Source organism: Castor canadensis, chromosome 13 (genome assembly GCF_047511655.1).
Source record: "Castor canadensis chromosome 13, mCasCan1.hap1v2, whole genome shotgun sequence".
Taxonomy (NCBI): Eukaryota; Metazoa; Chordata; class Mammalia; order Rodentia; family Castoridae; genus Castor; species Castor canadensis.
In genome coordinates this window covers 7898370-7967174 of record NC_133398.1, presented here as the reverse complement: position 1 = coordinate 7967174, position 68805 = coordinate 7898370, and the positions used below count along the sequence as shown (strand labels likewise).

At 49.5% G+C, this 68805-nt stretch overlaps 3 protein-coding genes, 1 long non-coding RNA gene and 1 other non-coding gene across 15 annotated transcripts in view; 2 read left to right on the top strand and 3 right to left on the bottom strand.

Annotated features, from left to right (window-relative positions):
• LOC141415810 (uncharacterized) overlaps window positions 1–5202 on the bottom strand; it is an 11098-nt gene extending 5896 nt beyond the window's left edge. The window contains exons 1-2 of the long non-coding RNA XR_012440769.1: window positions 4950–5202; window positions 3389–3444 (exon numbers count right to left, since the gene is read on the bottom strand). This is a non-coding gene — a long non-coding RNA (uncharacterized lncRNA). The remainder of the gene's footprint in view (window positions 1–3388; window positions 3445–4949) is intronic.
• A 7281-nt stretch (window positions 5203–12483) lies between these two features.
• Window positions 12484–12615, top strand: LOC141415998 (small nucleolar RNA SNORA51). Its single transcript, XR_012440936.1, has one exon. It is a non-coding gene; the product is annotated as a small nucleolar RNA SNORA51 (small nucleolar RNA).
• Window positions 12616–17344: 4729 nt separating this feature from the next.
• Naif1 (nuclear apoptosis inducing factor 1) lies at window positions 17345–22168 on the bottom strand. Its single transcript, XM_020164252.2, has 2 exons — window positions 21440–22168; window positions 17345–19542 (listed from the first exon to the last, which is right to left on the bottom strand). The coding sequence occupies exons 1-2, from the start codon at window positions 21948–21950 to the stop codon at window positions 19064–19066; spliced, it is 990 nt and encodes a 329-aa protein (XP_020019841.1). The 5' UTR covers window positions 21951–22168; the 3' UTR covers window positions 17345–19063.
• An 858-nt stretch (window positions 22169–23026) lies between these two features.
• Slc25a25 (solute carrier family 25 member 25) lies at window positions 23027–55097 on the top strand. Of its 10 annotated transcripts, none has more exons than XM_020164283.2 (11): window positions 23028–23380; window positions 47541–47667; window positions 47743–47830; window positions 48561–48596; window positions 48854–48965; window positions 50083–50241; window positions 51432–51584; window positions 51878–51985; window positions 52076–52243; window positions 52798–52948; window positions 53035–55097. In XM_020164283.2, exons 1-11 carry the CDS (start codon window positions 23123–23125, stop codon window positions 53217–53219), a joined length of 1545 nt encoding a protein of 514 aa, XP_020019872.1. In that variant the 5' UTR covers window positions 23028–23122; the 3' UTR covers window positions 53220–55097. The 10 variants fall into 10 exon arrangements, with proteins under 10 accessions (XP_073909221.1, XP_020019872.1, XP_020019873.1 ...); XM_020164287.2 differs by lacking the exon at window positions 23028–23380 and adding an exon at window positions 36495–37722; XM_020164285.2 differs by lacking the exon at window positions 23028–23380 and adding an exon at window positions 44350–45116.
• Window positions 55098–62056: 6959 nt separating this feature from the next.
• Window positions 62057–68078, bottom strand: Ptges2 (prostaglandin E synthase 2). Of its 2 annotated transcripts, XM_074053124.1 has the most exons (9): window positions 67899–68076; window positions 67193–67760; window positions 66020–66217; window positions 65080–65138; window positions 64582–64731; window positions 64231–64431; window positions 63732–63849; window positions 63309–63388; window positions 62661–62798 (listed from the first exon to the last, which is right to left on the bottom strand). In XM_074053124.1, the coding sequence occupies exons 2-8, from the start codon at window positions 67478–67480 to the stop codon at window positions 63356–63358; spliced, it is 1047 nt and encodes a 348-aa protein (XP_073909225.1). In that variant the 5' UTR covers window positions 67481–67760; window positions 67899–68076; the 3' UTR covers window positions 62661–62798; window positions 63309–63355. The 2 variants fall into 2 exon arrangements, with proteins under 2 accessions (XP_020019843.1, XP_073909225.1); XM_020164254.2 differs by lacking the exon at window positions 63309–63388 and having other exon boundaries at window positions 62057–62798; window positions 67899–68078.
• Window positions 68079–68805: the final 727 nt, after the last annotated feature.

Here is a 68805-nt window from a genome sequence, read left to right as displayed (position 1 = left end):
TGACTGACGTGGTCACGTTCAGCCTGGGGGTGGCTGGGGGCTCTGTGGCAGGGACAGAGGAGAGAGGAAGGAAAGAGGAGGTGGCGCCTCTCATGAGAGATCAGCTTCTGATGTCTGTACTCACAAATTCGTATCTTTGAGACAGAACCAAAAACAGGATGTAGGTTTCCTTTTAAGGGGCTGGTGTCCCAAATTGATGCCACCAGACACACATGAGCGTCCTGGGAGAGGCAATGGGGCTAACTGGTTAGTGCACAGGCTCTGAAGTCGCACAGGCACCTGGCTGTGTGACTGTGAATGTATGACTTGACCTCTCTGGGTCTCTGAATAGAACCTTTGAAGGCTGGTGAGATGGCACTCTGCAAATGGTGACAAGTGCTCTTTGCATTGTTGGAAGTGGGCACAATTCGTTCCAAAAGGGGAGACAGAGCCCACGGAGTGGCTTGTTCCCATCATAAGGTCCAGTATGTATGTCACTACCCTCATCCCAGCCATCCCAAACTAAGCCACCATTAAGTACGAGCAGTGAGCCTGTTGTGCAAACACAGCTTCTAGACCGGCCCTGTCCTTGCCACATGTCCCTTTACACGGTAGCCTCTTACTGGTGGCCCCACCCTGCTTCCGTGGAAGGGTCTGGGGATGCCCCGGCCTGATGCCAGACTGGCTTGGCTGCTGGGCCAGGTTTCACAGCTGCATCATGTGACAGAGTTTAGCTGAGCCTTTACCGGGCCCCAGCTGCTTCCCATGACAGCAGAGGCAAGGGCCCTGCCCTGTGCCCCAGGGCCACCCCTCCTATAAGTGTCACCTGCATTCAGGAGCCACAACCAAAGCTCTCGGTGGCGTCCTGAGCACCAGAATGACAGTAGGAAGGGGGAGTCCAGGCCCAAGGATAGGAAACTGGCAGGCCTCTCCATGGTGTCACCCAAACCACTGCTGCTTCTCTCTTACAAGAGGTCTTTCAAAACTTGTCAAAACACAAGACTCAAGCTTAGCAGTCAGACACTCCTCTGGGTTTTGATTCCTTTCTATCACTTGCTGGCTGGGTGACATTCAGAAAGTTACTTAACCTCTCTGAATCCATTTTGTCCCATCAAGTTTGACATATAATCAGGAATGTTTAGTAAACTAAATGGGGACATTTATGGTGCTTATTCCAGAGTAGGGCTCAATACACATTAACTGGCCCCATTCGTTCGTTTTTCCTTTAAAAATAATTTCTGTTTCATCAAATCAATACCACTTCAATGCACCTAAGACATCTCAGGCGCCATCAAGCAAACACACTGCAGTGGTAGCTGTCAGGTGCTCTGTGGGTGGCAGACGGACATCTGATGTGACGTCGACGTTAATGGTGAGGAAGTGGAGCTCTGGGAACGATGAAATGTGGTGTGTGCAGAGAGAGCAAAATAAACCTGTACTAAAGGCAGATAACATGCTGCGGTTTCCTGTCTGCCTCCGGACTCCCCACCCTGCCTCCCAGCCCCAGCCACTTTCCGTACTTTGAGCTGTTCTTCCTAAAGCTGACACGTCTCGTTTTTTTAAGTCATAAGCTGGGACTGCCCTCTCTTGTCTGCCTCTCTACCCTGTGCTGTCTTCGAACTCTCCCCTCTCCATCCCCATCTCCTCTCCTCCCTGTCCTCTGTGGAAGTAATGAAGCAATTTGGGGTTGAAGCACAAATCCCATTTCAGATCTGTACACTTCTTTTATCTTTTCTTTTCTTTCAGCAAACAGTTGATTGTGTTGTCCAGGCTGGTCCCTAACTTGTGATCCTTTTGCTTCAGCCTCCCGAGTGCTGGGATTACAGGCACCACCACTCCCGATAGTTCATCCCTTTCAGGTGTTGAGCAGTGTTCCGTATTGTGGTGTGAATGGACCACGATGTTCGTGACCTTTCCGGGGAGGAGATTTGGGTTGTTTTTGCCTACTATGAATAAAGCTGCTATGTGGCAGGGTGTAGTGGTGAGTTTGAACCCAGTCTAGGCTACAAAGCAAGACCCTGCCTCAAAAAAAAGAGAAAAGCCTTTATGAATATTCCTGAGCAAGGCCTGAATGACACATTCACTTTCGTTCCTTTGGGGTAAATCCCTAGGAGGAGTTTGCTGGCTCTGTGACAAATGAAGGTTTTACTTTACAGGAAGTGCAAATTTGTTTGGCAGGAATTTTCCATTTTACATCCCTGTGCCAACACAGAGTTCCGGGTGCTCCACGCCCTTGCCAACACTTGGAGCTATCACCTCTGAAATTGTAGCTATTCTAGTATAGTGGTATGTCCTTATGCTTTAATGTGTCTTTCCCTTATGACTAATGACATTAGGTGTCTTTTTATTTTCATGCTTCTTGGCTGTTCATATAGCTTCTTTGTGAAGTAACTGGTAAAATATTTTGCCTCTTTTTAACTTGAGCTGTTTATTTTACTGAGTTGGAGAAGTCATATATTCTAGATAGAAGGGCTTTGTCAGAGATGGATATCACAAATATTTTTCTTCTGGTCTGTAATTTGCCTATTCTAGTCTTTAACAGTGGCTTATTTTTTTGTTTTGTTTTGTTTTTGTTTTTCTGGTGGTACTCATGTTCAAACTCAGGGCCTCATCCTTGCTAGACAGGCACTCTTACCACTTGAGCCACTCTGCCAGCCCTTTTTTTTTCTTTTGATGATGGGTTTTTTCAAAATAGGGTCTTAGGAACTATTTGCCCCAGGCTGGCTTTGAACCATGACCCTCCTGATCTCTGCCTGGCTTCAAAGGCTTCTTCTAAAAACAAAAAACAGCTGGGTACTGGTGGCAGAGATCAGGAGGCAGAGATCAGGAAGATCAAGGTATAAAATTAGCCCAGGCAAATAGGTCCTAAGAATCTATCTTGAAAAAACCATCACAAAAAATGGCTGGTGGAATAGCTCAAGGTGTGAGCTCTAAGTTCAAACCCCAGTACTGAAAACAAAAACAAAAACAAAAACAAAAACCAACTCTGTACTGAGCCAGGGTCAAATGGCTCACACCTGTAATCCTAGTTAGTTGAGAGGCTGAGATCAAGAGGATCAAGATTTGAGACTAGCACAGGCAAATAGTTGATAAGATCTCCATCTCCAAAATAATCAGAGCAAAATTGACTAGAGGTGTGGCTCAAGCAGTTAGAGCACAGAGCCCTGAGCTCAAAACCCATCCCATAAAAACAAACAAACTGGTTAGAAGGATTAGGGAGCTCTAGTTTTCATTCCAACCACTCACAGTTGTTCAACCTTGGGAACATCATTTAATCTTTTGGAGCCTCAGTTTCCCTAATCTCAAAGGTGGAAAGCAAGGGCAGACAAGGAGCCAGCTGGTAGAATAGGCCACCTTCTTTCCCTGGGCAGGAGGAAGAGGCTGGACACCACTGAGACCTCTCACCTACCTGGAAAACTCAGCACTGGTCCAGGGCTGCGCCTGATTGTGGTTTTCTAGCGCCACCTGCAGGATATATTGAGAATGACATACCGCGAGGCTTCTGCCACCTGTTTCTAGAAACCTGGGAACTGACTGGGAAAGTGTCCATGTGCACAGTGCCTCTTGTATACTCAGTATACCCAGCCGATCTGTGTCCTTCAGGGGTCTCTCCCTAGATCCATACCACAACCCTTCAAGGCAAGAACTTAAGTGCAGTATTGAATCAAATCTAACACGTTTTCATTGGAAAGATGCATCATTCATTTTTAGGCCAGTAAAAAAGAAATGAAAAAAACACTGCTAATTAAAGTCTGATGAGTAATATAGACAGAGTAAATTTTATCAAGATACACTATATGCATATAAATACCACAATGAAACCCCTTTGTACAATTAATTTCTGCTAATAAGAATTGGGGACCATTATCTACAATGACAAGGCTGCACCCTGGAGCAGGAGTAATCATGTCTTGGGAACCAGATCGCTCCCCTCAGAGATGACAGCCATAAAACCTCTCCAGAACCCTGAAGAACAAGGACTGAGACAGTGGTCAACCACACCACACCTGTGACTGGGCCTGGTTCACTATGCATCTAATTCATTGCCTATTTAAAGCTAAAACATGTCTGTACCTAGAAAACGGTTGAAGGTGGGTTGAGGACTTACTTTGCCTCTTCCCAAAGCATACCCAAGCCAGCCATGTAACAAATCTCCTTTCTCTACATTCACCATGACTCTTTATTTGGCATATAGGAGCCAGTGGCCAGACCTGGCACGTGGAAGCTGAGAAGTTTGGGCCTGGAGTCCAAAACTCTGGTTTCAAGGCTTCTCTTCCATTGTCATCACAAGGACCCCACCTGCGTGACTTCATCTAATCCTAATTACCTCCAAACACTATCAAGGTAGGATTTTGGGGGTTAAGTTTCCAACATATGAACTTTTGGTGAATATATTCAAACCACAGCAGCTACTCTGAGGAAGCAGCACATGGGCTGTGAGGAGGAGGAACTAGCTGGGGAGAGAAATGGAGATCAGAGCATATGTAAAGGGTGGGGCTAGAGGGAATAATTTAGGGGCTCCCCTGCACTGATACATGGCCATTGTGCCTGCAGTGGGATGAGTGAGGGGACAAGGGCAGGAGCTGGAGAGGTGGTAAGTGGTGATCCTACAGAGATTTTTCCTGAAGAACAATTGGGTGGAGGGAGAACTGAAGAGCTTCAAATTGAGAAAGTGAGGTACAACAATAACAGGCCAGGACTGCCAAGTCACAGAAAGCAATGGTGCTAGGAATGGGACTCAGATCTAATTGATTCCACTGGCAGTGCTTTCAATCCCTGCTAGGGGTGGGAGGCAGAGGGGACTGACTCTGATCCCCTCCTGTGCTGTCCCACTGAGGAAATGGGGGTCTAGGAAGGAGAAGGGGCAAAGCAGTGCAGGGTCTAATCTAGAACCCAGGTCTCCAGGCTTCCAGCTCTCCTCTCCCACCTGGGCTCACGCAGCTGTGACCAGGCTTTGGCCAAAGTCCTACCTTTCTGAGCCCTAGGGAAATCATTCGTGCTTGGAGCTCAAAGGGCTGTCTCTTCTCAGGTTGGAGGAAGCTGTGACAGCTTGGACCCAGTTCCCAGTTTGTACAGGTGGTGGCTGGTTACAGCCTGAAACCCTGGGGCCTTCCCATGCCACGCGACTTCAGAGTGGCCTGGCCTCCTGATGCGCTGTGGTAGGTGAGGCCTGCTCTGTAATGTCCTCAGCCCACCCTGCTGGGGACAGGTCGAATTCCAGCTCTGCCGACCTCAGCCAAGCCAGGCCTTCCTCCCGTGCCCGTGCTTGACTGCAAAAGGACTCTGGGCATAAGGACAACCAGCCAAGCGTGCTGCAGCCCCCTCCTCTCAGTGCAACCCCAGGACCAAAGATCCGGGGACAGACAGCTCACTGCTCTCATGTGCTTACTTTTTCAGAAAAAAAAAAAAAAAAAAAACAACCCTAGAACTGAACCCGCTGAGTCAAAAGAAACCACATTTAAAGATGTTTTTATGCACCATCAGCTATAGTCCTCCTGGGATTTTCTAGCAATTTCTACCCCTTCTATAGGTATAAGAAATGCCCCTCCCTGTCACCAGCTATGCTGAATGGCCCTCTATTTTACCTGCCCCACAGGCCAGGCTCTCTCAATATTTTAATGAGTGCAGTTGGTTAAGAGGTCCTCAGACTCAATGCATACTAATATGTTAGGAAAGTGGAAAGGTACCCACAGATTGGGAGAAAATATTTGCAAAAAATATGTCTGTCAGAAGACTTGTATCTAAATATAAAAAGAACTTCCTTCCTTCCTTCCTTCCTTCCTTCCTTCCTTCCTTCCTTCCTTCCTTCCTTCCCTCCCTCTCTCTCTCTCTCTCTCTCTCTCAGCTGTCCTCAAACTCACAATCTACTGCATGCCAGGATTACAGGTGTGCACCACCAAGACTGGTTTAAAAAGAATTCTTAACACTTAATAAGAAGACAATTTAAGTAGAATAGACACTTATCAAAGGAGATACCTGAGTGACAAAATGGTCCACACATTTAGTCTTTGTGAAATGCAAATTAAAAGCACAAAGAGTTAGCACTGTAGTCCTACTAGAAATGGTCAAAATTTTTGCTGAGAGAGAAAGGGCCAGTCCTTCTCAGGTTCCAAGAAGCTGAGACAGTCTGAGCCTGGTTCCCAGCTTATACAGGTGGAGGCTGGTTAGAGCCTGAATCCGGGGCCTCCCACACCCCACAGGCTCAGAGTGGACCTGGCCTCCTGATGGGATAGATGAGGCCTGTACTGCACTGTCCTCCACCCACGCTGCCTGCTCATCCCTGTCCAAATGTTGGCAGCCATGTGGAGCTCCTGGGACTCTCGAACACTATTGGCAAGGATATAAACGGGTCTGACTCCTCTGGGAACACTGGCAGTTACTTTTATTTTTATTATTTTTTTTTGATGGTACTGGGGCTCGAACTCAAGGCCTCACAATTGCTAAGGCAGGTGCTCTACCACTTGAGCCATTCCACCAGCCCTTTTTTTATTTTTTTGTGATGGGTTTTTTTTTTTTTTGAGATAGGGTCTTGAGAACTGTTTGCCCAGGCTGGCCTCGAACCACAATCCTCTTGATTTCTGCCTTCTGAGTAGCTAGGATTACAGGTGTGAGCCATGGGCACCTGTTGCAGTTATTTTAAGTTGAGGGTATGCCAGCCCATATGGTCCAGCCACTCCACTGGTAGGTATTTATTCAAGAGTAATGACAGCCTGTGTCCCTACTAAGACAAGGGTTTAGAGCAGCTTCATTTGTGACAGCTTAATGTTGGAAACAACCAGCCCTCAATACCTGATTGAATAAACTGGGCTATATCCTGTTCATCTCTAAGAGTACAAACTATGATACTCACAATAATAGGAATGCATCTCAAAATGATTAGGCTGGTTGGTGGTGTGGTGGTGTGGCTCAAGTGGTAGAGTAACCTGCCTAGCAAGACTGAAGCCCTGAGTTCAGACCCCAGTACCACCAAAAAAAGAAAAAGAATACGTGCTGTGTGATTTCATGTATGTAAAATTCTGGAAAATGCAAACTACTGTATAAAGCAGACGAGTGGTAGCTTAGGGAGGGTTGGGGAAGGAGGCATGACTACAAAACAACACCAAGAACTTGAACTTAGGTTTGTAGAGATTTTCATGACAATTCTCCTTGTCTTAATTGTGATAATGACTTCACAGCTATACATCCCCATTAAATTGCTAAATATGTGGAGTTTATTATTTATCAATTATACTTTCATAAAATAGTTTTAAAAAATTCAGATAATTAGGTTCCACCAGACCTATTCAATGACCCCAGCTCCTATGTGTGGGGCAGGGAATCTGCATGTTAAAGTTTCCCAGACATTTCAATGTACCCCAAAGTTTCAATGTACCTCAAAGTTTGAGAAGCACTGGTGTAGCAAACCCCTTATGCCCCCCCAGACCTATATCACCAAGATGCCTCCTCATGGAAGGAGATGTTTGGACAGGGATTCATCTGGGAGGACCTGTTACCTATGGGGGAGGAAGTCATAAAATACCACACTGGTCATTTTCTAGGTAAGAACATGGACACTTTGAGAAATAAACTACATCTTAGACCATGGTTGGTTCCAACTAACAGAAGTCATCCAAGTTAGTTACCACAAAAAAGCATAAGAGGTCAGGAAAATACAGAGGTCTTGCAGGCATTGGGACAGGGGACTTGAGGGTCAGAGGCCAGGCCTGGGACCTTCATGGAACCAGGTCACCTGGGATTGTGTTAGCCCTGTCTCTCCCCAGTTGTACAGCATGTGCCTGGCACTGGAAAACCCCAGGTTCATCCCCAGCACAGCAAAACAAAACAAAAACCCTAGGGCAAATTCTCATTGGTCCATGTGGGTCATGTGCTCATCCCTTAGCCAATCACTGTGGACAGAAGATGTGTTGTCACACCAGGCTTGTTTTGCCCACTGCCCAGTGTGAAAATCCCTGGAGCAAATTTTGCAAAAGATAAGGAATTTTTATTCACCAGTTAGCTGCTCCTTGGAGCAGCCTTTCCTGCTTGTTGGTGTATCAGGTACAAGAAGATCCAAACAGCCACAGACACTGAGCAGGCCTCTGGATCCAATTCCAAATTTCAGGGAAAGAACCACTGACCTAATTTGGACCAGGTCTCCTCCACCAATCAGCTGTGACCAGAGGAGCAGAATCATGCAGTTCAAACATGGAGGGGAGGGTAGGAAGGAGGAGGAAGAGCATGAGCAAGTGTCAGAGTGGCATATCACCAGGACCTCAGGGAACTTAGTTAAACTTCAACCCCCACCACTACCACATCCCCATCAGTTCCTGGTTCTGAAATGTGCACCAGCAACCTAGTTGGCCCTAAAGCAAGTGCTCCCGGGGTTAGAATTTTTTTTTTTTCCCACTGTACTGGGTATTGAATTCAGGGTTTTGATCTTGCTAGTCAAGCAACCCTACCACTTGAGCTATGCACCCAGCCCTATTTATAACTTTCAGCTAGTCTAGGCAAACAACTCAATGGTATTTTATCCTGAAATCTGAATCACAAACCCTTAGGGTGAGAAAAAGCATTAAGATTCTTTCTTTTGCTGACCAACACCTGCTTTGATTTTGTTTTGTTTTTGTTTTTGTTTTTTTGTGACACTGTCTCCCTATGTTGCCCAGGCTGGCCTTGAACTCCTGGGCTCTAACAATTCTGCCTTAGCCTCCCAAGTACCTGGGACTACAGGCTCAGCTTTGCAGACACTTGCTTTAAATGACAATTGGCAGGTGCTGTAGCTGGTAAAACCAGGATGGCAGCCAGACAGATGGCTCCTGCCTGTAATCCTAGCTACTTAGGAGGCAGAGATCAGGAGGATTGTGGTTCAAAGCCAGCCAGCCAGGGCAAATGGTTTGCAAGACTATATCTCAAAATACCCATCACAAAAAAGGGCTGGTGAAGTGGCTCAAGTGGTAGAGCACCTGCCTAGCAAGCGTGATGTCCTGAGTTCAAACCCCAGTACCACACACACACACACACACACACACACAAAAGGACGGCAGATCCACCTTCAGGAACTTCCCAATCCATGTTCCCAACTCTAGCTGACATCTTTCTCCACCCTCTGCTTAGCCTTCTAGGTTGGTTTCATTATTAGTCTTTCTCTTTAGAGTGATCCCCTCCCAGTACCTCAGGTTTTCATCCTTATAGCTTGAAACAGTCAATTGAAAGATCAAACAAAACTCTAGGGCAGAGGCTAGAGTGTGGCTCAAGTGGTAGAATGCCTGCTTAGCAAGCACAAGGGCCTGAGTTCAAACTCCAGTTCCTCAAAAAAAAAAAAAAACAAACAACTCTAGGGCAGGGTTGGTGATGCAGCTCAGTGGTAGAGCAAATGTCTAGCAGTGTAAGGACCTGGATTCATCCCCAGCACAAACAAAACAAAACAAAAACCCTAGGACAAGCTGGGTGCCAGTTGTAGTAGTAGTAATCCTAGCTACTCAGGAGGCAGAGATCAAGAGGATGGTGGTTCGAAGCCAGCCCAGGGAAATGGTCCACAAAACCCTATCTTGAAAAAAACCCATCACAAAAAAAAAAAAAAGAAAGAAAAGAAAAAGAAAAAAGGGCTGGTGGAATGGCTTAAGGTGTAGGCCCTGAGTTCAAGCCCCAGAACCACCAAAAAATAAATAAATAAAATAAAAACCTAGGGCAGACTCCCATTGGTCCAGGTAGGTCATGTGCTCATCCCTTAGCCAATCACTGTGGACAGAGGATGTGTTATCAAAACCAGGCTTGTTTTGCCCACTGCCCAGTGTGCCAATCCCTGGAGCAAGAGTTTTGCAAAAGATAAAGAGTTTTATTCACCAGATGTCCAAATGTGAAGAGGAGGTGCTCCCTGGACTCAGATCCACCTCCCCAAGAATAGGGTTTAGAGTATTTACAGGACAAAGAAACAGAGTGAGCTAAGGCCTGGGTAAAGGTGATTGAAGGTGAGAAGTGAATTGGTGGTCTGCCTGTGTGCAGTCAAACTTCGTGGCTCTTCCTAGCATGCGTGTTCAGAAAATGGCAGCCTTAGTGTGATTTGACGGTACGGTTGAGTCCTCCGATATCAAAGTCACCCATCAGACAATTATGCAAGCCCAACAGCTGGTTTGAGATGGACAAAAGTGGCTTCCAAGTTCCTGAAAAACCACTTCAGCAATTGTTACTAGTGACAGAGGTGTTACTGAAAGCAAGGCTAATGGGTGTGTATTGCTTAGGTACATGGCTTCTATAATTGGCCATCAAAGCAAGTAGCTAAAACCAAGCAAAGCCAGATGTCTCTCCTGAAGCACAACAGTGCTAACCTTTCCCAAACTGCATGGACTGTAAGTGGGGAAAGATGATCCCCAAAACTAAACCAGAGTGCTGTGGCCCACAGGAGCCCTGGGTGCGAGTAGGCACCAAAAACAACCAGAAGAAATTGGAGAGGCTTTTTGGCTCAACCATTACCAGGTTTTGCCCCAAAATAGGGTTCTTTTTTCACTCTTGGAATTGTGGAAACAAAAAGATTGAGCACCAATTGAGCAGTGAAGCAAACTTACTCTTCACCAAGAACAAAAGAAGTGGAAGACAAACTTCTTAGCCTTGGGGGTCCAGAAAATAAAAATATAGAGTAAAATAAACCCTAATGAAGGAGAGAAATAGTCATGTGTTTTCTGGAAATGGGGAATGGGAATTTTCCAGGAATTCCGGCACTGCCTATTTTCACTCTTTTTTTTTGGTGGCACTGGGGTTTGAACTCAGGGCCTTGCACTTGTTAGGCAGGTGCTCTTCCACTTGAGCCACTCCACCAGCCCTTATAGTTGCTCCTTTTATGTTTTTTTCCAAGTGACCACATAGTCTACTGGAGGGTGTGACATTTAGTTTGCAGATGGAATTACAATGAAGTTAAGAGGATGTCTGGATGTCACTCTGGCAGCCATCTTGGATCCACATAGATTTGGCTGGCCTACCTGAAGATGAACTTCTGGCCTACAGGCATCCTGTCCTCAAAAAAACAAGCTTAGGGAAGGGTAGAAATTCAGCTAAGTTACCTAGAAAGTACACAGGACAACACAACCTCCTTCCCAAACAGGACCCTATTGGAGGCCTGTTGTGGCCTGAGTCTAGGTGGGTTTCCTGGACCAGTATCCCTTCGAACTTGATTCTTGACAGGTGGGTGGCATGTGAGTATCATTGCCAGCATGTTCATATTGACTCAGGGAACAAAGGAGAGCCCAGCCTCGGCCTGTGGTGAGTCAGAAGGGCCTGGGCAAAGGAGGGGCATCCTCACCTGGGCCAACCAAGCTTGGATGGCCACTCCCAAGGAGGGCAAGTGAGGTGCAACAGGAAAAGAGGTCTGGCACCCAGCCTCCTGCCTACCAACCTCTGCCTGCAGCTGCCTACTTCTGGCTCCTCCCGGGGGACTATACACTGGTCCCCAAAGGGTTAAGTGTGGATCTTGCAAACAGACTTCTAAGGGTTGAATCCAGCCCTGGGTGTTTGTTTGGCTTACAGGAGGTTTAGAAATACTTCATAGTCAATATGTTTGATCTGGGAGAGTTCACATTCAAACCTGAGATTCTGGCTTCTTTTGTAAAAAGGGACAGGCAGGACAGGCCACATTCCTGACCTTGAGAGGGCTGCAGAATTAGTTTCCACCTCACCTTCACCTGGGATCCTGCATGGACAAGCATGGGACTCCTTATCTGAGTCAAAGCGTGATTGAGTTGCCTTGGGCTGAGGTAAATGAGACTGACCCTGGCCAAGCAGAATTCTTGGAGAACTAGGCTATGATGGGTGCCCAGGTGGGCCCCTTCCTGCCCACATGTCCATTTCCTTTCAAGGGGAGGCCCTGAGCGGGGCTGTCTCCTTCACTATTGCATTAACCTCAGGAAATCCTCCTTCAATCCTCAGGCAGGGGCACAGGAAAGGAACTGGAAGCCCAACCGATGATGGGGCTTGCCCAAGGTCATGGCAGTCAGGTGGGGCTGGGCCACTCAGGGTGGGGCTCCTGAGGCACCTGTCACAGGTCCAAGGGTCCAGGCTGCAGCTCCGGAAGGTTGGCTGATTCATGCTTACACTGTCATGGGAGTTTGACTCACAAATGCAGTCAAGCACACATGGGGTGGACTTCTGGCTCTGCCGATTACAAGTGTGTGCCACCAGGTGGGTGAGTCCTGGCTTTCAGCTCTTCAGCTCTCCAATGAGGGAAAAGCAAACCATCTTTGGGGAATGCTGCCAGTGCTCAATTCTGCCAACACTGCAATAAAATGAGCATCAAAATAGTTCAGGGAGGGGCTCAGTGGTTAAGCATTTGCCTAGCATACATAAGACCCTGGGTTCCATCCCCAGTACCAAAAAAAAAAAAAAAAAGTCCAGGGAGCCAGGCACTGGTGGTTGATCCTGAAATTTTGGTTAGAGGACAGCCTGGGGAAAAAGTTCAAGAAACTCCATCTCTAAAATAACCAGTGCAAACTGGTTACCAGTGGCTCACACTTGTAATCCTAGCTACTCAGGCTGGTGGGCCTCCTGGTGCTTACCACAGGCTGTGTTCTTCCACTGACTGTATAGAAACAGGAGGCAAAGTAAACCTACCTCATATACATCTAAGCCCAAGCCCTGTGCCTGCTCTGTATTGTGAATGGGGAGACATGGGTTGGAAGAAAAAAAAAAGGGGGGGGGGCTGGTGGAGTGGTTCAAGGTGTAGGTCTTGAGTTCAAACCCCAGTACTGAAAATAAATAAACTAGCCAGAGCAAAATGGACTGGAGGCATGGCTGAAGCAGTAGAGCCCCTGTTTTACAAACATGAAGCCCTGAGTTCAAACCCCTGTCCCACCAAAATAAATAAAAAATAAATAAATGAAAGTCCATGGACCACATGTGCTATGCATGTGAACGGTAACTGTGAGTAAGACAGACTACACAGTAGGAGGTGATTTTGGCCCTCAGGCCATATTTGGCCAGGACTGGAGGTTAGGTAGCAGTTAGCCATGAGTGATGGGGACATACAAAGAAAACCTAAAATGTTGGATTCTCCAAGGTCTCTGACAGAAAAACACTTAACAATCCCTGTTAGGATCAAAGTAGGTCCAAGGTCATGGGTTGTCACCTTAGGGTAGGCAACACAATTGAGTTAGCATCAGTTTCTGAAACCACAGATCTTTACTTAACAAAATAGACCCAGGCCTGTAAACCATACCCTAGGGGCAGGTGGACCTAGAAATATTTTGTACTTTGTAAATCTGTAGACCTACCCTAGCCTCATGATCTTTTTTTTTCCACCTCTGGGGTTTGAACTCAGGTCCTTACACTTGTTAGGCAGATGCTCTGCCAGCCCTTGTGGCACTTAAGCCACTCTGCCAGTGATTTTGGTGTTGGATGTTTTTTGAGATAGGGTCTTGCAAACTATTTGCCTGGGCTGGCTTTGAACCTCTATCCTCCTGATCTCTGCCTCCTGAGTAGCTAGGATTATAGGCGTGAGCCACCAGCACTTGGCTAGCCTCATGATCTTCTGACTTCAGCCCTGTGGGCTGATCCTAGGGAGGGACTTAATACTCCAAGCCCCTTCCACTTCAATAAAAACTGGTGCCAGGGTAAAAGTAATTGACATTCTTGTTCTCTCTCTCTCTCTCTCTCTCTCTCTCTGATTTCAGTCCATTGAAAGTGTGTTCCTTTCCTAATAAACTTTAATATCACTTTCACTACATTTTCATATCTTGCCTGAATTCTTTTCTTTTAGAGGCAAGGACTGAGGTAGAGGGCTGCACTGACTTTCTGGTAACATTTTTGGTTTATTTTCAAGTAACATGGATACATTTCTGCTTATCACATCTAGCAGGCAGACAACAGATGTTGCTAACTATTTTAAAACACACAGGACAGCCCTGCAACAAAGTTACCAGGCCCTGAACACTAATTGTGCTGCTATTGTGAAACCCTCCTATAGCAGGACACAGTAATTTAAATATACAATCACATGTATGTACATGCAAGTAGAGTGGAATAAACATGAGAGATAGGAAATGCAGGGTGTGACCCAAGAAGGCTCCCTGGAGGAAGTGACACCCAGATGGACGTGAAGGATAAGTAGGAGTTAGGAAATGAGAAGGGAGAAAGGTGTTTTGAGCAAGAGAAGAGTAAAGGGAAAGAGCCCGGTGTCGTTATAGAAGTAAATTTTCAGTGTGTCTGGAAGGCAGAGCACAAGGTAGAAAGGCAGCTTTAGAACCTACAAGGCCATTGCAGGTCATGCCACAGGGCCCAGACTCTATCTTGGGAGTTCAGGGAAACCCTTGAAAGGATGGAATAGGGAGCACCCTTCTGAAAACTCTCCCCAGAAGGGTCTGGACGCAGGGAGGCCAGGGAAGAGGCTGCTAGAGATGACAGGTGGGAGAACGTGAGACTGAAGAGGCAAGTTCAGAGGCAGAGGGAAGCTGCATGGTGCCTGGACGCCTATCACATGACCGCTCAAACAGTACAGAAGCAAGACCACCCAAAACCTGCTGGGACCAGCATGACGACCTGAGACGACCACTAACTGTCCTTTGCTTCAGTGTAATGACATCTCCATACCATTTGCCTTGCACAGTTGACTGTTCCCCTCATACATCTGACACCATGACGCATCTGAAAACCCCATATAAGGACAAGAAACAGGAACCCTATTCATGGAAAATCTCAACTCATTCCTGGAATTCCTGCTCCTGCCCCTTAACTCATGAGTAATCCTCTTCTTCATTAAAGTTTGCCATAAGACACTATCCAAAATCTTGGGGCTTGCCACTCTCTTAAGAATCCTGCAGTCACCCCTTGAAATAAAACTTTCTCCTACTTCCCTCTTTTGTGTCTGCTTCTTTCTCCAGTGGTGACAAGAACCTGGAAACACTGGGCAGAGGCTTCATTCTGGCCTGTCTCTAAAACCTCCCCAGCATTCACCACCTGCAATGTTACCAATACTGGATGTCACAGAGGTGACACTGTGGGAGCGATCAAGGGTGTTACCCAGGTAACACCAACTTGGGTAGCTGGGAAGGAAGAGATCACTCCCGGAGTTGGTCTACAGTTGGGAACAAGATGGGTAAGGTCACTGGAGCCATAGATCTCCTAGTGAGGGAATCAGACTGAAAAGAAGCAACTCCTCATGGGATAAGCGTTAGGGAGAAGTTATATAGGGACCCACAGGAGGGACAGCAGGGAGAGCTGGCCTGGGGGGTGGGGGGATTGGGAAGGACAACCAAGCTGAGCTCTGAAGGCTGCCCCAGGGGTTGGTCAAGGGATGAGGTGGGGCAGAGAAAGTTTGTGTTGGCAAAGAGCCAGCACATTCCGGCACAGCCTCTAGGCTTCTGTCACTGGACTGGTGACATTGAGAACCACATCCCCCTCTGCAAACATTCATACCAAGTTCATTTCATCAGCTCCAAACAAAAGAGTTGGGTTTGGTCCAGCAGCTACTCCTGACCATCCTCCAAAGGCCTCACCCAATGGTCAAAGAGTCATCTCAGGGAGATTTCCATGCAAGACATGAGAGTGAGCCATCTTGGAGGTGGATCACCCAGCTCTAGTGAGCCACCCTAACTGATTCTGAGAAAGAGACAAGCCCTTCCATCTGAATTGCAAAATCATGAACAAATAAATGATCATGGGTTTAAGCCACTGAGTTTTGGGGTGGTTTGTTACACAACAAAACATTGAGACAAGCAGCTACTTTTATTGAACACCTACTCTGTGTGAGACAGAGGACAAGCAGCAACTTGCTAACTTCTCATGTCCACCTTGTTAGGGACTGGTATTTTTTTGATGGTGGGATGGGACTGAGGGATGGGTAGAGTGACAAAGCAGTCACTCTACCGCTTGAGCCACACCTCAGCCCATTTTGCTCTGGTTATTTTGGAGATGAGGGTCTCATGAACTTTTTGCTGAGTCTGGCCTCCAACTGTGATCCTCTTGATCTCAGCCTCCCAAGTAGCTAGGATTATAGCTGTGAGCCACTGGCACTCAGCTCTGGCCTCAAACTCCTCCTGCCTCAGTCTCCCAAGTGCTGGGGTTACAGATGTGCACCACCACACATTTTCTCTTCTTATACTCTCACAGTAAGTGGTCACAGTCTTTTTTTTTTTTTTTTTTCTGGTGGGACTAGGGTTTGAACTCAGGGTTTTGTGCTTGCAAAGCACCACTTGAGGCACAACTCCAACTCCGTGGTCACAGTCTTGACTGTGACTTTCACTTTGGCTTATTGTCCTAATGGGCTGCTGGGACTCATAGTGGCTCAGGAGGCTCCAGCTCAGCTCAGTGCTGGATAACTGGACAACTTGCCTCTTTCAAAGCCCCTGCAGCTAGAGCAACTAGGTGCTGTGCAACTCCTGCACTGGCCTTGATTCCTTTATGGCAGACTGCCTTAAGTCCTTCTGACTCTCTGTTTCCTGGGCTCCTACCACCCTCTAGTTCTGAGCCACATCTTTTGTCATCTGGCTCAGACCACAAAAGCTTCCATTATAATGAGACAAGTCTCAATAGTTACACTCACTCCTTTTAAATTCTATTTTTCAGTGGTGCTGGGGTTTGAACTCAGGGCCTCAAGCTTGCTAGGTAGGCGCTTTTAGCATGAGTCACTTGCCAGCACTTTTTTGTGTTGGTTTTGAGAGAGAGTCTTGAGAACTATTTGCTTGGGCTAGCTTTGAACCCCAATCATCCTGATCTCTGCCTCTGAGTAATTAGGGTTACAGGCATGAGCCACTGGTGCCCAGCTAAGTTTATTTTATTTTTTCAATGGTGCTGGGTTTGAATTCAGGAACTTCCATCTGAGCCATGCCCCCATTCCTCCAGTCTTATTTCAATGAGTACCTCTGCTTGACAGGACTTATTACCAGCCCACACTGGAGCAGGATCTAGGTTCCAGCTGAGTTCGTCTTCCACTCTGGAAAGTGTCAGGATCATTCAGTGTGTCTACCCTGCAGAGTCTCAGACCTCTCCCTCCAGGAATCTACTGTGGGTTTTGGGTGAGATTTGGGATTGGTAATTCTTCCCAAGTCTGAAGCACTGCCCTAACCCAGGAATAGGCAGACTTCTTTTGTAAAACACCAGAAACTAAACATTTTTGGTTTTGTGGACCACATGCCTCAGTTGTAGCAACTCAACTGTGATGTTAAAGCACGGAAAACAACCATAGGTGCATACATGAGTGGTGTATCTGTGTGCCAATAAAAGTTCATTTACAAAAATAGGTGATGGGGATTAGGAGCATGGCTCAAGTGGTAAAGTGCCTGCCCAGCAAGCATGAGGCCAAGGTCAAACCCCAGTACTTCCCCACCGTCCCAAAAAAAAGGTGATGGGCTAGATTTGGCCTGTGGGCCATAGTTCTCAGAACCAAAAAAAGACACTGAGAAGTGTGTGTAAAAAAGTGATATTTCTTTAATTTAAAATGATGACCTGGAAAGAACGAGTCAGTTTAAGTGTTCCAGGCTTTCTCTTTATACCCAAATAGAATAGACACAATGTTGGCTCAGATTTCTAACCCCAGAGAAAAATCAAACTCTGTCACAAATCCTTTGAAAGTCCCTGAAGCTACCCAGCTGGGACCATCAGGCACCACAGAGCAAGGGGCCAAGTCACCAGAGTTGCTGCCTTCCAGCCATGCTGGGAAGAGCTTTCCTTCTGCCACCCGTGAGCCCCATCAAGCTCCACTTCTCATAGCTGACTGCGCACAGGCCTCCCTAAAGAGGGGTACGGTGGGGCAGCCACCTCCCAACTGTCTTCAGACGGCATCTTCCTGTGATCATATAGTACGCCCAGAAGGGCAGCATGGCCTCCTGTTTGGCTGAGATCTGGAGCCATGAGTTGTTCCCAACGATCACATGTGGCCCAGGGATCAGCAGCAGAACGTCAAACTTGGGACGCCATCTAGGGAGATGTAAGGGCCTTTGTGATCAATGGCAAGTCTGAAAAATGAAAGAGACAAATACTGTCTAGGTGAAATCCTGCCAAGAGCCTGGAAAAAGCTAAAAGGTAGAACAGCACTTCCTTCAGCTCTCCAAGACTCTGATCCTCCAAGGAGAGAATTCAAATGGTCCCACTTCTTACACTCAAGGTCAGTCCTGGCTTTGAATTCACTCAGCCAATCAGAGGACGTGTGGAGAACAGGAGGCACTGAATAAAGAGACAAGGGAGAGGAATCTGGACTGTGATGCTGAGCAGGGCTGGATCCAGACTGTGATGCTGAGCAGGGCTGATTTTTGCACTGAATTTTGGAAATGTGGTCAGCAGAAAGGAAAGGAGAAAGAGTGGGCTGCAGAGTCCCTCTCTTGGAGGCCTTTCTAGAAGGGGTCCACATACAGAATAAATACAACTGGCTTGAAGTAAGCCTTCTGGAAAAATCCACTGCAGTGTAGGAGGACAAGCTTCTCCACTGGTTGGTTTTCTCTAAAACTGACAGCACACGAAGTCTGACCCAAGTCAATGCTCTGGGGCAAACCAAAAAGTGCTGACCAGAGATGCTGTGGAAGACCAGAGAGGGGCCAACCCAGTCCCACCACACACAGCATTCCTGGGCTGTGCCTGGGGTGGGGAATGGGGTCAGTGCACAGAAGCGAGGAGAGTCCCCTGAGAACTGAGGCACAGTGAGAAGGAGAGAGAGGCAGGGTTTCCTCTCTGGGTTCAGTGGCGCTGCCTCCCAAGGGAGGAAGATGTTATTGCCCTACTGTCAGCACCGCTGCCAGTTGGTACTCAAAAAGATGGCACCTGGGGTCGGGCAGCTCAACACAGATCCCAGGCTGTGACACGGCCCCTAGTAAGAGTTGTCCTAGACCAAGTCTGGGTCAGGTCCTAAGCCCTGGCTCATGTCAACACATGTCCCATCTCAGCACACGACTCCCAGCTAACCAATCTACTGGATGTTAGCAAGATGGTTCCTATTGTGGAGTAACGGTGTGCACATCTCAAGAGCCCAGCATGTCTCCTCTTCCCAGTCTCCATCTTCTCAGAACAGCAGACCCCAAAGGTCTATCAAAGAGGGAGCTGTCCACATGGCTCTCTAAGGCCAATCAGAGAAGCCACTTACAAGACCATGCAGGTTTCATCTAATCATAGCAGAAAGATGGCTCAACCCCTCCTCTTACTGGATGATGCTGTCTGGCTGCCCATTCTGGGCCACCTGTCCAGGATCAGAGGCTGGGGTTGGGTTGGGCGTGTTGCTCTGAAGGTAGCGGCGGAAATCTTTGATCATGGGCCGGAGGACCTGGATGAGGACGCTCAGGGCTGCCTGGGTGCCCTCCATGGCCTGGGCCTGGCGCTCCTGGGCACAGGCCTGCACTTCCTGGGAGCGTCGGATCATCTGCAGCAGGTCATTCTGCTGCTCCAGGTGCTGGGCAATCTCCTTGACATGCAGGTTAGTGACCCGCTGCTCCTGGATCAGCTTGGCAGAGTTGAGGGCTATGCGGCTCTTGAGCGCCTGCGGCTTAACAGACGTGTCTGTATCTCCATGCTGGGCGATCATCTCCATGGGGGCCTCTGCAGGCAGGGGCGCAGGAGCCTCCGCTGTGCAGTACTCCACCACTCCCTCTTCCAGTGTGTGATAGGTGGTCTCAGTGGGGACTGCAGGGGAGAAAGAGCCAAAGCAGAGGCAGATCACCTTCTGGAAGGAATGATGCTGGCTGTGCAAGTTGTGAGGAGGCCATTAAGCCCTGTCCTGCAGAGAGACAAAGGGGAGTTCAGGCCTCCCCTGGTTTTATAAATAGACAAGCTAAGGGGATCAGATCTGGTTTTTCCTCCGTGCTGGAGATTGAACCCAGGGCCTCATGCAGGTAAAGCATGTGCTCTATCACTGAGATACTAATACTACTCCAGCCAGTCTTCAGGATCTTAATCTACTGATAGCCAAACAGCAGCCCTGGATTTGGCAAAATGATGCCGCTAATAATACTAGCAAAAATGTTATGGCACTTATGTGCCAGGTACTTTGCACTCATTAGCTTGATGACTCTCCTAATGACAAGAGGTAGGTACTGTCATCTTCATTTTCAGATGAGGAAACAGACCCAAAAACATGGATGACTTGCTTAAAGTCACATAGTTCATTCAGCAGACCCAAGAAGTGAACAGGGTCTTCACAATACCAGAGCCCAGCATACTCAAAACCACCTCAACTGGGCTGCTTCTAGCTGATAAAGGCACCTCAGAGTTAAGGCCACATGCTCCCCAAGATGCCAGGACGCAGTAAGCATCCTGGTGTGTCCTATGTAGCTGTTTGCAGCCACACTACTTCTACCTCCTTCAATGCTTTCTTGACTTCCTTGTCTTTTGTGGCCAAGCAGAAGAGAAGGTGGGAGAAGGGAAGCTGCTAAAGTGGCCAGTAAATGTCTCCTTGTCTCTTTAATCACCTTGGTCAATGGGATACCTAAACATCCTTCCTGTTCCAGAACAGTATCTGACTTAGACCAGTGTTTGTCGTTCCCCCCCTTCCCACTTCAGTATGTACTTGACAAATATGACACTGCACAGAGGTGGCACTCATACTCGCACCCAATTCCCCCAAGCCTCAGTAAGAATCAGTGGTTGATATAATTCACAGGCCATCGCAAATGGGTAGAGTTCACAGTTATGGGCATGAACCCTTATCTCAATTACAAAACCCACCCAGCTGAGCTCTGTTGTTACTCTCAGAAAACCTTCAAAGGAATCCTAGGAGGGCTGTCTGGGTCTCCATGTGTGTGAAAGAGGCCAATCTTCTCCATCCTTCAATGTCAATATCAACTGTGTGCTCCACTGCACTAAAGAAGCCTCCTTCCTCTTGTGAGTCCTGAGGCTTTCCCCTCTGATAGTGAACTCTTTCATATATATGCCTCATCTGCTCTATGAGGATATAATCAGCCTAAAATTTTTCTTATTTTTTTGAGGGGCTAGAGGATTGAACCCATGGGCTCTTGCATGCTAGGCCTGCACTCTCTCACTGAGCTATATGCCCACCTCTAAGACCTGTATTTTAAATACATTGGGTAATCCCAGTGTCCAGGACAGGGTTTGGCATAGAATAAGTGCCAGTGAGCCATGAAGTTTCTGAACAGCGCCTGATGTATGTTTGCCACACTGAGAACACAGAATGTCTTTGTCCACATGGATGTCTCCCGTGGGCAGTACCATTCCCATCTAGAAATTCAACAAATAACCTGGCTGCCCACTTGTGTCATGTCCTGTGATAAGTCCTATGAGGATACAGTCTCTGTCTTCAAAGACCTCATAGTCCAGCCAGTGGAGATAAGTCATGGACATAAATGGTGGCAACACACAGTAGACAGCTATCCAGCTTGCTAGAAGGCCAGACCACATGCTGAGGAAGTGCCAGAGATAGCAAGTTGACTTTTGTCTGGGGTGGGCACGGAAGGCCACATGGTCTTCCAAGATCCCCATCTGACCTTTGACCCTTGGCAACCAACCTTCCCCAGGATGCCCTTCCCATTTATGCACGGGGAACTGGGCAGGAGAGGTCACTCACTCTGTGTCAGGGTGACCGTGGCTGCGGCTGCAGTGGCCGTGGGTCCGAGAGCCACCGGGTGGATCTCTGCAGTGCTGGGAAGACTGATGATGGTGGCCTCGCCCAACAGGTTGCAGATGCGTTGTTGCATGGGGGTCAGCAGTACGGGGGCTACCGCTGGGCCACTGCCGCCACTGCCACCTCCTGTCCCAGGCCCACCAGTTCCATCCTCCTCAGTGGGCCCTGGAGCCTCGCCACCCTCCACAGCAGCCCGGACTTGGGCAACCTTGCGTCGGACTTCGGTCTTGAGGTCAGACCACTTCTTCTTGACCTCGGGTAGCTCCCTGCGGCAGGTGGCTACAGCGTTGACCCTTCTCAGGATGCCATGCCAGGCTGCGCTCTTGGCAGCCAGGGGGACCCCGGCGTTGAAGTGGTTCACCAGCAGGTGCTTCTTCAGCTCCAGCTCCTCCACGATGATCTCCACCTCCCGCTCTGAGAAGTTCATCTTCCTCTTCTTAGCTGGGACAGCCATGGCCTCTCCTCTCCTCTCTTATTAAAGAAATTGTAACAGCCCCAATTTTCCTTCTCTTTCTCCCTTGGCCTCGCCCCTACCTACCACCCCCCCACTCCAGGGCATAGGACAGGCTAGCTCAAGGCCTAGCACCAGGCCTTAGATAACCCCTCTCGCTACGCAAAGTGCGTAGGGCCCAGCCCGGACCCGCCCGGCCGCTGCCAGCCAGCTGCGTAATGGCTTCCTGAATCTGCCTCTTCCGCTGGGGCGTGCGAAGATCCGCCCACTTCCCTTCTTCCCGCCCCTCAGAGCTTCTCCAGGGAAGCCTTCCCTCCTGGTTGGTCGCGGCTCAAATATCATGTCGATCACTGGTTCTTCCGGTCTGTCATTCCGCTTAAGAGCACACCTACTTACTTAAAGTAGCCTGATTATTGGTCTAAAGGTGTGTCTGTCGCTTTAGAGCGCTCCGCCCACTCAGCCTTTATTCACTTCCATTGGCAAATCATTCTGTCGTTCAATTATCGGTATTTCAACTCTTACGCCGTTAAATTCAGCTATTTTATTGGTGGCTTTAGGGAGTAAAACCCGGTCTCCTGAGAATACTTGGTGCTTTCGGTCTAGAGTCATTGGCCAATTAATATTTAATTTCACTCCAGGGCTCCAATTCGGTTTTGTTACTTCAGTTCACAACTGCTCTCACACAAATACTGGTTCCCACGTGAAGCTACGGTTTCTCTGTACACAATCGTTTTTTTACATCCTTATAATTTCGCAACTCAAAACAGCACTTCTCAGTGGTAACTGAACACGGAGCCTTCCGCCTGCCAATTACTCGACTTCTGCTTATAGCTTGGTTCAGCCAATCCCCTCCTCCCGCGGTTTGAATCGGTCCCAGGCTGCGCGGGATGGCCACACCTTCTCCATTGAGCAGGGTAGTCCTTAGATAGGCCCCGCCCCGTCGGGGGGGGGCCTTCATTTGGGCCTGTGACTGGCCGGCGGCTTGCCTGGGGGCGTGGCCATGGCGGAGGAGCGCGGCGGGGCGGGACGGGGCTCCCGGAAACGGCCCCTCCCCCGCCAGCTTGCCGGCATCTCGGAGCCCGCGCTCGCCGTCCGAGGAAACTCGGCGTGCTTCCGCGCAGTCCCTGCCGGCCCGCCGCCCCTGCCTCGCGCCCGGTGCCCCTGCCTCACGCCTGATGGTGAGCAGCGTGTTGTGCCGCTGCGTGGCCTCTCCGCCGCCGGACGCCGCCGCCGCCGCCTCGTCGTCCGCCTCGTCGCCAGCGTCCGTGGGGGACCCGTGCGGCGGCGCGGTTTGCGGGGGCCCGGACCACCGGCTGCGCCTTTGGAGCCTCTTCCAGACGCTCGACGTCAACCGTGACGGCGGCCTGTGTGTCAACGACCTGGCGGTGGGGCTGCGACGCCTGGGACTGCACCGCACCGAGGGCGAGCTCCGGGTAGGCAGCGGGCGCCGTCCGCGCGGCGGGGAGGGAGGTGCGGGTGACGGGGTTCGGGCTGCTGGGGACAGGTCTGGATGTCTGGCTTCTCCGGCAGCCGCCTGGAGCTTGACAGGTCTGGGTGGACAGCCCCTGAGGCTGGGCGGGACCCCTATGTGAAGTAAAGGACAGTGCTGCCGACTGACAGATGGACAACCGGTTTGTGTACTGGTGAGAGTGGGACTTATGCGCGCTTGGGCCGGGGAGAAAAGCTCATTTGGGGTATCCTCTGGGTCTTCTGATAGGCGAAAAGTCCCTTCCAGCTCGGGTTTTCCCCAAGGTAGAAGGTCAAGCCTCAGGACTTGGTCCTTGGTCACCTCCTGATGTCAAGGCCAAGCTTGGTACCCCCAGGCCCCTGACAGGTTCATCCATTCGTCTTCAGCAGCACCCCCCTCTATTTTCTTCCTCTCGTTTCCATGCCACCGTGGGTCCTGATCAGGTTCCTCTTAGAAGCATGTGGGTGTTGGGGGGAAAATGGGAACTGGGGTTTCAGGCAGATCTGTGAGGGCTGTGGGTGGTGAGGACCAGCAGTTCTCAGGGCTTAGGCTCAGTCCCATTGCTTATCCAGAACATGGGGTCGTGATCCCTCAGGGTTGGAGTGTGGATGGTGTGAAAATCTGGGGGACATTCTTTCTAAAAGTAAGAGTGTGGTGCGCCTAAGAGGAGAGATTGTTATTCTTGCCCTGGAGTGGGCCCTTGGCCAAGGTGGGGGGAGAGGGACAGAGAAATGACCATTTCGGACCTGCCAGGAAGAAGAGCACTGTCCTTTGTGAGAAGCTGGGAGCAGTGGCTTTTTCTTCCCTGTCTCCTCTGATAAGGTTTTTGATTTGACGTTGTAGCTGTCAAAGTATTTCATTTATTGTGGTTTAGCCTGATTTATAACCTGTAGTTGAACTGTTGAGTACGTAGTAATCTGTTTCTTTCCAAAGTTAGTTTGACCCTTTTGTACATACAACAACTAGAGAACCTCATAGCCAAGTATGAAGAAAATCTGGTCATGAATTAAGCCAGTTTGTTAGTCGGGTGGGTGTACATCAAGTGTCTTGTCCAAGATAATCTCGAATCAGCACCCAGGGTCTACTGAGAGCTAGCTTTGGAAGACCAAGAGTAACACCGCGCAACATGGAATTGTCAGCTTAAGTCCAACAGGATTAGAGACAAGTTCCCCTTCCCTCCAATTCCTAGGGACAAGTTTAAAAAAATGTGTAGCCCAGGCTGGCCTTGAACTTACAGTCCTCCTGCCTTAGCCTCTAGTGGAGATCAAAGGCGTGTACCAGCATACCCAGCCTAAAATTTTTTTTAAGTCAATTTGACACAAAATGGTGTTGTGAGTTCAAGGTTTTCCCATAGCTCATGGATAATTGCTTGAAAAGACAGTGGTTCAACTGGGAGGATCTGTGCTCAGGGTGGTGTGGGCATAGGTGTCTGTTTGCCAGGCATTGAGGACATCTGGCTGCCCGAGTATGTTCGGTGTTCACACCCAGCTTTGTGCCTCAATGGGAGTTAAAATATTTTATTGTATGCACATATGAATAAAAAAAATGTTCTAACAGTTCATAGCATATCTTATATTGATCCTGATCCATTTTTTTGGGCAGTGAATTTGCCTAAAGGCAAATAAGGAGAAAGTGATCATTCTTCCAGAACTAAAAGAAAACCTTTTTGATTAACCAAAGGGAGCCTAGCTCCTTGGGGTCATTTTGGCTTCCAAGTCTTTGACTCCAAAATCTTTGACTCTGACTGATCTAAGTTCCATGATATGAAACAATTCTTTATTCTTTTGAGATGTTGGTTTAATATGGACTCTATACAAGTCTTGGAGCTTTTGAACAAATTAAATTATTACACAGTTTTGAGAGATTAGATGTGATTCATTTGATTAGTTGATTATCTGTAAAGGAACACAAGTTAGTCCTGTAGGAAATGGCTTAAGTATTAGGAAGAAAAATCTAACTGGGCGTGGTGGTACCCATTTGTAATCCCAGCACTGGGAGGCAGAGACAGGGGGATCCAGAGTTTGAAGCCAGACTGGGCTATGTAGCAAGACCCTGTCCCCCTTCTCCCTGCTGCCCCCCCAAAAAAGATCTTTTTGTAGATAACTGGACAACAGGAAGACACTATGCCTTGTGAACCACCATACCACTTCCTGTTGAGCTATCATTAGTATTTGCTGCCTACAGAAAAAGCCATGCTGCAGTTTTGCAGAACTGGTGGATCTGAAAGAGAACTTGGGGGCGCTTTGGTTAAAAATGGATGTCTTCCGTGGGAATAGGCATTGAAAAACACATTACACATTGGAAGCTGCTTCCTGTGACCCGTGTGAAACCGGTCTGAGATGCAGGGTTTGCACAGGAATCAGCTGTGAGTGCTTGTCAGTGGGTGATGGGTGAGTGCAGGCCATGTGACTCCACAAAGCTAGCTTATAACAGCCTGGGTCAAGTTTTCTTTAAAAATAATCCAGCAGGTTTTTCAGTTTGCTTTTGTATCAGAAGAGATTGGACAGAAAAAAAAAATACTTAAAATGGGAACAGGCAAAGAGACTTATGGCAGCCAGCCAGGGAAATTTTTCTTGAACTCAGGGCCTACACCTTCAGCCATTCCACCAGCCCATTTTGCTTTTTGTGAAGGGTTTTTTTTTGAGATAGGCTCTCAAGAAACTATTTGCCTGGGCTGGCTTCAAACCAGATCCTCCTGAGTAGCTAGGATTACAGGGGTGAGCTACTGGCACGCGGCTTCTTCCTTCCTTCCTTCGTCCCTCCCTTGCCGGGGAATCTTCTCTGCTCTTCTCTTTCTTTTCTTTTTTTGACAATATTGGGGATTGAATTTAGCCTCCTGCAAGTTCACTAACACTTGAACCATGCCCCAGTCCTTTGGCTTTTAGATATTTTTTCAGATTGGGTCTCTATCTAACTTTGCCTGAACTGGCCTGAAGCCTTGATTCTCTAACCTTTGCCACCTAAGTAACTGAGATTACAGGCATATGCCACCATGCCTGGTGGGACATTTTCTTTGTAAAGGCCATGTGAGCAAGAAGCCTGTCCTGAGACAAGAGAAGAGAAGGGTTTATTAAAGAAAAATAATGATGACAACGCTAGTGACTTGGGAGATGAGACTCAGCCAGAGCTAATTATAGCATAGACTATTTTGAACATTTTCATGTGACCAAACAAAATCTTTGTTTTAAATTTAAAACATAGGTTAGAACTTAGACAGCCAATTAGAGGAAGAAAACAAGTTGTATTCCCTATAAACGGTTGTCTCTGTAGCTGAGGCACAGGGGGCTGGTGTTAAATGCATGCATACTGTTTAGATTGAGTCCCATAGTAGGCAGTAAAATGACTTTACACCATTTTACAAGGGAAGAACCAGCCTGGTCAAAAAGTTAGTGAGACCCTCATCTCAACAAAGAAGCTGGGTATGGTGGTTCATGCCTGTTGTCCCAACTATGCAGGAGGCATAGGTAGGAAGATTGGGTCAGAGGCCAGCCCAGGCAAAAATGTGAGACGCTATCTGCAAATAACAAACAAAAAAGGACTGGTAGGGGGTGTGACTCAAGTGGTAGAGCACCTGCCTAGCAAGCTCAGCAGCCCTGAGTTCAAAGCTTAGTAGTGCCATAAAAAAAAAGATGACATAATATCCAAACCTGGGTTCTTTTTTTTTTTTTTTTTTTTGCGGTGCTGGGGTATTGAACTAGAGCCTTGTATTACCTAGGCAGTTGCTCTCCCACTAAGCTACATTCCCAGCCCAAGAAATTCATTTAGAACCACATGTTTTGTTTCCAAAGTACAGTTTTCAAGATGATTCAGTGCTTCCCCTATCAAAGAATGAGAAGCCACCCTGCCATGTTTCTCTCCTTGACCTGAGCAATGCACATATGAGGCAATCCTCGTTGACTTGACTTGAATCAAGCAGAAGAACGTCAATGTCAGGTTGGCACTGTTAACCAGCCAGGACTGCTGAACTCTATACCTTTTCATGTTTGGCCGTTTGTGGGGAGGATGTGGGCAAGGTTGGATAAGACAGTCCACAGGAGAGGCTTTGCCATAGAAAGGGATAGGCATCATTTGGAATGATATAATGGTCTATTAGGGAAAGACCTGCAATTTTGCAGGCTGGACTGAGCTTGTTTTATTAAATTGCTTATACTATGTTGTTGCAAAGTTTGGTTCCTAGCTCAAAGTCATGATCATGGAGCCAGATAGAAGATTATTTTAAAAATGAGTTCATATTTGAAGCCAGGCACAGTGGTACACACCTGTAAACCCAGCACTTGGGAGGATGGCCAGTTCAAGGTCAGCCTGGGCTACGTAGTGACACTGTGTCTCAAAAAAAGAAAAAGAAAAACAAAATGAGTTCATACTTAGAGGATGAAGTAAGGTACCCTGATTCCTAAGACCAAGCAATAAGACTACACCAGAGTCCATGCAATCTGGAACTTCAGTTGGGTGAATTCCTCTGATGTTGGAAGAGTCATTAATTGTGGAAGTCTCACAGAAACCACAGGGGAATGAGGCAAACAAATATTATGCTGGTATTCATTGCTAGTCCAGCTAAATACAGCTGTGGGATGAAATCAGCAAAGAAAACTATATTTATGTAGGACTAGTTTCATTACACTAAGTCCGAACAGACTTTATTTTAACCATTTCCTATTAGGAAATGGTCTTGGAAGGGTCTTGGAAGGGTCACTGACCACCACAGTCATCCTGGCCACTGGCAAGCCTTCCACCCAATGTGGGATGGTCCCCTGTTGTTTCCATCAGGGATGGTCATCCAGCCCATTTTACTGTGGGCCTGTCCTGGGTCATGTTCTTTGTTATCTGAAACCTGTCACCTTGTATCTTCTACTCATGTGCAGGAAATGTACCTTCAAGGGGCAATAGAAAAGTGACCCGTGGGCCCTTTAAAAATCTAAAAACTGCCTGTGTTATCTTCCTATAATCTCAGCTGTTGCTAAAACAGTAATTGTTGGCATGCACCTCTCACGTGATACGCTGTCCATACGCAGTATATCATGGGAGTTAACCGTACAGCTTTTGCTGAGACACGACCAGGTGGAAGAAGCCAGTCAACAGAAGAGCATGCATTTTATGGTCGTCTGTTTGAAAGTCCAGAATAGGGCCATGCACAGAGACAGAAAGATTAGTGGTGGCCTAGGCGGGAAGGGGTGTGTGGAGAGATAAGAAACGTGGTAAGGAAGGGCCATTAGACTTCTCTTTGAGGAGATGAACGTTTTCAAGTTGGCCATGCTGGTGAGTATACGTATCTGTGAAGATACCGAAAACTACTGGATTGTGCACTTCAAGGGGTGATTTGCATGGTAGTCGGCCTGGGTTCACATGTTGCCTCTGTGCCTTGCTTGCTGGTTATGTGGCCTTGAACAAATGACTCACCCTCTCCAAGTCTCATAAGAAACAATGGCAGTATGAACACCCATTTCAGATGGTGATTAGTTTATAAAGAGCCTAGTACAGTGTCACACGTATAGGTAACTTGATTCCTTGATAGTAAGATGCCCTGAACTGGTCACAATTACCTGCCTTCTGCCCTCAGCTTGCTTAGGTGAGGAGTGAAAGGCAAGGAGGATGGACATCAGTGGGAAGGGTGTGTGGCACCCAGGGAGAGCACAGTCCTACAATGACATCCTCATCCTAGAGCAGGTTGGAGGTGGGATGTGGGTCGTGGGAGGCTGGCTTATGGACATTGAAAGATGAAAACGAAATTCTAAAATGATGTTGAAGTAGTAGAGTCACTCTGTCTAGTCCAAATGTTTCCTGGTATAGACACAGTCCTTATGGTGTTGACCTTGTAACAGGCCTGTTGCCCTCTTATAAGCCATGGGTGGTCTTCCCTAAGTACAGAGTTGTCTTTAAAGTTGGGAAAATCAAAGCTTCAAGTAGAGTTAGTTAAAATCTTTGGAGATTATTATTACTTTTTTCTTTTTTTTTTTGGCAGAACTGGTGTTTGAACTCAAAGCTTACACCTTGAGCCACTCTACTGGTCCTTTTTTTGTGACGGGGGTTTTTCAAGATAGGGCATTGTGTAACTATTTGCGTGGGCTGGCTTCGAACCACGATTCTCCTGATCTCTGACTTCTGAGTAGCTAGGATTACAGGTGTGAGTCACCAGCGCCTGGCTGAAGATTATTTTACAGAATATTTTGCAGAAGTGGGTCTGGAGGCTCTGAGGTCAGGGTGGTTGAAGGCTAAACCAATACCAAGAACCCAAGATTTTGTTCTGCTCAATTTAGTCTCCTTCTATGGTATAGGTACTTGGCCTTAAAACTTTACAATATTGTAAAGTTTGGTGAATGCCTGTAATCCCAGCACTTGGTAGGTAGAGGCAGGAGGATTCTCAAGATTGAGACCAGCTTGGGATGCACAGTGAGACACTGTCTCAAAGAAACCAAACCAAAACAAACAACTTTACAACTTTAACATGTCTGTCTGTGCACAATCCAGCTCAGCATTGTAAGGCCCCTGATGGTGCTCAGGAAGCAGTGGCTCAAAGGATAATAACACTGTTCCAAAGTATGGGATATGTACAGCACCTGAAAAAGAAGACATTCAGATGCTTTTTCCTTTAACGTAAATAAATAAGTGGATAACAGAGGTAGGCCAGAAAGAGCTGCCTGTCGCTGCCTCACACTCTTGGCTGGTTTTCCAGGAAACAGGAGATGAGTCATGGCTCATTCTCAGTGGGAAAGCGATATAGTGACTGTCCCTGTTCCTGGTGGTACCTGAAGCTCACCTTGTTGTCCCCTCACCCCTGGCCTCACTCCTTCCTCCATGCCCTTGGCTAGAGTTTGGACTCAGAAAAAAATCACTTGTTGCTGGGCACCGGTGGCTGATCAGTAGGATCAAGGTTCGAAACCAGCCCAGGCAAATAGTTCACAAGACCCTATCTGAAAAAGCCCAACAAAAAAAGGGGCTGGAAGAGTGGCTCAAGTAGTAGAACTCCTGCCTAGCAAGTGTGAGGCCCTGAGTCCAAACGCTAGTACCGCAAAAAACAACAACAAAAAAAACCACTTATGTGTGTGAAAAATTTCTAAAAACCATTAAATACCACTGAGCTATACCCGCAGCCTGATGGGTGGTGTAGATCACTAAGAATCAGAGCAAGCTGTGCTAAACCCTTAGCTGCAACTGAGACACAACTGAATTGTCCTGTGGTTAAAACTGGCTGCAGTGGCCATCTTAACCAACTTGTCATTTTGCGTATCCCCTCATATCTAAACCCTGCTGTTGATTTTGGTTAGTGCCCTTTTTTTGAAGGGTACTGGGGCTTGAACTCAGAGCCTCACACTTGCTAGGCTGGTGCTCTGCCTCTTGAGCCAGCCCTTTTATGTGTTGGTTATTTTTGAGATAGGATCTCATGAACTATTTGCCCAGGGCTGGCTTCAAACCTCGATCCTCCTGATCTCTGCCTCCTTAGTAGCTAGAATTATAGCCATGAGCCATGCCAAGCCTTTCTTTCTCTCTTTCATTCATTCTCTCTCTCTACCTGCCTCCTCCCCCTTTCTCTCCCTCTGTCCCTTCTAGTACCTATCGCTATAAAACAAGGAAAAATAGGACTAAGGAGGTAAATAGTTCTATAGTTAAATTTCTTTTCCAGATTGTTTCAGAGAGCTTGGTTTAAGCCAGTCATTTTTACTCAGAATTCTCCCAACTGCCCTCACACCCTGAACAGCCATGTCTATCTGTAGAAGGTAGCTACTGCATGGGCTGTTGTCCCTGATCTTGACCCTGCTGACCTTGTGCAATGCAAAGCAAATGGCTGGGGAGAGTTAACTTTACACTGATTCAGCCGGTCTCCATTTTTTTTTTTCTTTTTCCCCTGGTACTGGGGTTTAAATTCAGGGCCTAACCCTTGAGCCACTCCACCAGCCACTCCTTTTTTTGTGATGGATTTTTTTGAGATAGGTTCTTGTGAACTATTTGCCTGGGCAGGGTTCGAACCACGATCCTCCTGATCTCTGCCTCCTGAGTAGCAAGGATTACAGGTGTAGCCACTGGCACCTGGCCCTCCATTTTGTTTTAAGAGATGGAGGTCTTGTTACGTTGCCTTGGCCACCCAGGAACTCCTGGGCTCAAGGAATCTTCTGTTCTCAGTTTCCTGTTCTCAGTTTTCAATCCCGAAGTCAGTTTTATTTGTGGTACTGGGAGGTGGAATCAGGGCTAGCTAGGCAGGCTCTCCACCTCTTGAGCCTTGCCTCTAGGCCAGCCTGATCACAGTCTTATGTAGCTGGGATGGCAGGCATGTGTCAAACCCAACTCTTTTTACTGAGCTGGAATCTCAAGCCTCCTGATCTCAGTCTGTCATGTAGCTGTGAGTCAGTTTTAAGAAGCTGGAAACATTCTTACTTTGGGCCTTGCTCGGGATCTAACAAAGTTCTCATGTATACCAGGCAAGTGCTCTCACCTCTGAGCTACATACAGCCCTGCCCTTAGTGTTGTTTCAGAAAACGGATCTGCCGGTTTGCCTTTTCCCAGGAGAGAAGGAAAGATTAGAATGGCTGCAAAGTGGGCTTACCATGTAAGAATTGTGTGGCCCCCACCCATCAATACCGGATTGCTCAAGAGTTTTTGATCATTTTAAGCTACTGAATTTTTACATGCTGGTCTCAATCCATATCCACCCTCACCTCCTTACACTTGGCACATACTAATCAAAAGGAGAATCGTGCTCTTGTAAGAGTAGAAAAAGAAGAGAAATTATGCCATATTTCTAAGCAGACTCTTCTGCAGAATTTGAATTTACATCTTGTATCTCAAAGTCCCTCACTTAAAATCAGCTTGATTTTGTACACCTCTCATGTTGTTTTAGAGACAGAAAGTCATGTTTATTAAAAGGCATTCACCTGGACCGTGAGCCTCCATGGGGACTGGCTTTTCATCAGGCATAAAACCAGCCATTCAAGGAGACTGTTTTACAGACTGCTTGTTCTCCACAGTTGCAGGAGTTTTCTTCAAGGAGTTTTTGCCAGAGCTAGATTTCCAGGTTTTATTTCCTAAAATGGAAATTGATTAGGGGATTTCATCTTTTCCATCACTACTGTCTTTCATACCTTAGCTTCATCTGTGCTAATTAAGGGCTGAGTTTCATCCTGAAACTCCAGGGCGGCTTAGTTCAGGCCCTGCATTTAAATTAGCCAGTTCATTGATTTGAACAGAAACTGATACCTGCTACAGTATACCTTTGAAACAGATCAAGATCGTATGCCAGTACTTAGAAGATTCTTCAAACTTCTTTGCCTCCTGTACTACCCTGAAAGAATTTTAAGCACAGGCTATCTCCTTACACAGTTTGTACATCTGCCTTAAACATTTTTCTAGGTTTTGGTTCTGGTTTCAGTCAAAACCTTAGAGCTACAGGTTTGACTCACTCAATTGATGGACAACACCCTCCCTGTGACCTTGTGGGCAGAGCCCGTCCTCATTATCAAGTCAGTCAGCCAAATCAGCCTGGCTTTCTATCACATAAAATCCGACTTCATTTTTCAATTAAATGTTAATAGTCTTCCTCTGACAACTTCTGTCCTGAATGTAATAATCATTGTAAGATAGGTAGTAGGTAGTTAAACAGGTAGGTAGGCGGAGACTGCCATGGCAGTCAGTGGGCGTGGAAGCAGGTGCTCCCTGCAGTGTTGCTGCCAGACTTCTTCTGGACTGTGCAATTGTCCTGGAATGCCCCAGGGAATAAGTTCTTCGCTTCCCACTGGAGGTCCATTCCATCAGCACCTTTTTTCTCTGACAGGTATTAGTTCCTGTGACTCGCTTTCATCCATTAAGTCTCTTCTGGATTCTGGGAAGAGTAGGTTACCACTGTAGGTGATTGGCCTCATTAACCAGGTTCTGCTGATGTGTGTAAGCTACAAGTATAGGAGGGTTCCACCTGCCAGCCCTGCCCCTGGATGTGAGTGATTCCTCATACCCAAGGAGCCTAGAGTAATTAGAATTGGTGGAGTAGTACAGTAATTGACGTGTAAGCGAAAAGAAACTACCTACCAGATACTGCTGGTTTAGGTGATGCTATGGTATAAGAACTGTACTGTATTAACCCCCAGGGAAATAAAAACACAAGTGTTTTAGCAGAAAATTATTGGCAAAGTATGCAGTGAAACACATGCCCACTGGTGCTGGTTAAGGGAGATTTTAGGATAAATAAGCTATGGTCTCCTTCATCGCTAGTTAATTTCTTCTGCTTTGGGTTTGGTTTGTTCTTTTCTGACTTCTTAGGGTGGAAGCTGAAGGCATTTCCTTCTAAGGACTGCTTTGGCTGCATCACTTTCACATCACTCAGTACTTCCTAATTTCCCTTTCACTTTCTTATTTCTTATTTATTTTTTTGTGGTACTGAAGTTTGAACTTAGGGCCTACACCGTGAGCCACTCTACCAGCCCTTCTTTGTGACAGAGTCTTTCAAGATAGAGTCTCTTGAACTATTTGCCTGGGCTGGATTTGAACCGTGATCCTCCTGATATCTGCCTCCCAAGTAACTAGGATTATTGGTGCCCAACTCCCTTTTGGTTTCTTCTTTGACACATGAGGTTTTTTTAGAATCATGTTATTTAGTTTCCAAATATTTAGGTATTTTCCAGATATCATTCTGCCATACTGGAGATTGAACTCAGGTCCTCACACTTGCCAGTACCACGTGAACCACATCTCCAGTCCCCCGTCTGTGTTTTTGTGTGTGTGTGTGTGTTTGAGACTTCCTCTCATGTAGTCTAGCCTGAAACTCGTGATCCTTGTTTTAGCCTCCCAAGTGCTAGAATCTCAGGTGTGCACCACCCACCTGGCTCCCATTTGTTCTTCATTCTCTTCCCCTCTCTTTCTGCTGCCTTTTAGATCAGTTGGTTAATAGTGTCTCATTTTCTCTCTTTTTTTTTGGTGAGATGGGTTTGAACTCAGGGCTTTGCACTTGCAAAGCAGGCACTCTGTCACTTGAGCCACACCTCCAGTGGCTGTCTCCTCTTTGGTACCCTGGTCTTCCAACCCCATCTCTTCAACATAAGGAGACAGTCAGCACTGCTCTGGCTTCCCCTTTGCATGCCAGGAAGCTAGGGTGATGCTAGGATCACTTCATTTCTGCTTATTTCTCAGGAATCTCTGTCCTTTGTTATAATAATCTCCTTAAGTCTTTGTCCAATGACTTAAAATCACTATTTCGTGTATTTTGTCTGGACTTCTCATTACTATAGGCAGGAAGGTGAATCGTTCCTGTTACTCCCTCCTGGCTGGAAGCCCTTAAGTTCCTAAACCAGTTCCATGATAGGGAGAAGTTCATTCAGTTAAAAGCTACAAGCTGCTGCCAGTGGCTTATGCAATCCTAGCTACTCATGAGGCAGAGATCAGGATGATTATGGTTCAAGCCAGCCCAGGCAACCAGTTAGCCAGGCTCCCCTCTTGAAAAAAACCCAACCCAAAAATGGCTAGTGGAGTGGCTCAAGTGGTAAGAGCACCTGCCTAGCAAGCGTGAGGCCCTGAGTTCAAACCCCCAAGTACCACCAAAAAATAAAATTAAAAAAAAAAACAAATAAATAAAAACCACTAACTTACTAAATAGGGGATTTTTCTTATGTTTGTAGGAAGGAGCCCAAAACATCACTTGTTCCTTGTGCCTAAAAATAGGATTCGTGTTCATTTAAAGATCAGTTTGTTTATTTAGGGTTTTTGGCTCTGGACTGGCACTTTTTATATTAAAACTACTTAATTATGTGAATTCACAATCATTTTCTAGGTAACTATAATAAAATAGCTAATAGTTATTGAGTAGGTCATGTATCCTTTGAAAGCTTTATATATTATCTAATTCAGGCTTTAACCAGCTCTGTGAAGTAACAACGGTTCTATTACTGTTCCCATTTTGCACATAAGAATACTGCTAATGGCAAACGGTGTTTCCAGAAGACGTTGGTTCTGGCATGGAAGAACCCAAACACAACTGAGTGGGTGTAAACGGGGTTTATTAAACATTAGGGAAAGTGAAATGCAAAGGGAGTATGGTGGGTGCAGGGGGACTCTGCCGGCAGAGAAAGCGGGCTCTGCCGGCAGAGAAAGCGGGCTCTGCTTTTTCAGGTGCTTTTAAAACCCACACTAACCCATGGGAAGGTCAGACCCAGGAGATTCCCACCCTATAATCAATGAGTGGGGAGGGGCGTGGGCAGTTCCCAGCCAGGTACAAGTGGTTTGGGCCAACCTACATGAGCCCCAAACTTTTTCTCCGTCTAGCTTGCCTCAATACTAAATCACTAAGAGCTAAAGTAACTTAATCAAGATCACAGAGCTGGTGAGTGGTGGTGGGGATTTGAACACGGGGTCTGGCTCCAAAGACCAAACTGGTTCTAGATAAATTCCTTCATCCAGCAAAACTGATACGGGATCCCTCAGCTTTCCTTTGAAATAGTCATTTTATTTATGTATGTTTGTGTGCCTAGGTCATACCCATGGTTCAGTTTCAGAATATTTAGTGAAAATAAGTCTCCCAACATCCTTTCTTCCCTCATACCCCCAAAAGCTCCCCAAACCTTCAATTTTCACATCTTTTCAGAGGTGGTCTTCATGTATAAAAGCTTAGAGATAACTTTGCTTTTCCACTTAATAAATTATCTTCAGATCATCCCATATAAGTGGTAGTGCCTTATTAAAACTTGCACAAGGTTCATTGTATGGGTACACCATAGTTTATATGCCCATTCTTTTAAAAGGTGCAGTTACTCAGTTTCCATACTTGTGCTATTATAAAGGTTACAAACAAGCCTCATTTCATATACATATATATGAATTTCCCATATGTGCAAGTATAACTACAGGATAAATTCTAAAACGGAAAATTACTGCGTTGGAACTTTTTCTTTTTTTTTGCGGCAGTGGGGTTAGAACTTGCACTTGCTAGTCAGGCTCTCTACCACTCCAGTCACACTTCCTGCCCCAAAGAGTTGGAGCCTTTGTAATGTTAATAGTTGTAACTAAATCACTCTTCAGAGAGGGTGTGTGTGCCCCCATACTGTCCCTGAAGAGTTTACTAAGTTTTTTTTTGTGCCTGTGTCTTTAAAATAATGGTGATGAGCACTTTCAAAAGGTCATGTTTGTGAGGGATGTAGTTAGTTGATCACTGCATTTGTCTGCTAGAAACTGAGAAACAAATGATCAAAGAAAGACCAGTCCCTTTTTACTGATGATCATTTGCTCATCTCAGTTTACAGATGCCTGGTTGGGAGGACTAGAGTAGAGGGTCTGTGACGTGGTCCCCTTCCCCAAGCAGCTTGTGGTCTAAAGGGAGACACAGGAGAAGTAGCTATGATGGCTGCGATCTGCTTCGCATGGGTTGGAGAAAATTGGATAAGGGAACAAGTGTCGTTGCTTAGATAGCTTAAGAGCTGCCAGGGCCTCTGGATCTTGTTAAACTTGGAGCATGCCATCCTGGAAGCCTCCGGGTGGGGAGTAGGAAGTTTCCACAGCCCAAGAGCCGCTCCGGTGCATACTGCAAGCTGCACCTCGCGTGGAGCTTGCGTACGCTGCGCCCTGCGGACTTGCGGGCTGCAGGCAACAAATCGGCCGCCTGTGATTGGAGGACTGGTGCCGGTTGGGATAATGAACTTGGTAGTGTCGGCAGAGGTGATTGGCCAGGCGCTACTGCAGTGAGAATGCAGACTGGATGCTCGGGTGCTGGGTTTGGGTGATGAAGGAAGACAGCTGAATGACTGGGAGCTCGAAGTTCCTTCAGTCTGTGGGAGAGGTCTGTTTGGATATCACTTTTTCCTTTAAAAAAAAAAGAAAAAACCAAACCTTTGATCACCGGCCATCTGCAAAAATGAGTTTTTACTGAAGAAGCCCAGCTGCCCTTCTTACTGGTAGCAAGCCTGGCAAGCGCTCTTTGAGTGAAGTACTTCTCAGGCCAGGCACGACAGCAGTACTAGCGAATTTGAAAAAAAAGCAGAAAACAGATCCTGCATGCAGAGCCTCCAACCTGAGAACTCCCCGGCCAGTCTTCCAGGCAACTGTTAGCCAGAGACCCTTGGTATTGGGGTCACATCCCTCCAAAGTGGGCAGGCAGCATCAGTGACTTTCGGAGGAAGCGTGATGTTGCAGATGCTGTGGCATTTTCTGTCTAGCTTTTTCCCTAGGGCCGGGTGCCAAGGCTCCAGAGAGGGCACCGGTCATGAAGTCAGAGGCACCCAAGGTCCTGCTCGGGGAGACCAGATGTCAAGCTTTGTGGGGAAGCAGGACGGAAGGGCTGAGGCTTCGGAAAAGAGACCCACCATTTTGCTGGTGGTCGGACCTGCAGAGCAGTTTCCTAAGGTAATGGCCCCCTGAAAGAGGACCTCCCACTTTAAGAGCTGGTCTGGGATCATTTCACTAGGGAAAAAAAATGGGTGTGGGGAAGACAGGAGGGCAGATATAAAAAAAAATTAGTTTGGGATTAGGGATCAGAGAGAAGAAACCCAAAGATTCAATCTACAGTCTCTCTGTGGCCACTGTGACCATTGAGGGGAAAAGGTTGAATTTAATAGATTTGCTTTAGAATTTGTCAACTTGGCTGCAGAAAGTCATTTGAAAGTAAGTGTTGTCTTAGCATATCTGAACAGCCTAGGGAGGATCAGTTGGAAGGGCAAGAGACAATCAATGTCTTGAAAGTTTAACCTAATGGCCTGAAGCTGGGGGCAAGTCTTGTGGCATGCTGAAGGTCATAATCCCCTTGCCTTGGTGGAACCGACTTTATCCTTGGGGGATAAAGACGATGGGATGGGGTCAGGTCCTAGGAGAGGCTGGAGTCACGAGGTATGGAGGATGGTGGCCCTCTTGGAATGACTACAGCCACTCATGTCAGCCTGGACCTTTGGTCCTTCCTGAGCAGTGAGCATGGGTCATTGTATCCAGTCTTCACCAGAGCCAGGGTAAGACATAGCACTCCCACATCATAGATGAGGAAACTGAGGTGGAAGGTTAAATAAAAGGAGAAGTGGAGCCGAGATGCAGCCACACACCTGTCTGAAACTTTGCGCTGTACCAGTTCACTTTCCCTTAAGAAAGCAGTGTTTAATGGGACTAATTGAGTCCTGGCTCTTGGCTGAGATTGTTCTCATCTGCAGGTGACCTTGATCACCTCCTGATTGTTGGTTATTTTGAATCTTTTTTTCTTTCATCTCAGAAGGCAAGGGGATGCTACCCAGTGTTTGACTGGTTTTAGTTACACCCCACAAATGTTTTGCCTGGTTGAATTGCTACATTTAAGAAATGTTTGTTTTGCCTTACCAATAGAGAGGAACTTCTGCTCCTTTACAAATTTTGCAGTGACATTGAGGAGAATCCTCACACTGTGATGAGCTGTCTGCAGTTGTCAGGGGTCTCACAATCTGTGTCCTGCCTGAGATGTGTGAGTTTTCTGTGCCACTAGAAGGTGTTGCTTTTTACCTTTTGCTCGTTTTAGACAAGATCAGTGGTGCTCGTTTTTATGAGGAACTTTTATTTGTAGCCCTACTTGTCTTATGGCCTGGATTGCTGGCTGCCTTTTTAGATTACCTTTTTTTTTTTTACTTTACTAATTAACTGCTCCATTTCCCAGCCTCATACGGGCACCCCTTGCCAGGCCAGCTCTCTCCTGGGGTTGCCTGTTAGGACTGTTGGTTCTCATCAGCCTAGTTCCTGGCCTGCAGAATCAAAAGACCTACACCCTAAAAGGGAGATGGATTGGCTGGCTCTGTGTGGGGAGCCCTAGGGGGTGGTGGTGGAGAGAAAGCACATCTGGGTGGCATACTCTTGAAAGCAAGAAAATTAAGAATTGAACTGTGCATAGCACAGTGCATAAGATGTGAAGACTGAGGGCCCGGCCTTAGCCCTTCTCTCAGAAAGAGGCCCCCTGAATGCTAGGGAAACCTTGGAGAAGTTCTCTTTGGTTCTCAGGCTCCTCATTGTCCAGCAACACTACTTTGTTTCGCCCTCACTTCCCCTGGGGAAATGTCTGTTGGTGAGTCAGGTTCCTTCCTGTAAGCTTTTATTCTAGGAACTGCTCCAGTTTTCCCCTTTATCTTTGTTTTACAGTTAATCTGCAGTTGAGAAAGAAATCCATTAGTCTGAAGGAGGTGGCCTCATGGCATTGGAGCCTGCAAATCCTGAGGGGCCGTCTTCTCAGAAGCTTAGAATTTTGCTCATTGTGTGTGTAATTGCCAAGTGTAGGCAGGTTTCATTGGAAACCCGCTACACTGGGCTGTCATGGCAACCTGATCATCAAAAGACACTGCAGACACAGCAGCCAGTGAGATTAGAGAGCCTCCAGGGTGGGTGGGGCTTGTGAGGCTCCTTCACCAATTAAGATTTCAGGCTTGGTCTGAGTCATTGCAGAGGAGGGGGAGATACTTTCTGACCTAATGCTACACTCCCAAAGGCGTTGTACCTGCCCTCTTCTTACACTTATTGTATTCCAGGCCTTACAGGAAATACCTGCCTTTTTTTTTTTTTTTTTTTTGGCATTGTAGTAAGGAGGGAGGACAAGGAAAGCTGACGGCAGGTCTGGCATGGAAAGATGCTAGGGTAGATCTAACCTTGACAGCTTAAATGAAATATGATGCCTAGGGATTCTAAGGGAACTAGCTCTGCTGTCATCGTTTCCATATACAAGCCATAGGAATAGACATCGGAGAGAGGAACCAAATAGATCTGGGTCACAAAATTAGAATAAGTGAAGACAGCAAAGAATCCTACGCAGTGCAGTGCTCAGGCCTTAAAGAGCGTGAGCTGCTGCGGAACGTCAGGCATAGAACCTGAGCCTGCTTCCTCATTGTGTCGCCCACGTAGGTGTTTAGAACCTCTGACACAGAGAACATTTGTTTTTAGCTCAAGCTAAACTTGCTCAAATTACACCTTTCCCGCCAGCCTACCTTCCAATATGTGCAGTTGATCACTGCAGTTCTCAGCATCAGGCTTCTAGACATTCTTTGGGAACAGAGCTCCAGAATCTGTTCCAAAGTGTGCTTTAAGTGGATGTGGATGTTATAACAAGGGCTGGCCCTGGCTGCAAGCCTGAGCCCTATCACCGACAGGCTTGGGGACTTGGTCAAATCAGGTCATCTCTCCAGGTCTGACTGCTCAACTCAAAGATTCATGGGATGACCCCAGAATCCCTCTGGACCCCACAGGCTGCAAGTTCAGGGGTAGAGTAGTTGCCTCAGACACTAGGCACCTAGAACTGACTCATTCTGAAACAATCCCAGTTCTGTGTAAAAATGGAGTTCTTGGTTTTGTTTTGGTGGTACTGGGGTTTGAACTCAGGGCTTCATGTTGCTAGGCAGGTGGTCTACCACTTGAGCCACTCTGCTGCTCTACCTACCACTTGAGCTATTCCACCAGCTGTGTTGGGCATTTTTGAGATAGGGTCTTGAGAACTCTTTGCCTGGGACTGCCTTCGAACTATAATCCTCCTGATCTCTGTCTTCTGAGTAGCCAGGGTTACAGGTGAGAGCCGCCAGAGCCAGGCTGGATAGTTACTAATTAAGCAAACACCAATTTAGGTGAAGACTTTTTAAAGTTTTTTGAGTCAGGTTCCCCCAGTGTAGTCCAGACTGACCTCCATCTCAAGATTCTCCTGCCTCAGCCTCCTAGGTATAGGGATTACAGGGTGTACCACATACCTGGCCCCAGTGAAGTCATTCTGTGGGACTCAATCATAGTAACAAAATAAAAATAACTTAGAATACCCTTTTAAAAATGTTGGGCCAGGCGCTGGTGGTTCCTGCCTGTAATCCTAGCAACCCAGGAGGCGGAGGTTAGTAGGATAGCTGTTTGAAGCCAGCCCAGGCAGATAGTTTGTGAAACCCTATCGAAAAAAAAATAGTACAAAACAGGGCTGATGAAGTGGCTCAAGTGGTAGAGCACCTGCCTAACAAGTGTGGAGCCCTGACTTCAAACCCCAGTGCTGCCAAAGGAAACAAACAAATTAATGTTGGAGGTACATGTCTGTAATTCAGCACTTGGAAGGCTGAGGCAGGAGGATCCCAAGTTGGAGGCCAGTCTGGACTACATGCTGAATTCAAGGCAACCTGGGCTAAATAGCAAGACCGTCTTGAAAAAATCTAATGTTGAGATTGAGAGTGTTGCTCAAGGCCCTAAGTTCAATTCCCAGCACCCCGAAAAACAAAACCTAATGTTGTAATAGCATTGATGTCACCCTTGTAAAATAACATGTTGACTGATACACGCAGAACATTTCAGAGAACTTCTCTTGGCCCCCTGAAGTTGTTGGTCTCTGTAGAATAATGAGCTTTGTTATAATCAAGGCAGTTCCATTTATTTTTATAAAAACCAATTGCTCTTATTTTACAGTACTTTAAAATTTTCCTCTTATAATATAGAACAGGAAACTTTTTTTTTTTTTTTAAGCAGTGCTTGGGATTGATCCCAGGATCTGGCGTGAACTAGATAAGCTTCTCTACTACTGAGCTGTGTCCCCAGCCCTAGAACATAAATTTCACTTTTATTTAGTATTGTTTTCAAGTCTTTTCTCAGATTTGTATTGTATATTTATCATAAAATTCAGGTTGGGGGTATGACTCAAGCAGTAAAGCACCTGACTAGCAAGAGTGAAGCTCTGAGTTCAAATCCCTACCACCAAAAAGAAAAACAAAAAGCACACTTGATAGTACAGTTATGTTTATCAAGATTATTTGAAAAATATACCTTATTTGGAACTATATTGAAATGAAAATCTCCACTTGAATGACTTATTTAGTCAAAATATTTGCTATTTTATGTTGGACTGCAATCTTCACCAAAATGAGATTCTGTAGAAGATCCATGTAATTTATTTTAGTTTCAGAAGTGGACATGAATCATTCAGCGAGGAAGACCATTTAAAGATTCCACTTTTATTTGTAAGTGTAAACTTCCTTTAAATAAATAGTAGCTTAGTTGGTAGAGTACTTGCCTAGCATGTGTGAGGCCCTGGGTTCCATCTCCACCACTACGAAAAATAATTAATAAAATAACACATCTGGGCTGGTGGAGTGACTCAAGTGTAGAGCATTTGCCTAGAAAGTGTGAGGCCCTGAGTTCAAACCCCAGTATCACCACCACCAAAAAAAAAATTCATCTTGTTCAATTGGACAAAATGCCCTCGGCATCTATTTGCAGGTGCTAGAAAAGGTCCTTGTGGAGGGTGGTCGTGTCTGCTGCTTGGTGCCTGAGACACCAGCGGAGCCCATTTGCTCATTCAGAGGCTTCTGGTGAAGCCCTTTCTAGAATCCAGGCAAGAAGTGAGGGCCAGGACTTATGAAGGTCCAGAGCAATAGCCTTCTGCCTTCAAGGACCCCCAGCAGCAGAGACAGGTGGTAAAGTGACTTCAAAGCAGAACGTTTTGGATTGGGCAGTTGGAGACAGCTGAGTGTCATGTACTTGGTGGAGGCTGAGCAGGCCTCAGCAGATCTGCTCAGTGCACTCCACAGCCTGCTTTTACAAATTTATCAAGTGTCTTGGCAGGGGCCACAGTGTCCTGATGCTTGTTGTAGCTCATTTCTAGTGTGTACAGAATCAGCATCTTACTCTAGAATCCTCCTTACAGGTTCCTCATAAAATGTGAGGTTGTAGTGAGTTGAGAAGTCCTTTTAATTTTGTTGAGCTCCAAATCATACTATCCATTTTTATCCGTCCCAAGAGTGAGAGGATTTGTCTATATTAGGAAGTAGCACGATGTAGAAGGAGCAAGCGTGGGACCAATCCCCTTCTCCATTCTAGTGTTGGCGATGTCTCTTCCTCAGAGGCACAAATCTGGGGAAGGAAGGGGGTGGAGAATGCAGGCCTGTGTGGAGGGAATCATCTCCGGTAACGATCAGGTCTTTCCAGATCCTGGGATGTTCTCTCACCGCTCCTAAAAGGGTTGTGCTAGAGCTGGGTTGCCCAGTGGGAGTTTCTGGAATGGTGGAAACACCCAGTGACTCCACATGACTGGCTGTCAGGCATTTGCAATGTGGCCATACAACTGAGGAACTGAATTTTTAATTTTACTTAAATGGTTTTTTTTGTTTGTTTGTTTGTTTTTTGGTGCTGGATATTGAATCATGTCAGTTTTAACAAAATACCTAAGAAAACAACTTATGGGAAGAAGGATTTATTTTGGCTCACAGTTTCAGAGGTTTCAGTCCATCCTAGTAGAGAAGGCCTGGTAGAACAGAGCAGCTCACATCATGGAAAGCACAGAGAGAAAGACAATGCCTGCCTCAGTGACTTTCTCCGTTTTTCCTCTTTTATTCCATGGAGGCCCCGGCCAGTGGGATGGTGCTACAGCCCACGATCAGGGCGGATCCTTCTCCTTGTTAATCCTCTCTGTGTGCTTCACTAATTCCTAGGTGCTTCTCAGTCCAGCCACAGATTGACTGTCAGTATTAACCATGACCAACCCAGGGCCTCAAGCCTGCTAGATAAGCACTGTTCCACTGGGCTATATCCCCAGACACCTCTCCCTTTTTTTGAGACACGGTCTTATTTTGTAGCCCAGGCTGACCTAGAACTCACTCACTATGTAGCACTTCTGCCTCAGCCTCCTGAGTGCTGGGATTATAGGTGTGCACCTTCATGCCCAGTTCCTAAATTTAACTTTAATTTAAATTCAAGAAAGCTTCTGTATTGAACAGCAAAGTTCTAGGCCAGGAAGCTAGGACCTACCAACATTTTGAGTGTTCTGAGTGTATATAAGCTTTAGAGACTGCAGGTCTCATAGGAGGCCTGATCTAACCCTAAAATAATGCTTCTGGGGAGCCCCTCAGCAGAGACCTTCAGACTGTTGTACCCTCCTTCCTCAGAAGCCCACAGGGGAATGGTTGGTTCATACTGCTCACTTTGCAGAGTGGCCCCAAAGTAGTTTTGGAGCACTGGATATTTGTGGGTTGTGCAAGGTTCAGGGTTCTCTGGAGCCAGAGCCAGCCAGAACCATGCCTGGAAGGCCAGGGCTTGATCGGCCCTCTGCAGGATGAGCACATCCACAATGGGGTCCATGTTCCAGGATGGCTGGCAACCTGGGTTTCAGAGTCCTAGCTCACAACAGTTTTCAGCTACATTTAGTTTTTCTACATCTGAATTTTCTGTTGGGAATGATTTACTAAGGGGAGAGAGTCATATCTAGTGACGCATTTGGGGACCTTGTATGCAAACAGGCTGAAGGCTGTTTGTTTATTTGAAAGGATTGGCAGCCAGGGGATGAAGGTTTGTTTGGGCATAGTACAAAAGGACCAGGACAGAGAGCCTGCTACCTTGGCTCCTGCTGCTTTGCCCCCACGAAGAGTTAACTGGTGACTTCAGTCCTGATCTTTGTACCTCTGCTCTTGAGCAACCTGATGCCCCTGCAGTGTGCTGAGGTCTGTGCTGTTGGCTGCTGGCTGGACTGACAGTGGGTGGGGTTTTTTCTAATAAGTAAAAGGGCAGGGCTTAAGCAGCCAATGACAGCAGAGGCCAGGCATATCTTGTTCAGTTTCCTGGGACTGGCGGCATTCCCCATTCTTGAGCTGCCAGCACTTGCTCCTGGTGACAGCTGAGTACCCGGTCCCACCAGCATGCTCTGCCTGTGCCTGTATGTGCCGCTCATCGGGGAGGCCCAGACTGAGTTCCAGTACTTTGAGTCCAAGGGGCTTCCTGCCGAGCTGAAGTCCATCTTCAAACTCAGTGTCTTCATCCCCTCCCAGGAATTCTCCACTTACCGCCAGTGGAAGCAGGTCTGTATGGGGTGTGGAGGCAGGAAGTGGTGTTTGTTGAGTGAACGGATGAATGTCGCCAGAGGGTAGCAGGCATGACCGCTGCCCTCCTAGAGAAAAGAATGTCTGAAATGTGGAAGTTTTCCCCAGCTGGCACAAGGCTGTAGCCAGCAAAAGATCTGTGTCATTTTCATGTGACCTCCTAGGAAGGCTGGAATTCTAGGAAGGCACTTGTGGGAGATGGAATCTCAGGAAGGAGTCCCTTTGGCTGAGTGGGGGCTTCCTGAGATGTGCAGAGCAGGGATGAGGCCTGGGGCGGTCCAGCAGTGACAGGCTGCTTTCTCTGAGCTGGGGGTCAGAGACCAAGAACACACAGGAGGGGAGAGGTGGAGAGTCTCCTCTTCGGAAGCCCAGGGCTGGAGCTGCAGTCCTCACCCTAAGTGTGGAAGGCAGGGTAGAGCAGCCCAAGAAGCAGAGCACAGCAAGGATCCTGACCCTTTAAAGTTGGGGAAACTGAGTTATAAGGTCTGGGGGTCACTTACCTCCTGCTCTTCTTTGTTCATCAGAGTTGCTGTCCCTCATTTCAGCTATGGCAATGTGGGAGAGGATTTGCTTTGCATATTCTAGGAAGGAGATAGAAAGAAGGCTCTGTGGGTTTGGTAGAAGCAAGGTGTTTGAGAATATTTTGGGGTTTTTGTTGTTTTTCTAAGACAGGGTTTCACTTTATAGTCCAGACTCACCTTGAATTCAGGAGGCCCCAGCCTCCTGAGTGCTGGGATTATAGGCATGCTCCTCCACATCCAGCTCTTTGGAATATTTTTAAATCAACTGCAGTGAGCACAATGGTGGGTTGTCTACCACAGGGCACCACCCCAGCAAAGTGCATGGGTCACCTTGGTGGCGGGCAGCCTGGGGACCAAAGAGCTCTGGGCATAATGTTTGCCTCCTCCCTAAATGGCAGGTAGGCTGTTTCCACTCCTGCTAGAAAGCTGAAGTGGTGGTCCTGTTTGCAGTTCCTTCACGCCTGGCTGAACGCACAGACGTTAGCAGGAAGGTAACAACCCCAGATAGCAGATATGACACGTGCCCACATCTGCCCTGGACACTGGGCTTAAAACCATGTTAGGTCCTGGTATCATCCAGACTCAGTCCCCGCCATCTGTGGTCAGGGTGTTGCCTGAGGGAGACAGACGGCCACCATTTGAGAACACGAGCTGAGCCGTAGCCCAGCAGCTTCTGAACCCCAGCTGGCCCAAGAGATTTTGAGTTAGCTTATTGATTGTGGATAGTGAATGGAGGTCTCGTTGAGTATTGGGACACGGTAGGTGGGGGTAGCCATTTTCCCTTGGAGATGCTTGGGTCTAGGTTCAGGGAGTTACTAAGGTAGAGTGACTCATGCTTGTTCCCCATGCTCCTAAGATTAGCCTTTAGGGTGGCAGCAGGACCAGTGGAAAGGTGGCTCAGGGTCAACAGGCCCAGCTTGACTCCCATGCACCACCGCCCTAGCTGTGTGACCTTATGCAAACACCTAAGGGAGGATGCTAAGCCTTAGCGCCTAGAGCTGTTCTCAAGGACTCGGTAGCGTTTAGCACGTCCGTGGCATGTGCTGTGTGCTCAGGAAATAGTCACTCTTATGGAGAAGTTCCAGTTGCCGAGTATCCAACGCTGGTTGACAGCTGCTGAGCACAGCTCGCCTCCGTGGGGGAGGTGCATAGTTCTGGAACCTCATGGACTAAGAACAGGGTCTCTTAAAATCTTAAACTAAAGTAGAGCTGCCCTGATTTTTAGTGCCTGGTTGGGAGACCTGGAGTTGGGTATATCATCTCAGTCTCTGAGATCAGGGACTGTCAGTGCCATCGAGCACATGCCCAAGAATAGTCACCCTTGGCTCCTATCCCTTCTGCAGCCTCCAGAGTGTTCCCTGGCATTATTTCTGCCAAGTAGGCATTGCCCCGTACCTTCACCCTGGCCACCAAACTGTTCCTGGCCAGTGCCTTTATAGGGAATGGAAGGAGCAAGTAAGTGGCAGTTTCTGAGGGAATCTGGATTCCAGGGCCGTCCCACCTCTCAGTGAGGAGCATAGGGCCAAGGCCTGGCACCAGGGACAGCCCTGCAGGATGCCAAGCAACTGACCCTGGCTGTGTAACAAGCTGGTCTTGGAAATGCTTAGAAGAAGCAAGTGCCAGGCTACCCTGCTGGCTGTCTGAAGGCTCCTCCTGGAGGCTCCTTCCTCTTGGATTTGTTAGGGAAAGAGGGTACACTGTGGCATGCTGCTAAATTGATGTGGCAGGGCCAGGGTATCCCTGGGAATTGAACAGAGGCTTTTTGGTCATTGGGGCACCTTTGTTTGTGGAATAACACAGTTTCCTGGGCAGTGGACCCCACCAGTGGCAAGAAAAGGCTGGTGCGTGAGCAAACAACAAATCCTTACTTTTGTTTTTTTAGAAAATTGTGCAAGCTGGCGACAAGGACCTCGATGGGCAGCTGGACTTTGAGGAATTTGTCCATTACCTTCAAGACCATGAGAAGAAACTGAGGCTGGTGTTTAAGAGTCTGGACAAAAAGAATGATGGTGAGTTTGGCTTGTAGTGCTGTGGCCTTGGGCCTTTCGCATGCTGGGCCCTGCTCACGGCCCTTGTTGTTGCAGGACGGATCGATGCACAAGAGATCATGCAGTCCCTGCGGGACCTGGGCGTTAAGATCTCGGAACAGCAGGCAGAAAAGATTCTCAAGAGGTGAGTGCCCAGCAACCTCCATGTTCAGGATGATGAAAGAAAGGCTCTTGAACTAACCCCTGCGCTGTTCACTGTCGACCTGTTTCCCTAAATTTGACCTTCTTGTGGTTGCAAAGAATGGATAAGTGGATAAGTAGCCCTGCCCCAAGGGCAGCCTTTCCCCAGGTTTACAGGCCATCTCCCATTTGAAGAATCACAAATCCTCTGGAATTATGCCCATTGCCTGTGACCCATTAACAGAAAAGACTAGTGGAGTGGCTCAAGTGCCTGCCTAGCAAGTGTGCCCCTCCTCCCCACCGCAAAAAAAAAAAAAAAAGACTAGTGAATGGATTTCTTCTCAGCGAAAGTTACTCCTTGAACACTCTTTTCCTGGCTGGGAAGGGAGAAGGTCTCACACCTTTTTTCCCCCTGCTGATGACTTGCTGTATGTAGTTCATACTGTATGTATTCATACTGTATGTAGTTGGATGTGCTGTCCTGGAAGACAGCTCACTGGTGAGCAGGGGCTGCTGGGAAACTATACAGAACAACCCTAGGAGTTTCTTCTCTCCCAGATGGCCACAGATGACAGCTCTGTCACCACTCCCAGGCCATCACTGGAGGGCTCACCTTCGCGCTGTGCTGTTCCCCCAATGTCTTTGGGTGCGCTTGCTTCACTAATGTCTGCTCATGGCACTTATTTGTGTTGTTTCTCCTTTTTCCTCTGCATCCTCCTTTGTCTGTCTGTCAGAATACAAACAGGCCATTTCTGGGGCCCTGTCACCTAGTAAGTATCCGTGTCGCCCAGTGACTGCCTCCCTCCCTGACTTTATACCTGATGAGAGTGGGGTCTTGTGGGCCAGCATATCTTATGCAAAGTGGGTGTGGAGCTGCCTTGCCCTTTCGCATGGGCACACAGGTGCCTTTGCTTTAGTAGTTTCCTTCATGGCCGAGGCACCTGCCCTCAGCCCATCTCAGAGGTGGGACGTGCAGTTGGCAGATGGGACATGATTACACTTGGGTTACCTTGCCTTTGTCTCACAGCATGGACAAAAACGGCACCATGACCATTGACTGGAACGAGTGGAGGGACTACCACCTCCTGCATCCCGTGGAGAATATTCCGGAGATCATCCTGTACTGGAAGCATTCCACGGTGAGGCCACACTCCCACCTTCTACCCACAGGCTCTCTTTACTTGGCAGCAGTAGTCTTGTGCCTATCCCGGGGTGGGGCACAGGCCCCAGCTGCCTCCTTCTTAGCAGCACAGCTGTCCCCTTCTCTGCAAGCCCAGTAGGGCCAGCCACATACCCCCTGCTTCCTGCGCACTGACCAGCCTAAACAGTTTTGACTATTACTTGAGCCTAAGGTGTCCTTTCCAAGGAGTGCCCTTCTGTCCCCACATGCTACCTGCCCTTTCCCTATGCCTCTTGTTCTCCAAAACCCTACAGTTCTTCCTCCAGGGGGGCAGAGGGAAGAAATGACTCTATTATATCCAACCACTTCGCTATTTTTTGGTGTAATTTCTCTCCGTAGTAAAAGTAACATGTCTCCACATACCGCCCTTTCACCCCATCAGTGTGGTTCCACATTCAGAAATTCAGGTCTGATTGACCTCCCTCCCCAAGTCCCCTCATGCTGGCCTGTCCCTCCTTTTGTTCCTGGCTGAGCTACCCCTGCTGCACAGTCTTATCCGCCCTGCATTGCAATGCCAGGCCAGGGCTTCCTCGGTGGAAGGAAATGGCCTGCTCCTGGGTTCAGAGCAGCTGGTGCCTGTCTCTGGCTTACAGCCCAGGTCAGAGCAGAACCTGCTGGACCCAGACCCAGAGAGAGGGTATTATACAGGCAGCAGTACTCTGTTTGCTAAAGCTTTGCATAATGTTCTGCCAGTACGATCCGGTTCCATACCAGGTTGCAGGTTTTGTACCCATGACTGGATCCTTTCAATCCAACCAGCCTGGCAATCTGCACTGAAAGTCCACTTGAGCTGGCTCTGAAAGGGCTGCCCTTTGGTTTTGTACCAGAGCTCTTAACCCTGCTCTCTACCTGAGCCACAAACAGGGCAGAGAGTATTGCCATCTTCACACAGTGAAGAGGAAGAGCCCCAGTGTACTTCCTACTCCCAAGTTCATGGTCTTGTCACCATTTGTGTGGTCCCCTGTAGCAGGACCACTTGAGAGGGCAGAAGGTGGTAGTTGTCAGCAACTTGCCAGCAGCTTGGCCACAGATGTCCTGAGTGAGGTTGGTTATGCCTCTGCTGGTCTTCCTCACAGATCTTTGATGTGGGTGAGAATCTGACAGTCCCTGATGAGTTCACCGTGGAGGAGAGGCAGACAGGGATGTGGTGGAGACACCTGGTGGCAGGAGGTGGGGCAGGGGCTGTTTCCAGAACCTGCACGGCCCCTCTGGACAGGCTCAAGGTGCTCATGCAGGTAAGCAGAAAAATGGGCCGGACTGGTTTTCACCTTGGGTTCCTGGTGGGTTGGCTTCCCCATCCCTTGCCTGGGCCCTGCTTTGGCCCAAACTTTTTAACCCAACGAATTAGGCTGGAATTATTGCTCTGACCAGGGTACCAATAGATCCAGGCCTACGTGACCTTTTTTGCATAGCTGATGTAATTTTATCTGAGGCACTTAAGCCAGGCATCATCTTACATTGGCTTCATGTGGACTGGTGAAGCCAGTGACACCTGGAGTATGGCAGGAAATGATTTCCTTACACACATGAAGAGGAAACGATTTCCTTACATACATGAAGAAGCGGGCATTTCCATGTTAACAGGGCAGAGATAAGCTCGTTTGATGTTAGGGGCAGCATTGTGAAATGGCCCACATGAGGACATGCTGGTGGACTTTGATGTGTATCTGAACAGTGACCAGTCACCCCGTTGTCCCCTTGCTTGTGTCTAGCACGTTTTGTGTCAGGAGTCCTGTTCAGAAATAGCACCATCCTTTCCCCTTCTGCTCTGCCCTCTAGAACCTCCATGCATTCGCTGGAAACAAGGAGGTGGATGGTTCAGGGAGAAGAGCTCCAGGCTTGGACTCACCCCACTGTTGTCCCAGCCCCCTCTTTCCCAGCTGTATGATCTTAGGCAGCCACTTCACCTTCCAGGACCCCCACAAGAATGAAGGGCTTGAACAATGGCCTCAGCAGCTTGTTTTGAAGGGAATTCTCAGCAGTGTTATAGGGGTGAGGAGCAGTCCTAAGTCATACAGCCTGGCAGCATCTGGGTGTGCTTTAATCAGGTCCATAGGTGTGGGAGCAGCAGGGTTGAAGACTGACCCCTGCAGTCTGTGATGAAGCTGAGGGTGGGCTCATGGAGCTCGCTGTTTAGTTCTACTTTTGTATATGTTTGAACATTTTCTATGGTGAAAAGCTCAGTTTTTTGTTTTTTTGTTTTTAATTTTAAGAAGTAGTCCTTGTAGAGGTCCCAGTTGATGCACAGTAAAACCTACTTAAATCTAAATTAGAATTATCAAAGTTTGATTGTCACAATGCTGAGTTAGTTTTCAAATTACCCAGAGGGAACAGCCTTCCTGGTGGTCCTGAGGCTCCTCCCCAGGTGGGTGGTGGCAGCTCTCAGCCCCACTCAGTTGTGCTGACCTCTCGTTCTTCCTCTCAGGTCCATGCCTCCCGCAGCAACAACATGTGCATTGTGGGTGGATTCACACAGATGATTCGAGAGGGAGGGGCCAAGTCCCTCTGGCGGGGCAACGGCATCAATGTCCTCAAAATCGCCCCTGAGTCGGCCATCAAATTCATGGCGTATGAGCAGGTGAGGACCTGACTCCCAGGAAGAGTCAGTTGCCAGCTGGCAGCTTCTACTGGACTAAGGTCCCTGACATTGGAGCCAGCCCTTGTACCCAAGGGACAGCAGGGGAGGCAGGGGAGGCAAGAGGCCTGGGCTGACCTGGCTGTGCCACCAGTTCCATTTTGGCAGCATACAGTGACCACAGTCACCAGGTTTCATCCAAAACCAGCTGGCTCCTGGAGAAAGGGTAGCGGCAGGCAAGGGACTATGACCTCTGCATGCATAGCTTTGACCAGTTTGTTTGCTCCCTGCTGTAGATCAAGCGTCTTGTTGGGAGTGACCAGGAGACACTGAGGATTCATGAGAGACTTGTGGCAGGCTCCTTAGCTGGGGCCATCGCCCAGAGCAGCATCTATCCAATGGAGGTAAGAGGCCTCCTGGGTTCTGGGGTGGGCAGCATGCATGGAACAGGGAGGAGTGGGTTGTGCTCACACTCCCCACCACCCTCATTGCAGGTTCTGAAGACCCGGATGGCCCTGCGGAAGACAGGCCAGTACTCAGGCATGCTGGACTGTGCCAGGAGGATCCTGGCCAAAGAAGGGGTGTCCGCCTTCTACAAAGGCTACGTCCCCAACATGCTGGGGATCATCCCCTACGCCGGCATCGACCTGGCTGTCTATGAGGTAAGGCTCTAAGGGGTTCAGGCCCCAGGAACCAGTGAAAGATTCAGCCCCCACTCCTACCCCTGCCCTCCCCTGTTACCTGTCTCCCTGACAGAGATGGTTAGAACAAGAAGCAACACTCATCTTTTTGCTACAAGGGTCTCCTGTCATCCTGCCTGCCTCAGCAGCTCCAGCACAGAACCTATGAGCCCTACCCCAGGTTCTGAACCCAGGGGTCCAGCAGGCAGATCCCAGAGCACAGAGGCCCTTGGGGCTCACAGGCCTTACAAACTCCAGATCACAGAAGTCAGGCACTCTGCAGGAAAGGGTGCTCCCTCTGCTTCACCCCACTGTCTGTCCTTGTCAGGAATCCCTAATGACAGCAGAAACAAAGAGCAGGCTGGCCAGGGGCTCAGCAAGGCCCAGGTCAAGCTATTCAGGTTACAGTGAGTGTTGGATCCTATGTGATAGGACATGGCTCCAGCATGGATCCAGTAACCATCCCACCCCTGTGTCTCACTGCTACACCAGGCTTCCCAAGGCTTAGCCCTCCCCCCACCCACCTCTTCTCCCAGACACTCAAGAATGCCTGGCTGCAGCGCTATGCTGTGAACAGTGCAGACCCTGGTGTGTTTGTGCTCTTGGCCTGCGGTACCATCTCCAGCACCTGTGGCCAGCTGGCCAGCTATCCCCTGGCCCTGGTCAGGACCCGGATGCAGGCGCAAGGTAAGGCTGCTCCCAGGTGGGTCTCCATCTCCGGGCAGGTTGGGAGGGCTGATAGCATGTGTCTGACCAGTGGCTCTCTCCTGCAGCCTCCATCGAAGGAGCACCTGAGGTGACTATGAGCAGCCTCTTCAAACAAATCCTGCGGACTGAGGGGGCCTTTGGGCTGTACCGGGGGCTGGCCCCTAACTTCATGAAAGTGATCCCAGCTGTGAGCATCAGCTATGTGGTGTACGAGAACCTGAAGATCACCCTGGGCGTGCAGTCACGATGACGGGAGGGTGGGTGGACTCACTGATCCTGGGCTGTGGCCCAGGGTGTCAGTCATCTCATTCTGTGAATGTGCCAACACTAAGCTGACTCAAGCCAAGCTGTGAAACCTGGGACGCTGCAAGGGAGGGGTGGGGGAGAGCTGACAGGCCCCCCTGGGCTAGTCCATACTGACCTGGCAGACCCTTGTGTCTGTCCCGAGGAAGACCTGTGGGCATTCTTCAGGGGCCAGCGGTCAGCAGGACCCAGGCTCATGTGCCTGGGGACAGGACGTTCCCTGCAGTGCCTGCCAGATAGCAAGCGTGGAGGCTGGCTTAGTTTTCCCGTCCCGTCCTTGCAGCCACCCCTCAGCTGCACCCTTCCTCTGGCCTGCAGAGCGTTCCTGTGCCCAGTTTGCATCCTCCCCCTCTGATTTGCTGGAGGGGGAGGACCATCAGCCTGCCCGCATCCCTCCCCACCGGGGCTGGGGAGAGGCAGTTCCTCCTGCCCCCCGTGGACTGCTTCCTGGCTTCAGCATCCACATCAACCTGTGGTGCAAGAAGCCAAAGGGGGCTTGTTTATGTGCTCACCTCTCCTGAGCCATGTTGGCTTCTGAACTCACCAGTTGTGAGCACCTGGACATATGTGTTCACTTAGGGCGCTGGCTGCCTGGTGTCATTGGTGCATGGCTTTGTGAAAGGCTAGTGCTAGGGCCTGGAGCCCAGAGGGCCTTAGCTGCCTGTTTGGGCCTCATGGCCTCTGAGCTTTCCCCAGACTGCCAGGACTGGCGCCAGCTCATAACCAAACTCATCGTCCTGCTCTGTGGTGTGAGAGTGGGGCAGGTTGAATTTTAGGGTGAAGAGCAGGGTTGCTGCCCTGTGAGACAAGGAAAAGGTGCTGAAGGCCTTAATTATGTCTTGTTGAGAAAGGGGTTTTGTCCAGCAAGATGAGCTGGACAAATGTGAGTTGTGTGCCTCCAGAGAGAAGACAAGGGAGTAGGTAGAATGGCTGACTACTGAAGTCTGTTTCTGATGCCCCTGGGGATTTACGTCCAGTCCCAAACAGGGCAAATTGGGACCAATCTCACATTCCACAGATGCGACATATCACACTGCTTGGAGCCTATTTATTTTGTATTTATTTGAACAGAGTTATGTCTTAACTATTTTTATAGATTTGTTTAACAAATAGCCTGTCATTTTCAAGTTCATTTTTATTCATATTTATGTTCATGATTGATTATGCCTCTCCATCACCACCTGGTGAGGGTGGGGAGAAGAGAAGGAGAAGGGGCCGCAGAGTGGCCTTCCCCACTGCCCACCCGACATCATGTCTGTCCAAAGAAATTCCTCTCGGGACTAGAGACAGAAGAGAAGGGACCCTGGCCATTTGTCTATGGAGTGCATGTCCCCTGGCATTGAAGGCAGGACTTGCCCCCAGGGAGCTTGGGGTCTCAGGGTGTGATAGGGTGGGGCCAGTGGGAGAAACCTCAACGGCATGGAAAATGCAAGTTCAAATCCTTCCATGGACTGGAAGGTTTTCTTTAGTTCACCTTTCCTGAGTGACAAGGCAGTGAGGTGCCTCTCACTGTGAACTTGTAGTACAGGGAGAGGGTGCTGAAGGACAGAGTGGCTGGATGCCCACCCCAATCTGTGAAGTGGACTTCCTCCCAGCCCTTAGCTGCCCTCGCTCAATAATGCTGGTAAGCTGGCCATGGGACACTTGTACCTCCATTTCCCCAGAATGGCCTGATGAGGACAATTTAAATAGGATGCAAAGATCAATGCAAAAATTATTATATATAAATATATTAGCTATAACTGGAATTTATCAAAAAGCAAATTAAGAAAGAATTGGAAGTTGTCATTTCAAACAGCCTCTAATAAAGTTGTTTCAAAGGTGATGACGGAACAGGAGTTTTCTGACTTGGGCTTGGGTGGTTTAGGGGCATTTTTCTTACTTAATGCCTAGACAGCTTCCCTCTCAGTTTCAGGGGAGCACTGCCTCCTCAGTGGAGGCTCATTAGAGTTGGGGTATTCTGATGAGGTCACCAGTGCCCCCAAGTTGCCCTGTCCTGATCTGGCCCACATCAGATGGGTCACTCTCTTGTGCTGGAAGCACCACCTTCATTCATTGACCCCAAGCACCACTGGGCTTCTCTCTCCTTGCCCTCCTAGGGTTCCTGCCCCTCTTACGGATGCTCAGGGGCCCAGGGGAGCCTCAGACCTCTCTACCCACACTGTCATCCCATCTTGCCAGTGAAGACTAAGTAGCCATGTTCAGAGGACCCTGATTTTGTTCTTGAGCTAACTCCAGATTCACGCATCTTCACGCATCGTACTACAAACCCTCCCTCTGCATTTGAGCAGCTGGCAGGCATCTCACATATCACATACTAAGGCCAAACTCCTAGCTTTCCTCCCAGATCTGCTTCTCCACCTGGTCACCTTCACAAATGGATTTCTTTCAGTGATGAGCCTGAGCCTCCGGAGTCATCCTTGACTCCCACTTCTAGTCTAGTCCATCAGCAAGTCCTGTCAGCTCTGCCTTCAAATATATCTGGGGTCCAACCACTTATGACAGTCCTCTGCTGCCTGGCTCCTGAGCTCATCCCTTGCTTCCCTCCACTCACCATGCTAAGCCTGAGTGACTTCAGGTACCAAGAATTTCATTGTGAATTTTCCTGAATTAAAAAGGAGTAAAAAAGCATACAGTGTCTCCCTTCTCACCCTGACACCGAAAGTCCCTCTCTGGACCACAGCCCCATGTGAATTGCCTCCTTGCTGAAGTGCTGGGTCTTACTGGGAGTTGTGGGGCCTCTGAGTTGGGGAGGAGACACCTTCCTAGAATAAACTACAGCCAGAGAGAAAGGCTGTGTGTCCCCCAAAGCTCCCAGGTGTTGGGGGATTGCCTTTCTCATTAAATCAATATTTACTTTCACAGCTGGCTTTGTGCTCATTAAAAAACAAACAAAAAAATGTTACAAGCTTTAAGCCTCACAAAGTCGCAGGGGCCTTTTGGGGCCCTCCCCTGCTCCCCCTCCAGCCCTACAGGCTGCCCAAGGCCCCAGCACATACCTGCCTGACCTTTGCTCCTTCCCTGCCTGTAAACTCTTATCCCCAGCTAACCCCTTCTCTCTTCCTTGCTTTGTTCTGTGGACCAGGAGTTTCTTGGGTTTTTTTTTTTTTCTTTGAGATGGGATTTCCCTGTGTTGCCCAGGCTAGCCTCAAATTAAGGCTCAAGCCCCTCAAGCCTCCCCAGCACTGGGACTGCAGGTCCCTGGCTTTTTTTCCTGACATTCTTTATTTGCTTTCTGCCTGTCTCTGGAGAGGGGAGGCCCTGGGGAAGGGAATGTGTTTGTAGTTGTCTCTCCAGACACTCCTTGTGCACAAAGTGCCTGATCTTACTCCAGTTCCCTGATGGCCCTAGGACCAGGGATCAGGCACAGCTACTGGGAGATGTAAAGCAGCTCCAGGAAGTGGCCTGGGGACTCTGGCATGCAGGGGTTGGCTGTAGGGGAGGCATGAAATGTGCCCACATGTGGAACTGACATATACCACGTGTACTGTGCTGAACAGTGTTGCCCTTAAATTTCTGTCCACCCAGAACCTCAGAATGTAGCCTTATATGGAAATAGGAGCTTGGCAGATGTAAGCAAGTTAGGATGACGATGTTCCTGGGGACTTGTCTTTTAGAATGGAAGTGTGTGCAGAATACATAGAGGCTCTAATGAGACTTCAGCTCACGGGCAGGAGTCTCACTGACAGACCAGGGATGGACCTTACATGTTTGCTGGGCAGGGTCCTCATCTGGCCTGACAGACTTTGGTGCACAGGAACACAAGGGCAGGATAGAGGCTGAAGGGGCCCAGGAGTTCACCTGCCCTCGGTCTTTAACTGTCTCAGGTCATACTGGATTAGGAGGGGCCCCAAATCTCGTGACTGGTGTCACTGAGCGCCAGTGGCTCATGTCTATAATTCTAGCTACTCAGGAGGATCATGGTTCAAATCCAGCCCTGGGCAAATGAGACCCTATCTGAAGAAAAACCCATCACAAAAAAGGACTGGCAGAAAAACTCAAGTGGTAAGAGTGCCTGCCTAGCAGGTGTGAGGCCCTGAGTTCAAACCCTAGTGCTGCCAAAAAAAAAAAAAGACTCAGGAGGCAGAGGAAGGAAGATTGAAGGTTCAAGGCCAGGTGGCTGGAAGCATGGCTCCTGTGGTAGAGTAGATCCTGTGATCAAACCCTACTACTGCCAAAAAAAAAAAAAAAAAAAGAAACTTCAAGGCCAACCTAGGCTACATAGAGACCCTCTCTCAAAAAAAAATAATGGAAAATGGGGCATAGACCTGCACAAAGGAGAGACGCAATCCCACATAATGATGGAGGCAGAGGTGCCTGGGATATTGCTGCCACCCCCCGCCCCCCAGTCCCCAGAAGTCAGGAGAGAAAAGGCCACTCTGTCTGCTCCTCCAATTGCTCAATGGTGAGTGAATTTGGTGAGTACCTACCCAAATGTGTGGGTACTGGATGGCAGCCCCTGGACACTCATGCCACATTTCAGGTGCTGTGACCAGGGGTAATGATTATATCATTTCTCAGCCACTGAGTTGGCAGACTGGTCCCTGCCCCCACCCCTGCTCTCCCACCCTGTCCAGACCTCGGCCTCAGTTCCACCCAGTGGAAGGGGTGGCTTCTCAGACACAGAAGCCAACCTTGGGCTGGGGGAAAGGGGGCGGAATTTGAGGTAGGTGCAGCGCGAAGCTCACCAGGCCCATCTCCCTCCAGTGATCCCCTTGGTTCTCCTCCCGTCAAGATGTGTCACTGCAGGCCTTCACTGCTTATCCTACCTAGAATTTAACTGTTCCCCACCCAAGCTGGCCTCCTCTCCCTTGCCCTGTCCCCCAGCACTTCTCCCTTCAGCACACTGCTTATCTTCATTCCTGGGGTCGTGGTTCTTTCCTCCGAGGGCAGAGTTTTGTTCTCTGTTGCCTTGCCACAGCGCTGAGGAGGGGTGGGGGAGGGGCGTGTCTGGTTCATTCATAGAAAGGGTGAATGTTAAACAGAAGTAGAATCCAAGGCCCTGTTCTGCTGTCCATGGTGGCTGGCCTCTGGGCTGCCCTCAATCCAGATCTCACTAGTGCAAGCTGGTTGAAATGTAGGGGAAGGGTGGCAGAGGAGGAGCCTGAGTACTGGGCCCAGCTACCCAGGGTGGACCTTGGTCCCAGTTCCCAGGAACTGACCAGCCCAGCATGGCAGGTCCTGGTGGCAGGAGAGGCCAGGCAGGGCTGGGCGGAAGTCTTACTCTGAGCAAGAGTAAGCTGAGGCCAGAAAGGGTCAGAGGCCTGCCCCAGTTCCACAGGGGCCAAATCAACCTTGGCCTCCTGCACTTTGCCTCCCAGAATGCAGGGCAGACCAGGAGAGCAGCACCAGGAAATGAGCTTTCTTGTCCATCATCACCAGTGATCACAGCCCACAACACTTGTTGGGGCTAATGGGAGAGAGGGAGGTGGTTCCCCCCACATCCCTCATGTGGGGCCCCATCCTCATTTTACAAATGAGAAGAAAGACCAGAGACCTTGGACTTGCCTGGCCACCAAGCCCCCTGTAGCCATTTCTTTTTCCGGACTACCCTCGCTGGTAGTGTTTGTATTCGGGTCCAAGGGCTGCTTCTCCAAATGATCACAAAGTCAGTGTCTCAGAACACACAGTAGCCTCTTTCAGTTCTGGAAGTCAGAAGGTCAAGCTCAGTTCCACTGGGTGGAAATTAGGTATCAGCAAGCCTGGCTCCTTCAGCAGGCTCTCAGGAGAATCCTCCAGCTGCTAGAAGTTTGTGCATTCCTTGGCTTGTAACCCTTCCTGGCTCCTCCAGCTGCTGTGCTTCCACAGGGTGGCCTCCTCTCTTACGTTATCACCTCCCTCTGCCTTCTTCTTAGAAAGGCACTTGTGATTACATCATTGTAAGGGGCCACCTGGCTAATTTCCCCATCTCAAGATCATTCATTGAATCACATCTACAAACTCCTCTTGCTATGTGAAGTATAACACGCACAGGTTCCAGAGGTTAGGACCTGAATATGAGAGGTCACTAGTCTGCCCACATAGACCCTTTCCCATCAGACACTTCTGCCCATCAAAATCCTTCCCATCGTACTGGCTAAATAAAGCAGGGAACAGTCACGGAGTGGAACGTGCCACACTGTGGAAAACCACATGATTGGAACTGGCGAGGGACAGCAGTTCTGATCTGGAATGTCCATACAATAAACGCCTGATATTTGCATATTCAAAATGAAATTTTAAAAAAATTAGCAAAACAAGCAAACCACAATCCTCCCTGTGGGCGCCCCTTCCCAGGGAGGGGGATCTTGCTGTTCTCAGGACTCTGTTCTTCCTGGTGCTCTTGACCCTGAGCGCTGGAGCCAGCAGGGAGCACGGCAGGAAGTGTTCTGAGAATGAGGACAGGCCTCACTGGCTGCATGTCACCCACCCCTATGCTGTCAGCTCTATGTATCACCTAACACCTCACCAACCCCACGGGGCTTACTGAGGCCAGTTCACAGGACGGATGGGGTCATACCCAAGGTCCCAAACCCAAGCCCCTGCCTCCATCAAGACCCCAGGGATGTGTTTTGACCTGAAGATGAAAAAGATGGGACAAAGATTCCTGGCTTGGGGCCCTTTCCCCTGGGAGACGTGGTTTCTCCTACTCACTCATCTTCAAGCCCTGAAGGAGTAAACCCATTTTACAGATGAACAAATGGAGTGCCTGGACAATGAAGGCTTCCAGAGAGTTGATCCTGGAATAGGCAGGTGGCAGTCCCAGGACCTATTTCCGGGTCCTACAGGGCCTCACAGACTCTGGCGCCCTCTGGTGGTTGTGGGGAAAAGCGATGAGAAGACTAGCAGCACTAGGGAAAGACTGTCACAGGGTGATTAGGCACTAGGGAAGCAGCTGGGCCCAAGAAGTGACCAGCCGTTATCTAGCCAGTCACCGGGACTGGGTCTGGCTAGTACAATCCTTGGACATCGTTTCTGTACAGTCCTTGAACTTTTTGTCAAGGTGACCACACAGTGGAGGAGGGTATGGGCCTCTTCCTACCCACAGCAGCTCTGGGGGAAGAAGCCCTCAGGAGTCACGCCCCAATTCCAACCACCATGACTCTGGCAACTCTTCCAGCCCTACTACCTTCTGAGAAATGGAAAAACAAGAAAACACGATGTCCAAGAATGTGAAGACTGAGAGAGGGGAGATGTCTGGCAGCCACGGCCCGGTCCGCACACTGGGCTTCCAAAGTAAGATGGCCTCAAGGGGAGGCCCAGGGTAGAAACCCCAATCATCGGGCTGCATAGGAGCAGCAGCAAGAGTAGGGAGCACAGCTGTGGGCCGTGGGACCTTCCCCTAGCCTTGGTGGCATGGACAGAAGGCGGATACCTTCTCATAAGCTAGGTACATCTGATACTCCCTTTGGGAATAAAGGACTGAGACAGGGAGGCAACTCAGCCTCCTTGTGCTAGAGAGGCACCAAGGATCAACCCCGGGCGAGGTCTGAGAATGGCAGGAAAAGCTGTCCGTGAAGGGAAAGTGGAGGTGGGACACGGGGATACCAGGATGGAGGGCTGCAGGGATACAGGGATGGAAGGATGGAGAGATGGAGGACTGCAGGGATAGTGAGAGGCAGAGATGGAGTACCACAGGGACGGAGGGCTACAGGGCCACAAGGATACAGGGAAGGTGAGAGGCAGAGATGGAGGGAAGGCCCTGCCTGGTCGCCCATGGCATGACTGTCCTAGTTGTCCTGCCAAGGGAGCTCTGGGGTCCACCAGAACTCTGGCTCAAAGTCACTTCAATGTGCAGCCTGGCCACAGCTCTGGCTCTGGTCCCACCCCACCCTCCCCAGGATGTCTGTGGCTTAGCTCAGTTTCAGGCCCAGCTTCTCTCCTTCTCCACCCCCACAGTCCCCAGAGGGCACAGGTGTGGGGTGGGGCTGGGTGAGTGGGCTGTGGTGCACCCCGTGCCCTGCAAGGAGCTAGCGTGACACATACAGAAAGGAGAAAGGCCCAGCTTGGGAGTTAGAATCTGGCAGGTGGCAGATGATCCCTGCAGGAGACTGAGGTCACAGTTCTTCCACATACCTGACTGACACCCACCCCCCTTATGTGAGCTTTAGTTATTATGAGTAACATGAATTGCTTTTTAAATAATCCTACGGTAAAATTTAAAACTACCTCAACAGTCTTGTGGGTTAGCCAGTTACCCTCTAATTAACAGGACCCAACGGACAGAAATTGCTGGCCACCTGCCTGGCCTCTGGAGGGCCCCTCGCAGAGCACCACACCTCTCAATGAGTGCTCTGCTCAGGAGGGGGTCCACCACAGCCCACCCTTGCTCTGGAAGGTACAGAACTGGCTTCTCCCTCTAGACCTCACCCTAGTCTGCAGCTGGTGGCTACCTGTTGCCAGAGGGACTATCGTGTAACCCTGTCCCTGAAGTATGACCCCTCATCTGTAGAACAGCGGTTTGGACCCCAAGTCCCTGGCCCAGGGCCCTGTTCTGAACTGGGCATCCTGTGCATTTGACTTGCAGCTTGTTACCAACACCCCCCCACCCTCAACACAACTTTTACTATGACCCTTTAACAGATGAGGAAACTGAGGCTCAGAGGAAAGCATATCTGCCCAGAGTTCCAGGGACAGAACCAGACCTGTCCCCAGGGCTCTCTAGCTCCCACACCCTGTGCCTCACTCAGGTAATGCTGCTCAGCCTTTGCCCCACCTGACACTCAGTGAGCACTGCTCACAGGGCAGTTGCTCCAGGGCTGCCCTGGCACTCACCACACAGACCTCCAGAACAGCACCCACAGATAGGGGAGCAAACCTTTCCTTTATTGCAAATATGACAAAGTTCCAGGGGAACCTGGGAAGAAAGAGTTGGAGCAGACCTCCCTAATGCAGACTGTCCCATTGTTTTAACCAGGCAGGAGCCAATCTCATTCCCATCTACAAGCTGCAGCCAAGGCAGCCACTTTTTTTCTGGTGGTACTGGGATTTGAACTCAGGGACTCATACTTGCTAGGCTAGTGCTCTACTAATTGAGCTATGTCCCCAGCAGAGGGCAGGCTCTGAGTCCAGCAGAGGGCCAAAGAGCAGGGAGGCCCTGAATAGGGGTTGGCCCACTGGAGCTGGGGGGTGGGGGAGGGGGGGTGGGGGAGGGGAGGTGGTTCCTCTGTAACCCGTGACCAGGTTCCCATCAGCATGGCTGTGAGCTGTAAGTAAACCTGGGATTTGTCCTCGGCATCCAGGGCACTACAGGTGCCCAGTGTCAAAAGCAGAGGGCCTTGGGGCTTGGGTGGAAAAAGAGGCAGAATGACCCTGCACCCCTCACACACACACACAGTGGCACCAGGGGCTGGCTCGCTGGCCCGGTCCCCAGCAGCTGGCCTCTGATGTGGCCTTCCTCTCTGCCAGGTGGGGGTGCTCAGTGCCCTGGGAGGGCCTTGGCAATGGCCTTTTCCACCCGCAGGTACCAGGGCTGGATGCGAGTATGCCTCATCAGGTCGTCAAAGGCCTCCAGGCCTTCCATCACACGCAGCACCCCGTAGACCGCCTGGGGGAGACAGCATGGAAGTGTCACTGTGGCTGACACTGGGCCTGTCGCCTCCCCTCTCTGAGAACTCACACCCACTGGTGGGCCAATTTTGCATGATGGCTACAGGATTCCCTGGTCTTGTCCCCACGTCATGCTCCTCTGCCCCCCATGTCCTGCCCTTTCTTCTTTCTTTTTTTGGTGGTCCTGGGGTTTGAGCTCAGGGCCTCGAGTTTGCTAGGCAGATGGTTTATCACTGTAGCCACACCCCCACCCTTTTCGCTTTTACTTGTTTTTCAGTAAGGTCTCATGTTTTTTGCTTGGGGTGGGCCTCAGATCACAATCCTCCCACTTACAGCTGCCCTTGTAGCTGGGATCACAGCCATGTACCTCCGTGCCTGGCTTATTGGTCTCGATGGGGGTCTCACTGGCCTTGACTCACGACCCTGACCTCCTCCCCCAGTGCTGGCATTACAGGTGTAAGCTACTGCACGTGGCCCTTCTCGCCCCGTTTCTACTCAACAAGCCTACCCCAAGTGTCCTTCGGGAGGATCCCAGCACCTGTTCCCAGACCCAGGCTACCAGGCTGGCGGACTGCTCAAGGACGGGCACTGAAATCAAACCAATGAAATCCTGCTGGGTAGAAGTCTGGAGACAGGACCCAAGCCTGTCTGTGGCTGAAGCCAGGAAACCACTGCTGAGATGGTGACAGGGAGCACCTGGGCCCTGCTGCTGCTACTCTAGCCTTGGATCCAGCCAGGCCTGAAGCCAAACCCCTTCCTGAATTTGTCAGTTATGTGAACCATGGAGGTTCCTTATAGTTGGCTCCCCTGCACCAACAACAGACACAAGTGGCTCCTCTGCCACAGGCTGTTATAGCCTGGGCTTTCCCTCCCACGTTCACCCCAAAGGCAGGCCCCTCTATCTGACACTGCCTACCATCACCACACTCACCAAGTCAGCAAGGTTTGGCTTCTGGCCCCCCATGAAGGGCCGGTCTTTGCCCACTGCTGCCACCCACTTGTTGGCAGCCTCATAGAGGTCCTCACGCACATCATCATGGAGGTGGTGCCTGGACAGGGAAGGAGGGGGAGGTCCGTCAGGGAGCCCCTCCCCAGCCAGATGGGAAAGGGGGCCTTCTTTGGGGACAAAAGGAAGGCTAGATGAGCAGGGGGGTCTCCAGGGGAGCTGTTGCTGAGCATCTGCCCCAGTCAGGGAGCCCGCAGTGGCTCAGGAGAGGCAAGGGACCCAGCCAAGGAGGCAGTGGCAGAGGGAGGCACAGGCAGTCGACCTGGCTTCCAACTCCAAAGTGGGGGAGACATCAGGAGTTGTGGGCAGGGTCCTGGCTTGCCTCAGTCTCCCACCTACCTCCTGAGGGTTGATGGGACACAGATGTAATGCCAGGGCTTGTGGACAGCAGGGTCCAGACCCACACACACGCACCCACCATCACCTGCTCTTGAGGCGCTTGCTGATGAGGTACATGGCAGCTGCACCCACATACTTGGCCACGGGGCCTTCCACGGCCCCGAACTTGCCCTCACGGACAATGTAGTCGAAGGATGCCAGGGCCTCGGCGGGCGTGCGGTACACGTTGGGGGAGATGAGGTGCACCAGCCAGTCGTCTGCCCACTGCCGCCACTTCATCTCCTCTCTGGGGACACAGGAAGGACAGAAGGAGGGCTGTCTTAAGCCAGCGTCTAGGGTGGGTTGGGAGTGGGACTGGTCACTTTACTGTCACCACCTGGCCAGCCCTCATGGTCTCCCATACCACTCTCCCCACAGCAGCCCCAGCCCCACTCACGTCCTTGCCTCTTTTCCACCATACATCTGCTGGGCCTCCTTCTCGTCTAGCATGAGCCAGTACTTATTGCAGAACTCAGTCACCTCCTTGCCCTGGTCATTCATGGCCTTCATGGGAGGGTACCAGGTGATGATCTCTTCCAGGGGCTGCCTTCAGGGGAGAGCCAGAGTCTCACCCTAACTTCTTCCTCCTGTCCCCTTTGGCTGACCAACACAGCCTGACCCAGCAACTCAGCCCCTGGCTGGAACCAGAACCTACCCAGGAAGGCTCTACACCCTCTTGCAGCAAGAGGGATTTGGGTGAGACTCAGGAGCACCTCCCTGACAGAGGGGGATGGAGGAGCTGAGGATGGAGGTCTCCGGGTAGGATGCTCTTGGCCCATTCTAGAAATCTTATCAGCAGCCCACCCTGCTCTCATACAAGCAGGAGCTTGGGGAAGCCTTCCTGGAGCGAGAAGGAACTACCTCATGCCCACCTGCTCTCCCAGGGGCTCCTTACCCTGACACCAGGTAGGTCTTGAGGGCACTGATGATGACGGAGGAATCATTCAGTTGTTGCTAGGAGAGAAAAGGCAACCTTTTTACTTTTTTTTTTTTTTTTTACGGTGCTGGTGATGGAACCCAGGGACTTGCACATGCCAAGCCCCACCCCAGGCTAAAAGGCAGGTTTTGGATGAGAGGTTCTGGCCTGTGGTTGGCATGATCACCACGGGCTCCTAAGCTACACCAACCACAAAGCACTGTGAGGTAACTAATCACATAGAACCTGGGCATTTTTTTATCCATCACCCCCCAAATCCATGACCACTGAGCTCGCCCCTCCAGCCCTCAGGCCCTCATTCTTAATTTAAGTGACCAAGTGTGGCTAATGCGGAGGCAGGAGTAGGGGAGCCCCAATGTCTGGCCCTAGCCCAGACCCACCTAGCTTCCCACAACACAGAGGGCAGGGTAGGCTCCAGAAACTGTGTACTAGGTAACAAACCCTGTACACGTAAAAATTTCATATTTATGTCCCTACAGCCCAGAGTCTGGTCCCCTGTTGACTAATCAAGAAGCCAGCCCAGGCAGGCTAAGTGGCTTCCCCCATGACACAGCTAGTGAAAGGCAGAACCACAATTCAAACCCAGTCCACCTTGAGTGCTAGGCACTCCCTGAGATTTGGCTGGTAGTGGCTGTTGGCAGGGAAGGAAATGTGTCTACATCTACTCTTTGGTTTTTGTTTGAGACAGGATCTTACTACACTATATTGCCCAGGCTGGTCTTGGACTCTTGGATACAAGCAATCCTCTTGCCTCAGCCTCCAGACTAGCTGGGACTACAGGTGCACACCACCAGGTGTGACTTACCGCTTCCCCTGAACACCAACTGCTTTCCCCTCATAACCACCTGCAGGGACCTGGGAGTCACAAGTTCTTTCAGGGGGGATCCCTGAGGCTCACCGATCTGTCTCCTTCCTGGGCCACCAGGATGGGCACCTTCCTGTAGGAGGAGAACTTGATCTCACTCCTGAACACGGGGTTCACTTCCACCACCTGGTAGGGCAGGGCATGGAAGTCGAGGAAGGCACGGACTTTGCTGCAGAAGGGACATGTCTTGTACTGGTACAGGGTCAGCTGCATGTGGCTAGACAGGGACAGCTGGAAGGGCAGAAGGAAGGGGCTTCTGAGGCCTGGTGTTCCAGGCCCAGGCACCCCCAAGCAAACATTTCCTCAGGAAGCCTTTTCAGGTGACCTTGATAGTATGAGGAAGAATGGGGTGGGTGTCAGGGAGAATGGAGTGCTGGGAGGTAGGGAAGGGGCCCAGAAAGTGGACAGTGCGGGTGTAAACTCCCAGTTAGCACACCCCAGGGCAGGGGCCAGGCTCCTCTCCCTCCTGCCCTATGGGACACAGGACAATCCTAGGATGTCTCCCTCCAGCTGCTGTGACTCCCCTTCACCTGCTCACCCCTACTCTTCCAACCTAGGGACCTCTTGGTGAGGAAGCAGAGCTGCCCTGCCACTCAGGCAGCACTGGCCAGAGTGGGGGCTACCTCTCCAAGGGGGAGACTACAGTGGCCATGGGCCTGGATCTGGCTCTTCTACAGAAAAGCGCCCAAGTGCACTTGAGGCAAATTGATGTTGAAAACCACAGCTGTAGCCCACCTCCCTCAAGGTGCGCATGGGAAACTGAGGCCGGATGTCCCTGGTGGACAGGGAGCCACAGGTACTTCACTGCCATTTCTTCCACCTCTGGGTCCAGGAAAGGGGCATCAGTGGGGAAGGAAATGGAGGGAGGGGGCTCAGTGGAGAAGAGCAGTGATAGTGCAGTGCATAAGCTTTCAAGGGCAGCTGGGCCACCACGAGTTGAAAGTGCTGCTGCTGCTGTGCACAACCTTAAAACTTGTTAGAAAAACGACGGCGTGAGAAATGCACCCAACAATTCTAGATAGCGAACATCAGTAGCGCCTCCATTTTACAGGTGAAAACGCTGCGGGTGACACCTAAGGCTAAGTCACTAGCCCAAGGTCACGAGCAGGCAAGGAGGCAGCGACACCTGACCCCGCGGCTTCCAAGGAGTCCCGAGTTGGGCGTTGGTTGCAGACATCCCCCATCCACGGCCCGGCCAGACCTTACCTGCGCCGCTGAGTGATGGGCGCGGAGGTGCTGGGCGCGCAGGTGCCACCGCGCGGTGTGGTACAGCCCCAGCGCGCCCCCCAAGGCCAGCACCGCCACCCTCAGAAGTCGCGGGCTTCCCTTGCGGACGGCGGCTGCGGGACCCTGGCCGCCCGCCGCCCCCGCGAAGCCGGCCCGGCTCTGCGCGAGGAGCTGTGGCCAGGGTCGCCCACCCAGCCTCTCCACCAGGGAGCAACGGCCTGGCCACAGCGCCCGCGCTACCCGCGCCGCCCGCGCCGCCTGGGCCATGTTCGCTCCATCGGCTCTGCGGGCGGGCGCGTGAAACCAAGACGGCCGAGGTTCCTGCGCTCCTTAAAGGGCCGGGATGCGGTGCCCTGCGGGTTGCCTGGGGTGACGACGGTGACGCCGAGTGGGGACCAGAGGCTCTGTCGGGACTGGGCTTGCGCACCCGTCAGAGCCGCAGAAGCACACCCGGGGGTGTTTGGAAACGGCTTTAGAGGGTGCATCTGTAGCCGGTCTGCAGTGTCCGGCGATATGTGGTTAGTCGTTTCTACATCGTGCACCCATTCTGAAAATATAAAACCTCCTGTCAGGAAAAGGGCCAAGATTCCGGTCAATGCACGCTGCGGAAGAGGTCCAACCGCCGCCCCCCAACCCCTCCAGTGGGGATGGACACGACACATCAGGTTTTTCTGCCCTCCCGCACCTCTGTTACGCTTCTACTGTGACCTGAACCATAAACTTCCCAAGCTAAACGGGGGCCTTGGAAACCACGTGTCTCTGATGTAGCCCACGCGGAGCTGTTCAGTCCACCGAGGCCTCCAGGTGCCAAATGGGGCACAGTCAGTCCGGGGTCCCGGGCTGCCCCGTCCTTCTACCGGGCTCTCTCATCATAGCTGAGTGCGCAAGCCTCCGGCGTTTGGGCTTCTGAGCGGGCAGCCCCGGCGTGGCCACGCCCCGGGCCCGGGACAGGGGCGGGGCTGGCGGAGTAGGCGGAGATCTGAAGGCGGGGGCGGAGTTGTGGAGATCTGGGGGCGGGGCGGGCGTTTCGGTTCACCCGCCCCATCTGAGTCCACTGCCTCCGCGGTCCTGCCGGGCGCGGAAGGCGAAGGCGACAGCCTCGGAGAAGCAGGGGACTCAGAGGAACTGCTGGAGCCACCTTTGTTTTCTAGGCATATCCTCCTGAGAAGGGGAGTCGGGGCCGGAATAAAAACTTCCAAGGGACCGAAAGGCCCTTCTCAACCCATCCCTGCGTGGGTTCCGAGAGGTCGAGCACAGGCGAACAACTCCTTGGAAACCTCAGCATTGGGGTAGTGTGGGTAACAGCCCCGTTTTATAAAAGGGGAAACTGAGGCAGCTTTAGGGATGCGCCTCCGTTTGGGATTTACTCCAACCACTTCAGACCCTAGGGAGCTCGAGGCACCTGAAGAGGACTGGAGGAGAGCTTGGCTGGCTTAGTTTGGCAGGAGGGACTGACAGGCGCCCCGCGCACATCCCCACACCCCCACACTCCCAATCCACGCGCCTCTCTGCTGAATTACCATCCCAGACACCTGGCTTTGCTGGTGTGACCCGTTTGCAAAGCAGCCTGTTACATGCATGACACTGCCGGA

Excerpts from the sequence above, each read along its gene's own strand:
- Naif1 (XM_020164252.2), bottom strand. The coding sequence starts at position 21,950 with ATGGCTGTCCCAGCTAAGAAGAGGAAGATGAACTTCTCAGAGCGGGAG. Across the intron at positions 19,543-21,439 it reads CACGGTCACCCTGACACAGA|TCCCCACTGAGACCACCTAT; the intron begins GTGAGTGACCTC and ends TCTCCCCTGCAG.
- Slc25a25 (XM_074053120.1), top strand. The coding sequence starts at position 23,123 with ATGGTGAGCAGCGTGTTGTGCCGCTGCGTGGCCTCTCCGCCGCCGGAC. Across the intron at positions 23,381-47,540 it reads GCACCGAGGGCGAGCTCCGG|AAAATTGTGCAAGCTGGCGA; the intron begins GTAGGCAGCGGG and ends TTGTTTTTTTAG. Across the intron at positions 50,242-51,431 it reads GGCTCAAGGTGCTCATGCAG|GTCCATGCCTCCCGCAGCAA; the intron begins GTAAGCAGAAAA and ends TCTTCCTCTCAG.
- Ptges2 (XM_020164254.2), bottom strand. The coding sequence starts at position 67,480 with ATGGCCCAGGCGGCGCGGGCGGCGCGGGTAGCGCGGGCGCTGTGGCCA. Across the intron at positions 64,732-65,079 it reads AAGACCTACCTGGTGTCAGG|GCAGCCCCTGGAAGAGATCA; the intron begins GTAAGGAGCCCC and ends TCTCCCCTGAAG. Across the intron at positions 63,850-64,230 it reads AGCAAGCGCCTCAAGAGCAG|GCACCACCTCCATGATGATG; the intron begins GTGATGGTGGGT and ends TTCCCTGTCCAG.